The sequence below is a fragment of the Peromyscus californicus genome, unplaced genomic scaffold (genome assembly GCF_007827085.1).
Source record: "Peromyscus californicus insignis strain IS unplaced genomic scaffold, ASM782708v3 Scaffold_3__1_contigs__length_106647218, whole genome shotgun sequence".
NCBI lineage: Eukaryota > Metazoa > Chordata > Mammalia > Rodentia > Cricetidae > Peromyscus > Peromyscus californicus.
In genome coordinates this window covers 28,171,318-28,232,265 of record NW_026294551.1, presented here as the reverse complement: position 1 = coordinate 28,232,265, position 60,948 = coordinate 28,171,318, and the positions used below count along the sequence as shown (strand labels likewise).

Sequence of the window (60,948 nt, the reverse complement as noted above, 5' to 3'; positions counted from 1 at the left end):
AACAGTTCTGAGAAGACAACAACCGAAGTCCCCAAAGGGAAGATTATCCATTCCATGGGCAAGCCATGGAAGGCTCCACTCCCACTCTGCTGTATCGGGACATAACCATCCCCTTGTCCCCACCTCAGGATGGAAGGCAGCAGAAGACAGTCTCCTGGGCTTCCCCCACTGGGCCTGTGTTTGGAGCCTTGAGGAAGCATTCAACAGCTAGATTCCTGGTCCCCCCCTCCAGGAGATTCTGATTCATCTGGAAAGGGTGGGATGAGGCTGAGTCACGGAAGGTGATTGGGGCCACCCTGATCTGGCCCTGGCTCCCATCCAGCCCCTACACAGGCTCCCTGAGGTGCCTCAGCAGGGAGGACCCAGCCATCTCAGGTGGCACAAGCCCTGGCAGTTAGGAGAAACCCGAGTGGCCCTGGTTTATCTGATGGAACACCTCCTCCAGGGTTATGCTAGCTTCTTGAATATCAAGATCAGGGGAAGGCTGGGGCAGGGACCCGTGAGCAGCACAGGCCACCCAGCAGCTGCTCTGAGCCTAGACTGTCCAGAGCTCTAGGGGTACAAGAATTGGTAAGAAAAGCAAAACTTCCTTCCTTCCTTCCTTCCTTCCTCTCAGACCCTCAAAAGCAAACGCCCTTAGGCTCCCATAGCTGTCTGTAACACCTTAACCAACAACCCCAGGCTTTATCTCTCTGAACATCTGTCAACATGGCATCAAGCTCCCTAAGAGCACGGACAGGTCTTATTCCTCTGTTCATGCCCAGTACAGTGCCTGGCACACCACTGGTGCTAGATGAACAGTTCATGAATAAAGGAGAAGGAGTAACACCTACCACAGGGTCAAAGAAGGACTGGCACTCACACCCACCAGCACATGGGAAACACACGGACTTGCTCCTGAGAGGTGGGGGATGCCATCCTTCCTCATCCACCAGAGGCCGAGCCCAGCATGCTTCCACCTGCAGGGTTTCTAAACCACTTCCGCCACCCTGGTACCCTCTGCCATGATAAGGAATCAGTTACAGAACCTTAGGCTGAGGACGTAGCTCAGTGATGGAGGACAGCTTAACATTAGGAGGGCCTGAGTTCCAGCCCCAACATAGTGAAACAAACCACACACACACTCACACACACACACACACACACACACACACACACACACACACAGCATTCAGCCAAACAAACTACACACACACACACACACCACAGCATACAGCCAAACAAACCACACACACACTCACACACCACACAGCATACAGACAAACAAACCACACACACACACACACACACACACACACACACACACACACACACACACACACAGCATACAATTTCCAGATGAAGGGTGAAAGGCTGGGAGTGGCTCAAGGGGGGACACTTAGGTTTGTCTTTTGGGGTAAGAGAGTTATTAAAAGAAGTATTAGTGCCGGGCGGTGGTGGCGCACGCCTTTAATCCCAGCACTCGGGAGGCAGAGCCAGGCGGATCTCTGTGAGTTCGAGGCCGGCCTGGGCTACCAAGTGAGTTCCAGGAAAGGCACAAAGCTACACAGAGAAACCCTGTCTCGAAAAACAAAACAAAACAAAAAAAAAGTATTAGTACTCAGTGGTGGTGGTGCACACCTTTAATCCCAGCACTTGGAGGCAGAGCCAGGCGGATCTCTGTGAGTTCAAGGCCAGCCTGGTCTACAGAGTGAATTCTAAGACAGCCCAAGCTACACAGAGAACCCCTCTCTTGGAGGGAAAAAAAGAATAAAAAAATAAATAAATGGCTTGGCAAAGAATCAGTAAGTGCCAAAATCACTGGTCAAATGATTATCAGGGATGGGACCCCCCCCACACACACACCTTGGTCTCAAGGGGTCACGCTACAGATGATGAGCTCCTTAATTTCAAAGCAAAGATGCAGCTGTGTAATATTTAACCTGGGGTGCTGGAGAGATGGGTCAATAGTTAAGAGCATTTGTTGCTCTGGCAGAGGACCCAGGTTCAATTTCCTGCACCCACATCATGGTTTTACATAACCCCAGTTTCAGGGGAGCCAACAGGCATGCACGTGCTGCACATTCAAGCACGAACACAAAGTATTTATTATATACATAAAGTAAAATAGATAAATCTAATAAAAAAATATTGAACCTGAAAGGGCTGAGAAAGTAGTTGGTAGCGTCTGTCTCGCAGCGTGAAGACCAGCATCTCCGACAAACGGGGGTGGTGGCGCATGCCTGCAAAGTCAGCCCTCAGGAGGTGGACGCAGAGGATCAGAGAGAAGCATTCTCTTCACCTAGCAGTGAATTTTCATTCTGGGGTACATAAGACACTGTCTCAAAAAACCATTTTTTAAGTTAAAAATATGGGCTGGAGAAATGGCCCCACAGTTGACAGGGCTTGCTGTTCCTCCACTGCATCAGAGTGCGGCGCCCAAGTAAGGCGGCTCTCACTCGTCTGAACTCCAGCTCAGGAGGAGCCAATGCTCCCTTCTGGCTCCCATGCGCACCCGCACACATGTGGCACACACACATACAAATACCTTTTAAAAACTCAAAAGCCAGGTGGTGGTGGTACATGCCTTTAATGCCAGCACTCAGAGGGCAGAGGCAGGGGGATTTCTGACCAGCCTGGTCAGTTCCAGGAGAGCCAGGACTATACAGAGAAATTCTGTCTTGAAAAACCAAAAGCCAAATAAATAGATAGGTAGGTAGGAGATAGATAGATAGATAGATAGATAGATAGATAGATAGATAGATAGATAAAATTAAAATATTTTTTAAAAAGTTGAACTCAAATCCAACCCTTTGGAAACAATCAGACATACCCAGAGTATAGAATACATTCTGCACAACAAATGGCCTTGACTAAAAATCTCTTTTAAAAAAGTATTTATTTTTATTGTATGCATATGAGTGTTTTGCCTGCATCAATGTCCACATACTACATTATGTGCCTGGTAGCTGCAAAGGTCAGAAGGCGGTTCCAGATCCCCTGGAATGGGAGTTATAGATAGTTGTGAGCTGCCACATGGCTGCTGGGAATTGAACCCTGATCCTCTAGACACAGTGTTCTTACCACTGAGCCATCTCTCCAGCCTCTCAAATGGTTTCGTAAATATCCCATTCCTATGTTTTTTTCTTGTTTAAGACACCTGGAGGGAAGCCGGGCGGTGGTGGCGCACGCCTTTAATCCCAGCACTCGGGAGGCAGAGCCAGGCGGATCTCTGTGAGTTCGAGGCCGGCCTGGGCTACCAAGTGAGTTCCAGGAAAGGCGCAAAGCTACACAGAGAAACCCTGTCTCGAAAAACCAAAAAAAAAAAAAAAAGATACCTGGAGGGGATTTAGTTCTGTTGAATCATACAAGCTAACTCAGGGCTTTACTCCAGAATGAGGGAGGCTTCTCTGATGGACACAGTTCCCTGCAGAGTGACTTCCAAATATTGCTTGTTTTTGGTGTCCAAAAGAGCCAACAAAAGCCAGTGTGTGATGAGTACATCCCAGTCAGAGAACATATGCTGATCTGTAACCCCTGGGATGCTGTGTGGATACCAGTTCCTGGACCAGAGATGTCCTCTCTCCCAATTCACTGGAGGCATCCCCATGGGGATATCAGAGCCCAGCAATACCTCTTAAAGCAGAGAGGCAGGCACCTGCAGGCACAAGAGAGATGCCCACCATGCTGGCTCAGCCTTCCAAGTCCAACTGGTGCTGCCCTACGATGAGGAACAGCTGGTCATCCTCCTGACACAGGTGAGGGAGTCCTGTGCCGCCAGGCCTCTTGGAGTTGAGGCAGGAGAGTCAGCAACAGCGAGTCCAGCACAGCCAGACCGTCCCAGGAACACCGGAGACCCCTGGGAAACCGAGAGACCTGGGTGTGACTCTTACTCCTGCCCATGCACCCCGGGGACTCCACAGACCCTTCCTTCTCTACCGGTCTTTCTTGTTTCTGCCACTTTGAAGAGGAAGGGGCACATTTAGTTGAGGCACACACATTATGGCAGCCCTCCCATGCATGCCTAACTCGGTAGTCAGGGCTCCCCGGGACCCCAGGGCCCTCTGCATCAACACACCTGTGGTCCAGCAGCAACAGGTCCTGTGCTAACAGCTCCTTCACCTCCCTGCTGCCTCCAAACACGTCCCACAGGGTCAGCTGGGGCTCAAACTGCTGCCAGTGCTAGGAGACCGGAAGAGTCATGGCAATGCCATGGCTGAGGGCCATGTGGCCGGATCCGGAAAGGGGTCAGGGAAAGTCCAGTATGGGGTCTGAGCAATGACGCTCATGAACACCAGGCCGGACAGGTCAATGGGCCAGAGGGAAAGCGGGCACTTTCATTCTGACTGCGTGTGGAGGCCCAAACCCAGCTTCTAGGGAGGACAAATCTCTTTTACTCTCTCCTGTTGTCCGCTCAGATGGACAGGGCTTCACAGCCCAGACTTCATTCACAGTAACTCTGACTCTGACCAGCCATTATCTACTACACTTCCCATCTGAAGTTTTCAGGGTACTTAAGAGTATATGGGGGACAGGCTTGGTAGCACATGCCTTTAATCCCAGCACTTGGGAGGCAGAGGCAAGTGAATCTCTGTGAGTTCGAGGCCAGCCTGGTCTACAACTTGAGTTCCAGGACAGCCAGAGCTACACAGAGAAACCCGGTCTTGAAAAACCGAAACCAAAACAGAACCAGGACTCTGTAGCCCTAGTCTATAGTCGTAACCATTATACTACACTGCCGACTGCTTCTGCCATCAGGCTTCAGCTGGCCAGGTCCAACCTCCAGCGGCCAACCCAGAGGATAGAGGGAGTAGGGTTTGGGAAGTGACTCTTAGGAGGAGCTGATGTATCTAAAAACCCCCAGTCCCTTACCTGATGAGTGATCCCCACATCAGTGCGCAGTCCCATAGCCAAAACCTCCTCCAGCCTGAAAGAAAATCACATGGGCTCTTAGAGAAGAGATCTCACGTTCTTTAAACCCAATGCTGGGATGTGATGTGATGCTCGGAACTCACATGGTATGGTCAGAGAGAGAGAGACAAGGCGGGCAATAAAGATGTAAAAACACGGAGGGGCTTCTGGGGTACAGGAGGCCCTGGGTGAAGGAAAAGCCCTGTGTATTCAGGTACTCACAGCTCCAGCTTGCCCAGGGGGACACGCTTCCGGGTGCCGTGACCAAAGAGCATCACCTCTTTCATCCAGCTGTCTGGCTCCAGTGTCTGGATCCGTGCTTCCCGGGTGTGGCCTCTAGCTCCCTGGGGCACGAATCGTCCATGGGCTCCTGATAATATCAATAAACAACCATGCCCCACACACATTGATACAAGTGAACATGGTGAATTCTTGGATTTAAATCAGGGACTTTGCAAAGGGTGAGACCACTATAGATGTAAATCGCTCCAGCCCTGCCTTGAGAAGTCCCAGAGGGAGGACCCAGCCAGCATTCTGGGTTGCAACAAGCCCCCAGGGGCTTCTGATCTACACCACACTCAGAACCACGGCAGGAGGCTGCACAGGCCTGAAGATCCCCATTCCACGGTTCTACAGAGAGGCTGTGTGTGTGTGTACTTTGCATGAGGAAATACGGGCTCTGAGTGGCTAAAGGTGCAGTCCAGGTTCACACAACCAGAATGTTCCTCTCCTGAATCATGCTTTCGGTTGTTCACAATTGACTCACCAGGCCCGATGCCAAGGTACTGACCACACTGCCAGTAAGTCCGGTTGTGGGTACTGAGCGCCCCCTGTGGGGAAGGAGGGAATTGTCAGCACCGAAGGCGGCGGCGCGGGCTTCTCTGCGGGTCAGCCGCATCTGATTATAATATCCCACCGCCTCAGGTCTGAGAGCACCCGATGGGAGCCCCTCTCTTCAGAAGGCCTCGGTCCCCGGTCACATCTCAGCCCACTAGTTCTCCAGCCACAGGCCCAGCACTCACGTTCCGGGCAAAGTTGGAGACCTCATACTGGCGAAGCCAGCGTCTCGAAGCACGGTCCTGCCCTCCTGGTACATCTCAGCAGCCAGGTCGGGGTCGGGCGCTGGGAGGGTGCCCTGCTGCACCTGAGCAAAGAGTGCGGTGCCCCGCTCCAGGGTCAGCTGGTAGAGGGAGAGGTGGTCGTCACAGTGCTGCAGCAGTTTCTGAAGCCGCTGAAGCCACGGCTCCACCTTCTGTGCCGGCAGCCCCAGCATCAAGTCCACCGACACCCGGCCAGGGAAAAGGCGCCTGGCTTCGGCCAGCGTCTGCAAAGCGTCGCCGGCTGAGTGAGTCCGGCCCAGCAGCTGCAGCTCCGTGTCATCCAGGGACTGCGGAGAGAGGGTCGGGTGTAACCGAGGAGGCAGCAAGGCTCAGCCTTATTTGGGGCGCAGACGTGAGGGACAGACACACAGCACACAGAAGGGAGCGAGAACACAGAGGTGGTCCAGGCAGTACCCAGAGCTACCCCTCGATGAAGGGTGTGCTAAATTTAATCCCCAGAACTCTCTCTTGTGTGTGTTTTTGTTTCCTTTTGAGACAAGGGCTCAGGCTGGTTTTGAACTCAGGTTAATCCTCCTGCCTCAGCCTCGTATGATGACAATTGTATACCACCACACCCAGACCCAAGGGTCTCTTAATTTAGATTTACCTGATGTTTCCCTGTAATTAGAAGCCAGGTGTGGTGTGGTGCACATCTGTAATCCCAATACCTGGAGCGGTAAAGGCAGGAGGATCAAGAGTTCAAAGCTGGCCTCAGCTACATAACAAGTTTAAGGCCAGAGAGGGCTAGAAAACCTTCTCTTTAGAGAGAGGGAGAGGGAGGGAGAGAAGCATTTTGACCAAGAACATCCAGATACAATGTATCCTCTATCAGGTTATGACCCCAAGCCCTAGGTGGTCTACCCTGTGGTAAATGGAGATACTGGATACAGAAACATCAGAGGTCAACCTAGTAGAGATTTCTCCTGACTCACACCTTCAGAGGCTCCCCGATGGGAGAAACCCCAAACTCCCACAAGACCTGAAGGCTTTCGGTCCTGTCTGGCAGCCTTGTACCCAGCCTCTCCAGTCACAGGGGATGACACAGCTTCCCCCCAAACATGCAAAGTTCTTACACATCCTGTGCCCTTTCCTCCCACACCCCCTCGCCAGGTAAACACCTGCTCTGTCTCACTCACATCACTTCCTCCAGGAAGGCTTCCGGGATTTCATCAGGCTGGGTGTCCCTCAGGCTGTACGCTAGCATTCTTTACAGATTCCCTCTAGAGGCAGTATTTACCACATCACGATATGGCTGCTGGCCTGCCTCCATCTCCAATCACATGTGTGAGGGTGGGGGCAGGTGCGTGTGCGTGTGTGTGTGTGTGTGTGTGTGTGTGTGTGTGTGTGTGTGTGTGTAAGCCTAAGGTTGATATTGGAAGTCTTCCTTAAATTTTCGCTCCCTTGGTCACTGAGTCAAAACCACAGTTAGCTGACATGGTAACGACATGGTTAAATCTGGCTAGCCAGCATTAAGCGAGGGGAGGGGGAGGACTCGGTTGTCTGTGTCTCCAAGTGCCGGGATTACAGGCAGGCAGCCATACCCACCGAGCATTGGGGTGGGTGTTAGGGATCCAAACTTTGGTCCACACTTGCACAGTAAGCATTTCAACCACTGAGCCACCTCCCCATCCACACTCACACAGCACCTACTCTGTGGCAGGTACTATGTTAAGTACCTGGATTACAAAAGGGTAAACTAGCCAGGCCTTGTGCCTGTAATCCCAATGGGTGGAGGGCTGAGGCAGGGAGATTGCTGTATGAGGCCAACCTGAGCTATAGTGTGAGTTCTGGTCTCAAAGTAATAATAGTATTAATAACGGCTGGAGATATAGCTCAGTTTATAGAACGCTTGCCTCGCATACCCTGGGTTCAATCCCCAGCTCCACATGAAGTGGGCATGGTTGCACAGGTCTGTAATCCCAAAACTAAGAAGATGGAGGCTGACGAATCAGGAGTTCAAGGTCATCTTTGGCTACAGATCAAATTTGAGGCTAGCCTGAGCTACGGGGTACATGTCTCAAAACAACAACAACAACAACAAAATGATGATGATGATTATGCCACAGCCTGACTCATGAAGTGTATAGGCCAGTACAGCAACAGACAAAACAGAGAGAAAAAAAAAAAGTGTTACTACACAGTCTGCTGTGTACTAGACCCGGTACCCAGAAATGTTTTCCCAATGACTGAATGCCACCTTAGGGTCTGAGTGCACGGGATAGGGTGGGTGAGATGGGTCACCTGCAGACCAATGGACAACCTGTTGACTCCTGCGGCTCCAAAAGCTGCCAGCCTGGAACCCGGGGCTGAAGTGGGGTTAGCCTCCAATGTGACTTCCGAATCTGCAGGCAAATGGGCTTCCTGTGCCACGGCCTCCAGGACAGCAGCCACAGTGTGAGGACTGGCCAGACTCGGGGTTCCCCCACCAAAGAACACGGACTCCACCCTGGAGGAAGAGGATGGAGCCATAAAAACTGGGCAAGCCCCAAGGGACGTCCACCTATCGTGTCCTCTCTCCCGAGACCTTGGCTTCCGTCCCTGAACACCGACCTTTGCACCCCGCTGAGCCGCAGCAGCGTCCGCGCCTCAGTCACCAGGCAGTTCCGCAAGGCTCCCTCCTCCACGCCGCGGGGGATGTACTTATTGAAGTTGCAGTAGCTGCAGCGCTTCTCGCAATAGGGCCACTGGGGACAAGGGGGTGCGTGTGCAAGCCGCGGTGGGGCTCCGGGCTGCCCAGGCCACTTCCAGGGTTTGTCTCACACATTCCCATTCCCTTTCTCTGGCTGGTCAGCGGTAGCTGCGACAACTAAGCCACTCTGCACCCCTAGGCAGGTGGCGCTGAGATTACTACACCCGCTCCAGAATGACCAAACAGATTCCAAAGGGTCACCCAGCTGGTGAGCACCACTCTTGAGGTCTTTTGGCACAAGACTTTTTTCCGGTGGGGTAGGATGTGGGGGACAGATACTAGGGCCAGATGTGATGTTGGAGCACGGAAAGAGTGCAGGTGGACTAACAACAGCGGGACAAGCGCCAGCCACCGCCACCGCCTCCTCCTGCCCCCCCCCCCCGCCCACTCACGTGCACGTAAAGCGCCGCGCGCGTGCTCGCGGACTCAGGACTCGGAGGCTGTCCCGGGCTGTCCACACGAGGGCGCCGCTGGGCCGCCCTGGCTGCGGCCGCCCAGCTCCGGGTCCGGACCCGGGAGGGAACCATGGCGTGCAAGGGCGGCAGAAGGCAGGGATCCGAGACCTTGACAGCGCGCCCAGCAAGGGTGTGCCCCGAGCTGAGCCGCGTGGGTCGCCCCGGCGGAAGTCAGAGGGGCTGCGCGTGACCTCGTATTGCCTCTCCCGGCGCGGCTAGAGAGCCCTGGGCCTCGGGTCTGCGGCGCCACCTGCCGGACACTGCCGTACTCACAGCCTAGTCATGACCCATGCAAGAACTCTTAGTTCTTTCAGTCAGTTGCTTATAATGTTGTATACCTGGCTCCGATCGGAACGCCAGGAGACATAGGTCACTGAATTGACTCTTGACTTGGTTATGTCTCTTCCGTCAGTCAGTTAGACTATGACCTGATTTCAGGCACCTATGTGCCCCCACCCCGTGCTCAGAGTCTGTCGCAGTACACAGACACGCATGTAGGCAAAATACTCAATCACATTCTTTTTAATTAGGTAAAAAAAAAAAACCAAAAAACTTTGTTTAAAAAAAGAAAGAAAGCCACGTGTGGCAGCACAGCCCTATAATCCTAAAATTTGGGTGTAGGAAGGAGGAGAATCAGGAGTTTAAGATCATCTTTGGCTACCTAGGGAGCTGGAGCCCAGGCCGGGCTACACGAGATGATGTTTCAAGAAGAGGAAGGGGGCTGGAGAGATGGTGCATCAGTTACCTGCACTTCCAGGGGACCCAGCACCCATACTGTGGCTAACCATCTGTAACTCCAGTTCCAGACTTCCCCTAGCACTTCGTGCATGCGATGCACAGACATATGCAGGCAAAATGCCCATACACATGAAATAAAAGTATCTTTTAAAGAAAGAGAGGGAGGGAAAGGCAAAAAAGAGAAAAAGAAAAGAATTCCACAGGGTATTGGCTTGGCCAGGAGAGTGGGCTGTGGCCTAAGTCAAGCCAATCCCTGGCATCTGATGGAGGAGGCGGCAGAGATGGTGTGTGCAGGAGAGGCAGGACACACAGGAGAGACTTGGAGGGACTGTCCCCAGGATGGAAGGATCATGGGCTTTGGAGTCCCTCGTTGCAAAGCAGTTCTCATGCCCTTTTCTAGATTCTCAGGAAGGTAAGGTTCTGGACGTATAACACCCAGGAGGACCAGGACACAACAGGCCAAGCTCTCTGTCCTGATCCTCTCGAGAAACAGAGTATCTTCCAGTGCTTTAGCCCAGCGGTATGTGGCCCTCGAGCACACAACCCAGGGAGGGTCGTTTTCCTATCCTTCGGCTGCAGGAGAGCGGGGCACACACAGATGAGACTCCATCCACAGCCGGCAGCTCTCCTGTGCCTAGGGTACCAGTGAGTCCAGTCTTTTCTCTCTTGCTGTCTCTAAGGAATGCACATGCTTCATGTAACATGACTGAGCGTTCTGGCAAGAGGATCCAGGCAAGCAAGTTGATAACTAGTGCGAAATGAACCTGCTTCAAACAGCTGGGCCCAGAAGATTCACATCTTCTCTCGATGAAATTAATGGCCCAGGAGTCAGTGCTGGGAGAAGGGAGCTGGCTTGAGCAACGGTGGTTCAAAACCCCTCAGCTGTCGTCTTGCTATTAACCCAACTTGTGGGCCTTTTATGCATCTTTTTCACTTACTTGTGGGTGCATGTGTATGGACACCCACACCACAGGGCTTATGCAAGGATCTGAGGACAAACTAAAGGAGTCAGTCCCCTGCCTCTACTCTGTGGGTCCCAGAGATCAAACTCAATGCATCAGGTTTGGTGACAAGTGTCTTTTACCCACTGATCCCCTCTCTCATTGGTCCTCTTTTATGCGTTTTTGAAAGCGGAAGGGGATGCAAACCACAGACAGGTAGACACTAAGATTAATTATTAGTCTTCCTTTAGCCAAAGTTAGTGATCTCATCAACTGTGTGACTCTAAGACAAAACATACATGTCCATAAATTCTGCTTTTCCATATCCAGGTTTAATTTTTGTTGTTGTTTTGGGGGTTTAGTTGTTGTTTTTCTAAGACAGGGTCTAACTATGTAGCCCTGGATGGCCCAGAACTTACTACATAGACCAGGCTAGCCTCAAGCTCACAGAGATCTCTAGACAACCTTGGTGTCTGGCTCAACAACAGAAAAACACAACATATGCCAGGAATAGGGACACACAACTGTAATCTTAGCACTTGGGAGGTTGAGACAGGAGGACTGCCAAGAGTTAAAGGTTGGCCTGTGTTTCTGTCTCACAAAAAGGGAGAGCGAGAAGGGATGGAAAGAAACAAACTACAAGTGAAGGAGAATCGAAGTCGTGCTGGGGAGATTTTCTTAACCCACCAGGTGATTTCATGTCCTTGGGCAAGAAAGTGGATCTCCCTGTGTTTCGGGGTCACCTCTGTGACAAGGACTGATGCTAACTTAATGGGGCTGCCAGGAAGCTTTCAAGAGAAGATGCATGTGAGGGCATCTGGAACAGTGCCTGGTCCTTGAGAGGAACTTAAACATAACACTCAGCTCTTCAAAAGGAAGGAGGTGCTGATGCTGGGGCGGCCGTGCAGGGAGCTCAGGGTTGCAGAAGGGGCAGCCCCATGCACGGGAGCTCAGGGCTGTAGACAAGGTTATTTCTGTCTCTTTCAAGTGGGGAAACAATGGAGTTGAGGGAAACAACCAAATAAATTCCAATCGGGCTTCACTTGGATTTTAGTTGCCTGAATTTACTCAACATTAATATCAATAACCAGCAAGCCAGCTCAGAGTGCAAAATCTGCCCAAGGATGCAAACCTAACACCTTGAGTGTGGTGGACAGAATGGGCTCCGGAAGGTGGGCCTCTGACCTCTACATGTGTGCTGTGCCATCTACACCTACACCCTACACTCATTAAACAATATTTAGATCATTGCGAGCCCTGTATAGTGGCACATACTTGTCACTGTAGGACCTGGGAAGTGGAGGCAGGAGGATCCAGAGTTTAAGCAGCCATCCTGAGCTCCACAAGGAGATTGAGACTAACTTACTACATGAGACCCTACCTCGAACACACAAAACGTCAATTAGACAAAAGATCTAGCCTAAGCATGCTTGAGGCCCTGAGTCCCTTCCCCATGACAGAGGAACAAAGTCCCACTAGCTTTTGGGGTCACACAACCAAGTATTAGTCATTTGTTTTCCCAATAACTTTGCGGTGGATGACAACTCTGAATCCTGGTCACTGTTGTCTACATTACTTTTCTGGGGCCTGAAGTTTGCCTTCGCTGAAACCCTTGACTCTTTCTTTTGGCCTATTCAAGTATCCAGTGGCTGGCCTTTGGGCATCAGAGGACAGACACTCTACCCGAAGATCATGCTAATGCCACCATTCCTTTTGGACAAGTGACCTGCCAAGGGCCATGAAGATTAGCTACTCACTGGCAGGCCACTGGCCTTCACCCCGTCTTGTTCCATGTTCTAAACCATTCTGACTTTTTCCTATTGCTCTTTTGGTTTTTTGAAGCAGAATCTGTTCATTAGAGACATCCCGGGTTCATCGATCAAAAATTGTACAATAAAATAAGAAAATGGGTTGGTTGAGAAAGATAAAGAATGATAAATATAAAGTTTTCCTTCCTTCCTTCCTTTCTGGTTTTGGACTTGCTATTATGTAGCCCAGGTTAGCCTTGAACTTACAGCACTCACCTTGCTTCTGCTTTCAAAGTAGTGGAATTATGAACATATACCTCCATACCTAGTAAGACCACAGACTTTCTTTTCTTTTCTTTCTTTCTTTCTTTTTTTAAATATATTTGAAACAGGAGAGATGGTTCAGTGGTTAAGAGCACCTGTTGCTCTTGCAGAGGACCTGGATTCAGTTTCCAGCACCCACATAGAGGGTCATAATCATTTGTAACTCCTGTTTCAGAAGAGTCAACACCTTCTTCTGACCCCCAGGGCACTAGGCATGCACGAGGTATACTAACGTATGTGCAGGCAAAACACTCATACACATAAAATAAAAATAAATGAATCAATTTAATGTATACAAGTGTTTTTGCTTGTATGGGCCTGTACATTGTGTGCGAACCATGTAGCCCACGGAGGTCAGAAGAGGGCTCTGGATCTCCTGGAACTGGAATTATGGATGGTCATGAGCTACCATGTGGGTGCTGGGAACCAAACCCAGGTCCTTGGCAAGAGCAGCCAGTACTCTTAGCACTGATCTGTCTCTCAAACCCCTACAGAGTATCCTTAGGAGGTAATGGCAATGTTTAAAGTTGGCTTTGGTGATGGTTATACTTATATTCAGATATAAAAATGCTGGAGGAAGCCGGGCGGTGGTGGCGCACGCCTTTAATCCCAGCACTCGGGAGGCAGAGCCAGGCGGATCTCTGTGAGTTCGAGGCCAGCCTGGGCTACCAAGTGAGTCCCAGGAAAGGCGCAAAGCTACACAGAGAAACCCTGTCTCGAAAAACCAAAAAAAAAAAAAAAAAAAAAATGCTGGAGGAAAATATGCTTTAAAGTGGGTGAGCTGGACAGGATGTGAGTTATTGCTCAATAAAGCTGTTATTTTATAGATTTACTTTTATTTATTTGCATGTATCTGTGTAAGTATATGCCATTGGGGGGGGGGATGCCCTCAGAGGCCAGAAGAGGGCATGCAATTCTATGGAGCTGGAGTTAAGGTGGTTATGAGCTGCCCAATGCGGATGCTGAGAATCAAACTCAAATGCTCTGCAAGAGAAGCAAGTCCTCTTAACCACTGAGCCATCTCTCCAGCCCTCAAATCTGTTATTTAAAAAAAGTGCATAATTATTGGGCTGGGAGTGTAGGTCAGCAGAAAAGTCCTTATCTAGCCTGTGAGGGGCTTTACGATTCTCAGCACTGGGGGGGAAACACAGCAATATTTATTTCTGGACTAATCTGTAGCAACAATTTGAACAACGATTAATGAGTAAAGCTTACAAAAAACAAAAATGGAGGCAGCCACGGTGGCACACGACTTTGATCCCAGCACTCCAGTGGCAGAAGCAATGAGATCTCTGTGAGTTCAAAACCAGCCTGGTCTACATAGTGAATCCCAGTACAATCTACACAGGGAGATCCTGTCTCAAACCAACACACACAAAGAAAGACAAGAAAAAGGAAGGCCTTGGGATTTCCAGGGGACAGGGTGAGGCTTAGATTAAGGAGGTAATGTACAACAGAGGGCCTGGAGGGCTAATCTGAAGGAGCTGGCTCCCTTCCTCTCTTCCCTTCTCCACCCCACAGGAGCTGCAGAGAGCACACCAACCAGACACTGGCCAAACAGGGAACTCTTTATGCCAAGTCCTAAAGACGACAAGGGGCATGGGGAGGGCTCAGGAGAGCCTGAGGGGGGTGGGAGGACCCTCCTTTGTGTGGGAGGGCTGAGGGGCTCTGGGAGGACCCTCCTTTGTGTGTGGGGGCTGAGGGGCTCTGGGAGGACCCTCCTTTGTGTGGGAGGGCTGAGGAGGGCTCAGGAGAGCCTGATGGGAGTGGGAGGGCTGAGGGGCTCTGGGAGGACCCTCTTTTGTGTGGGAGGACTGAGGGACTCTGGGAGGACCCTCTTTTGTGTGGGAGGACTGAGGGGCTCTGGGAGGACCCTCCTTTGTGTGGGAGGGCTGAGGGGCTCTGGGAGGACCCTCCTTTGTGTGGGAGGGCTGAGAGGCTCTGGGAGGACCCTCCTTTATGTGAGAGGGCTGAGGGGCTTTGGGAGGACCCTCCTTTGTGTGGGAGGGCTGAGGGGCTCTGGGAGGACCCTCCTTTGTGTGAGAGGGCTGAGGGGCTCTGGGAGGACCCTCCTTTGTGTGGGAGGGCTGAGGGGCTCTGGGAGGACCCTCTTTTGTGTGGGACGGCTGAGGGGGTCTAGGAGGACCCTCTTTTGTGTGGGAGGACTGAGGGGCTCTGGGAGGACCCTCCTTTGTGTGAGAGGGCTGAGGGGCTCTGGGAGGACCCTTCTTTGTGTGTGTGTGTGGGGCTGAGGAGCTCTGGGAGGACCCTCCTTTGTGTGGGGGGGCTGAGGGGCTCTGGGAGGACCCTCTTTTGTGTGGGAGGGCTGAGGGGCTCTGGGAGGACCCTCCTTTGTGTGAGAGGGCTGAAGGGCTCTGGGAGGACCCTTCTTTGTGTGTGTGGGGGGGCTGAGGAGCTCTGGGAGGACCCTCCTTTGTGTGGGGGGGCTGAGGGGCTCTGGGAGGACCCTCTTTTGTGTGGGAGGGCTGAGGGGCTCTGGGAGGACCCTCCTTTATGTGAGAGGGCTGAGGGGCTCTGGGAGGACCCTCCTTTGTGTGGGAGGACTGAGGGGATCTGGGAGGACCCTCCTTTGTGTGGGAGGGCTGAGAGGCTCTGGGAGGACCCTCTTTTGCTTCACAGTTTTAGATGTTGTTCCATCTGCTCTCGGAGTCTAAATTTCTGGATCTAGAAGAAAGACAAGAGTGAGAGTCTGCTGCTCTGGTACCATGGTAACCAACCATCCCTGGTTTGCCTGGGAAATGACAGTGGGGGAGGGGGACAAGAATGAAACCCAAGAAAGCCCCGGAGTGACTTTTGGACCCTCTTCTACCAGCCTCGCCACCTCATTATGGAGGGAGGAAGAGGTGGGACCACTTGACCTTCTGCAACTGGGCCCGCCAGACCCCACACTGCCCTGCCCCTCTCCGGTCCCCCCTCTCCAGTCCCCTCCACCTTACACACCTTTCCTGAGATGGTGAGAGGATAGCTGTCCACAAACACGATGTATCTGGGAATCTTAAAGTGGGAGATCTGCAGACCGGAGAGGGAGAGCGTGAAACTGGCCAAGGTCAGAGTGCTCCCTTGGCTGGAGAGTTGGGTTCATCAGGCAACATCCCCACTCACCCACCCACCCCACCCACACACACCGGGGATGACAGACAGGGAGAGGTAGGTGAGTGAGTAAGGGTAGTTGGGGGTCCCACCTTCCCTTTGCAGAAAGCTTTGATCTCTTCCTCTGTGGTGGTCTCCCCACTCTTCAGCCGGATGCAAGCACAGATTTCCTCTCCCATCCGCTCGTCCTTCACCCCCACCACCTATCCAAGGTCAAAGACAAATACCACACTGCAACCCTGGGCTGGCTCGTTTTTAATGTCAACTTGACACAGGCTAGAGTCATTCGGAAAGAGAGAACCTCAAGTAGGAAAACACCCCCACCAGGCTGGCCTCTGGGAAAGCCTATGTATGTTGCATTTTCTTGATTGATGATTGATGTGGGAGGAGACAGCCCACAGTGGGTGGGGCCATCCCTAGGCTAGTGGTCCTAGGTGTTATAAGAAAGCAGGCTGATTAAGCCATGGGGAGCAAGCCAGTAAGCAGTACCCCTTTAGTTCCTACTTGAATCCCAACCCCAGCTTCCCCTTGATGATGGACTACGATAAGTTAAGACAAAATAAACCCTTTCCTCCCCAAGTTGCTTTTGATCATGGTGTTCCATCACAGCAACAGGAGCCTAAGGCAAACCCCCTCCTGTTCACCAGCTAATCCTAGGGTACCACCAGATTCACGGTGCCTCACCTGCACTTCCTGCACCTGTGGGTGTTTGTGGAAGAAGTCCTCCAGCTCTGCAGGGTAGATGTTCTCACCTCCCCGGATGATCATGTCCTTGGAGCGGCCTACGATCTTGCAGAAGCCCTGTTCATCCATCGTGGCGATGTCTCTGGAAGAAGAAACCCGGGAATGGCATCTCACCTCGGCTTTATGGTGCTAGTCCGCTAGCTCACTTGTTCACTCAGTCACAAAACATTTATTGAGCATCTACTATGTGTCCCTCATTGCTCTAGATTCTAGGAGTCCCAGCAGGAACAAAAAACATCTTTGGAACCTATAGGCTAGGCTGGAAGAAGGGGAAAAAATCAGTACAGCACCTATCCCATTTTCTCTGTCTTCTTATTTATAGATTAGCTTGTCTTTATGGATGCCTTCTTTTTGAATCATTTAAGTCTCAGCTCAATTGTTTCCAGAGGCCTTCTCTGACCCTGGTCTAAGAAAATCCTCTTTCTCCACCACAGCCACTTCCTCTCCTGTGACCCCATTTGATTTATTTGATGTCTGAAATGATCTGTCTTCTTCCACCAGACACGTGGGAAGAAGCAGGCCTCTTCTCATCTTGCTTCCCACATCCATCAGGTTGGGAACAGCACTGGCGCATAGCAGGTGTGGACTGTGAATGTGTGGATCTAATACATGACGCACGCATGGGTGGGGGTTAGCTCAGCGGGAGAGCACTTGCCTCGCAAGGCCCTGGGTTCAGGCCTCAGCTTCAGGAAAAAAGAAAGACAGGAAGAGAGAGAGAGAGAGAGAGAGAGAGAGAGAGAGAGAGAGAGAGAGAGAGAGAGAGGTTGGGAGGGAGGGAGGGAGGGAGGAAGGGAGGGAGGGAGGGCGGGATGAAGGAAGAGGAATCTAGGGACTGGAGAGATGGCTCAACTGGAGCTCTGGCTGCTCTTGTAGAGGCCCTTCCTTGTGTTTGATTAACAAACAACTCACTGAAGACTGGCTCAGACTCTGGGGTTGCAAATGTAGTGTGATGTCCTGGTGTCTCACCACTGTGAGAAGTGGGTTCACCCCCATGACACACATTTTGACTTAGGGAAATTTCTTTGTTGCTTGTTTTGAGACAGGGTCACGCGAGAGTAACCTTGAACTTCTAATACTCTTGCTTCCACCGCCCAAGCACTAGGGTTACAAACGTGCACACCATGCCCGGGGTTCTGTGGCACTATGGGCGGAGCCCAGGGCTCTGTGCAAGACAAGCACTCTAACCACTGAACTGCGTCCATAACCCATTCTTTTTTCCATTATTGGGCACAAGGTCTCATGTAGCTCAGGTTGGCTCTCAACTCACTATGTAGCTGAAGATGACCCTGCCCTCTACCAAGTGCTGGGGTTACAGGTGTGTGCACCGTGCTAGTTCATGTGGTGTTGAAGACTGAACCCAGTGTTTCACTGTATAGAAAGGAGACTGGAAACTAAGATACATCTCCAACAAGCCTTGGAAGTGTTTTTTTTCTCTCCATCCCCCACATTCCCACGCTACTGGGGATTGAATCTGTAGCCTCACACATAGCATCCAAGAGCTCTACCACTATTTGTCCCCAGATAAATTTTGGAAACCAAGTCTCTAGGACAAGAAGGACCCATGGCCTCCGTGTGCTACTTTAGTTTCCTAGCTCAGCCTCAGACCCCCAGCCCTGCTTGGTAGCCAGCGTCCACATCATCTCGCCATCTCACCCTGTCCGATACCACTTGTCTTGTCCGACCGTCTCGAAGGTCTTCTGTGGCTCCCCCCAGTAGCCCTGCATGACGCAGTAGCCTCGGATGTACAGCTCCCCCGGCGTGTTCAGCTTGGTCAGCTCCCCTGTGGCCATGTTGACGATCTGGGCCTGAGACAGCAGGTCAGTTTCCAGCTTGAGCCTCCCACTCTCTTGCTTCCCTGGGGATGGGGGGCGGGGAGCTTTCCTTTCTTTCCCCCCACCCTCCCAGCTGCTGGCTGTACTCATCCCACTCCAGGGAAAGGAACAGGAAGCTCGAATAGACCCATCGGCACGCAGAGACCCACACTGGGCCTGAACCATGGAGAGGGTGTGTGTGAGTGTGTGTGTGTGTGGAGGGGGTGCCACCCGCCTTTTAAATTCCTGCTCTGGCTGTATTTTCACACCAGAGGGGACAGGGCTGGGTAGTGAGCAACCTTGAAGGAGGCCTGAGAGTGCCAGGCCAGATGCTGAATTATGAGCCATGTAGAAGGGAAGATCATCGTCTCCCTCACTTCCCACAAGGCAGCAAAGAAAGGACAGAATGGCTGTGCCATGGGATCAGGAGAGGGAGAACCCGAAATCCTAGTAGACAAAGAGCCTCAGCCAATGTGCCAAGGAAAACTGGGTCTGGACGTTTCCACGTCTGCACTTCGGGGACGGGAGAAAGAGGTCTCTCTGACAGTGCCCAGGGTGCATCCCGAAGAGGCACAGACACTCAGGAACGGCTGAATAAAGCTACATGGCTGGAGCCACAGAGGAGTCATAGCTAGGAGTCTGAGACTGGGGAGTGTCCCGGGGCCTTTGAAGAGTAAGGGGCCTTCAAGGGACAGATAGCTTGGGAAAAGAAGAGTTTATGCTCAGACAAAAGAGGAAGAGGCGGGGCCCAAGGGAAGTAAGAGCTGCGTAAGGGGGAAAAAAAAATCTCTGTTCTGGCTCATTTTTGAGACTGGTCTAGCTGCCCCAAGACAGACAGTGGGCTTGGCAAAAACACACCTCAGACAGGAAGGGTGGCTGAGGAAAGGTTCAGCGGGCGGCTGCTCAGGGCGGCTGCTCCAGCTCTCCCTCTTCCTTGCTTCAACCCACAAAGCCGGGCCAGGTCCAGCAAGCCCCCGTTGCTGGGGCCCTCTAGAGCTGAGCGAGGTGTTTGGATGCCTGACAGAAAGCCCCAACTGTCCTCAAGTGGTGTGTGGTGGGCTCTGGGGGCATCCGTCAGGGGCTCACCTCCGTATGCGGCATAATTCTGCCCACACTTTCAGCCTTCTGCTCCAGGGTGTCCTCGGGGTAGTTCATGAAGGTCACGGGACTGTTCTCTGTGGTTCCATAAACAACCTAGAGGGGCCAGAAAGACGGCTTGGAGGGAACTGAGGGAGAGCGGAGGGCTGAGATGACCTACCCTGGGGAGCTGAATGGTGAGATCTGGGGTGAGGGGATAGGAGCCAGATCAGGAGCCAGAAGTGCAGATCTCTGCAGCCCCCCCCCCCCCCCCGTCTGAAACAAACTTGAGAATAGAAGCCAGTCTCTGATGGCCAGGGTTCTGTCACTCCCCTGTGGCGCCTGTGGCTTCTGGCATCAGCAGTACCCATACTTCTTTTCTCCCATCTCCAGGTTGATTCAGTCCTACCTTCTCGATTTCAGGCTACCACATCCTCTGTCCCTCTCTTCCTAGCCAAAGGCCCCATAAACTTGATGAGAAAGCCAGCCTGCTTTGCTTGATCTAGCTGGGAGCAGTACAGACACACAGACACAACTCCCCTCCAACCTGGGACAAGCACCTGGTCTTAGGATGGGTGCCCCTGAAAGTTCTGGAGATTTTTCCTATGCATTTATTTTCATCAAAACAAAAACATAGCCCAAGCAGAATTTAAAAGGCCTGTGGCACCTCCAGTGGTTAGAACATCCTGTGCACAGAAAAACTAGCAGCCAGCCTAAATACCATCAGAGAATATTCTAGGCCAAGAACGACCCACACACCCTGCATTCTAGAGGCAAGGGGTCAGAGGAGCTTAGGGAAGAACAGGCCTGGAGACCAAACCCCATAACTATGTATTGGGTGTCATGAGGTCTAGATACTTTGTACTCTATCAGGTGGTGTGGTTCTGGCATAGTTGGGGTATGGTTCCTCTCCCACCTCCCAAAACAGACGGCATCTCTTGCCAGGCAATCCAAAGCTCACCCTGGGCCAAAACTGTAACCTGCCTGCTCACCCAGCCTTCTCCACAGGGCTCCAGACAGTGTGGCTGGCGAGTGAACAGAAGCCCGGTCCACTAGGGCGGGGCTGCCCACAGCCTCGCATCTGGCCCAGGTTTGTCGCCTGTAGCCAGCACCCCACCTCCCACCAACTCACACAGTCCTGGGGTCATTGCCCAGGTCTGGCCTCTGCCAAGTACACATTGGCGCCACTAGGCCGCCACTATGAGACCCCCTTAGGGGTGGGTCCTAACCACGGGGGAGGGGAGGATCCAGAAATGGGGATATTTGGGGAGATTAAGGAGGGGAATGTGCAACCGTGCTTGTTCAGTGGCCTGTGGTTCACTCCCCACACACACCAATTCCCACTTTTCTGTTTAGCCTTCAGCCCTAGAAAAGGGGAACGCGGGTACAAAGGACAGACTAGGAAGCCCAGAACTAAGAGAGAGGGGTCATGGGAAAGGCCACAACCTGGGCTCCTACAGGGAGAAGGGGCAGAGGCGAGTGCACCATTGTCAACCAGCATCATTAACCAGCTCTCCCATCTCCTTGGGGTGAACTGAGGAGGGTCTACCCAGAAGCGGGAGCCCAAACCACAGAGATGCTCTCACGCTTCGCCTGCAGGGCACAAACAGCCCCATCCATTAAAGCACCGCTGGCAGACAGCGGCCAGACGCATCCGGCTGTCGGGCCCCACTTCCTCCCTCCCTGAGTCCAGGGTGACCTGTCTGCCAAGGGTGTATGGGGGAGGGGGACGTGGAGTCTCAAACTTGAGCAAATAAATAAGTTCTGGGAACGCCTCCCTCTGCCCAGTGGAAATTCAGAGGTCCTCAACACATCTATTGCCCCACCACAAGGGTGGGGGTCCAGGTAGAGGAGGATAGGGAGAAGTGATGCATAGAGTTTGCGAGCCGGAAGCAAGGGACTGGGGCTCAGGAAAAGGGTCCCCAACACTACGCATGATCTCCTGCTGTGGAAAGAGCCCCTAGCCATCGAGGACAGGGGGCGCATTTCTGGGCGGGAGGGGGTTAAGTCAGTGGCTTCGATGCTCCACGTAGTAGCTGGCTCCGCTGCCAGCTGCGGTCAGGGCTGCCCTATAAATGGGCCGAGAGACCCAAGAATCTAGGACTTGCCGCTGCCAGCGCCCCGCCGCCGCCGCAGCCCCCAGCCCTGACTCCAGGCGTCCCGGCAATGGCCCGCGTGCTCTTACTCAGTCTGAGCTTCTTTGCCGCCATCCTCCTGCCGGCGCTGGCCGCCTGCCCCCAGAACTGCCACTGCCATGGCGACCTGCAGCATGTCATCTGTGACAAGGTGGGGCTGCAGAAGATCCCCAAGGTGTCGGAGACAACCAAACTGCTCAACCTCCAGCGCAACAACTTCCCAGTGCTGGCTGCCAACTCGTTTCGGACCATGCCGAACCTGGTCTCCCTGCACCTGCAGCACTGCAACATCCGCGAGGTGGCCGCCGGTGCCTTCCGAGGCCTGAAGCAGCTCATCTACCTGTACCTGTCCCACAATGACATCCGGGTGCTGCGAGCTGGAGCCTTCGATGACCTGACTGAACTCACTTACCTCTATCTAGACCACAACAAGGTTTCGGAGCTGCCCCGGGGGCTGCTCTCCCCTCTGGTCAACCTCTTCATCCTGCAGCTCAACAATAACAAAATCCGAGAGCTGCGAGCTGGAGCCTTCCAGGGTGCCAAGGACCTGCGCTGGCTCTACCTGTCAGAAAACGCCCTCAGTTCCCTGCAGCCTGGAGCCCTGGATGATGTGGAGAACCTCGCCAAGTTCCACCTGGACAAGAACCAGCTGTCTAGCTACCCCTCGGCTGCCCTGAGCAAACTTCGGGTGGTGGAGGAGCTGAAGCTGTCCCACAACCCCCTGAAGAGCATCCCAGACAACGCCTTCCAGTCCTTCGGCAGATACCTGGAGACCCTTTGGCTAGACAACACCAACCTGGAGAAGGTGAGTGCCCTGGCTGCGGAGTTCTCCTGGCTCCTTCTCCGCTGGGAGGCCAGCCTAGTCTCTCCTCCTGGACTCCCCACCCCCTCAATTATCAAAGCAAGGAGCCTGCCATCTCTCTCAGACTGACACATCACCCAGCCTCCATCCCTCTCTCCCTCACCTGGTCACTATGCTTCTCAGTAACACTCTCTCGGGACTCCTCCTTATAAGAGATGGGCTGTTCTGGTCTCACAAATGGCCTCTGGGGAGGCGTCTGGCCCCAAATCCCACACTGAGCAGCAGCAGGCATCTCTTCCTGTCGAGCTTTCCACCCCTCCTCTGCCGCCGCCGTTTTCCCAGTCTCCCGTAAGCCTGCCATCCCATAAAGGAAGGGTCTGTCTACTGAGGCACCTTACAGAGAGGCTAAGTGACTCCGACTCACAAAGAGTCCCTGTTCCTGGTGGGGCTGCCAGTGTGCTAAGGTAAAATGAGGGGCTGGAGGATGAGTGGGGGGGGTGGCAAATGCCTTTAGGGGACTTCTTCCACACTCCCGGAGACCCTGATGGATGCCCCATCCCCTCTGTGGGTCCGAACACACCCAATTTTACCGCAAGCTCAGGTCCATTTCAACTGAGTAGGAAAACAGACCAAAGGCTCCACCAAGGTGCAGGCTTGGTGCTCGTGGGGCCCGTGAAGGAACACATGTCATCCTCGGCGCACCCCCCAAAGTGTCTCCTCACAGAACAGACTGACCGTCTCACTGTCCCCCAGACAGTGTGTTGACTTTTGTCTTCCCCGGTCGGTCGTTAGACCTCTCCCCCCTTCTCATCCCCCACTGGGACGATCAGTCTAGCCAGGTGGGGCTATGTAGGAGCAAAATCCTTTTCTTGGAACTAGAAAATCACCCCTCTGGCACACAGTTTCAGCCAGGAGGTTTGGGCAGGGACCAGAACAAGATAGAGGACAGTTTTGTTACTAGAGAATGTCACATCTCAACCTGGGCTGTGAGAGAGGACACACACAGGGGGCTTAGGGCAGAAGCTAATCTGGGCAGGGGTAATCTTGTCTGGGTAGACAGAGCTTTCTGTCTGGGTGGGTCTTCTTCAGCCTGGCCTCACTCCAGCTGAAGGCAGACTACCCTAGTGCCAGAGTGGTGGGCAGTAGAACAATTTGGAATGGAGAGCCCAGACAGGAACTGTGGCACCAGGGCTCAGACGAGGGCACCAATACATTTCCTCTGGAGCCGTCCATCCTGGCCAAAGTCCCCACCAAGGTGGCTCCACAAATAACATCTGGCAGAGGGTAGAGGAGCAATGAGGACAGTACTGGGGGAAATCCTGGGACCCTGGGGATGTGGGGAGCCTGGGCTCACTGCCCATCCCACCAAACACTTAACCAGGTTCACTGTGTGCCAGCCTGGGCTCTCCGAGCCAAGCTCTGGCTGCTCCCCAGACCCAGTGTTTGTGCAGGGAGGGTGCTGTCTTGGAGGTGGGGGGCAAGGCGTGGCCCTGCAGCTACTGTTTACTGGCTAGGTGATCCTGGCCAAAGGCCTGAACATTTTCCATCTACATATTGGAAAGGACACCTTCCATCTCCAAAGGGTGTTGTGGATTACATCATCTAGACAACTTGGTCATTCTTCTTGGAAAATCGCAGCTCCTCAACAGGCTGCTTGTGTCCAAGCCTCTGGCCTCTGAGGAGAGAGCTAGGAGAGCCTGGGCTGGAGTTGAGGCTCTCTCTCTCACTTCTGCCTTCCATACCTCCCAGATCTCAGATGGTGCCTTCCTGGGTGTGACCACACTGAAACACGTCCATCTGGAGAACAATCGCCTGAACCAATTGCCCTCCACCTTCCCCTTCGACAACCTGGAGACCCTAACTCTCACCAACAACCCATGGAAATGCACCTGCCAGCTCCGTGGCCTTCGGCGGTAAGCATTTTCCTCCACATATCCTCAGTTTCTCCTTCGCATGAAGGTCCTGCGGTAGGGCGGCCTAGACATACATCCTAGTTGGCTACCTAGTGGGTCTGGGACCGAGTGGCTCCGTTTTCTCACTTGTCAAATGAAGATGACAGCTCCAGATTTTTCTAGGGCCAGAGTCCATCCTGGTCACTGTCCCTTCCCCAAGCATCCCCACCCAGCTTCCCCAAGTCCAGCAACTCTTTGTCTCCGCAGGTGGTTGGAAGCCAAGACTTCTCGGCCAGATGCCACCTGCTCCTCACCAGCCAAGTTCAAGGGTCAGCGTATTCGTGACACAGACGCCCTCCGCAGCTGCAAATCCCCCACCAAGAGGTCCAAGAAAGCCGGCCGCCATTAAACAGGTGGGGGCCGGGCAGGGAGGCCACCACTGTCTGCCCCTGGAGATTCCAGCCAGGGTATTGCTACCTCCCATGACGCCATCTCTGGAGGGGCGATCAGACCCTCTGTCTTACAGGAAAAGGAGGGGAGCACTGGGTCTCCCCCTCCAAGGGCTTGGCCTAGGATTTCCACCATTCTCTCTGATGCCATCTGGGCGACTGAAGACGTAACCACCATCCTTCCTTTACTGCAGGTCCTGTCTCAGCCAGTCCTGGTGACTGTCTTCTGCTGGAGTGACTACTGACTTCCCTCCCTACCATCCACACCTTCTCCCACGGCCTCTGCCGATGCACAGAGCTGCCCACACCTAGACACATCCTGGCAGGGAGCCCTGGACTCTTTGTTACCACCCTAGCTCCACCTAATGGGGTCCAAGGGAGGACACAGCGCCTCTCCCCAGGCACTGTGCATGGCTCCTCTCAGGGAAGCCAGTGCAGAACTCCCTACCCTGAGTCTCTCAGAGCCGAAATGCAGTGTGGTCACTGGGATGGCCACACCCCTATAACCACCTTCCCCAGTTCCCGCCCTCCCCTGCCATTTGGAAACAAACATCAGGCCCTTGTCCCACCCTCACTGCCAGAAAGGATTTCAAGCCCATGTCCCCAGTCCCTGCCTGCCAGGACGTGCTAACAGGATACAGTGCTTGGCTGCACTCCTCCCATGCTGCATTTCTGCCCCAGATTTCTATAAACATAATTTTATGTGTGTATAACATTCACTCCCTCTCACTTTTCCCTACACCTCACCAGGCGTTAGTTAATAAGCTCACAGTTTTGCCTCACCTCTGCTCCAGGAAGCGGAGAACAACCTGGAGGTTCACCTTGGGGCTTCTGGTCTCGCTTATCAGTCCCAACTCACTACAGGCCTGGCCTTTCCCAGACCTACCCGGGCTCTGACCACCACTCACCACCAGTTCCTTCATGTTCATCTTGTTGATGATGGCTCGGATCAACTCCGGGGGGGCTGGGGACCCAGCAATCACACCTGAATCAGGAAGAGAGGATGATGGGATTGGTGGTGTAGGCCTGGAATACCAGCTACTTGGGAGGCTGAGGCAGGAGAATTGCAAATTCCAAGTCTGACTGGGATACAGAGTGAGTTCAAGGCCAGCTCGGGCAGCTTAGTGAGATCTTGTCTCAAAAACACTCAGTAAAGGGCTAGGGATACAGTTCTATCACAGAACACTTGCCCGCCATGCAGGAGGCCCCTGGTTCAATCCTCAGTATCACAAAGAAATAAGAGAAGCTAACACATGTCCCCATTCTGTAGTCCACTAGACCCCTTTCACCTACTCATGTAAGGAGAGAGACCCTGAGCCTTGGCACACCACATAAAAGCTGAGGTTGGCCCAGCATCCAGGGACACTTGGGAATTACCTCCCTCTCGATTATCTTCTTATGGTGTCCCTTTCTGCCTTCTACATAAGAAACTGGCTTCACCAGGGTCAGGGAAGCTGACCTGCCTCAAGCCTTGGTTCCTCTGACCACACTGCACCTCACCTCCACGTATAGATGAGAAGTCATAACTGGAAAAGTCCGGCTGATTCAGAACATCCACAAACATCGTGGGGGTGCCATACAGGAGGGTGCCTCTGCACAAAGGAAGGTCTCAAGATTAGGTTTAGAAGTAAGAGGGGACCCCTTCCCTCCCACCACGAACTCTCAGTGAACAGGAAGAAGCTCAAGGTGGGACCTGGTCCTCTAGCCCCGCCCCTCATCCCAGGTCTCCTGGCTGGAGGAAGGAAGCATCTCAGAAAGGGGGACGGGATCCAGGAGTGAGGATTTGGAGGGTCTCATTAGCCCACAGGTGGCTTGTCCACCAATGCCCACTTCTCTTTGCTGATGGCTTCCAGCGCCTTCTTGCCATTGAAGCTTGGAGAAGACAGGAGGAGAGTGACACCATACATCATAGACACCATGGTGCCCCCCACGGAGCCCAGGCAGTGGTACAGGGGGCTGGGCAGGACCAACCGCAACTCTTCTGCAGTCTGGAGATGGAGACAGGAGGCTGGGTCTATCATGGAGTCAGTTCTTCCAACCAGCAGGGGGAGCTCGGCAAGCTGTCCCACTCTGCCCAGCTGTGCTCCCTGCAGTCTATATAAACCTCACCTTCGTGTGCATCTTCAGCCGCTGGCCTATCAGGTTGGAGTTGTTTACAATGTTGTGGTGGGAAAGAGTGGCCCCCTTGGGGCTGCCAGTAGTCCCCTAAGAAGATAAGCAAGTGACAGCTTGGCCTTTTTGTCCATGTTCCCTTCCCATCTTTGACCACTGCTCAGGGGAGCTGGGGGCTAAGAGTCATAAAAGTAGAAGGATATGGTTGTCCTGAATCCATCCCCTCCCTCTGTTTATGCACAGTGAGCTGTGCAGGCCCCGATGCAAGGGTGCAGAAACGCAAAAGAGCACGCAACAGGGCTGTCTTTGTCCAGTTTACATGTCATATAAGGTGGCTCAGAGGATCTGCCACTAACGAGCTCCATGGGTTTGGAGAAGTTCCCTCTCTGAGCCTGATTCCCCTTGATAGGCTCTATGAGGTCCACCTCTCCCAGCCCTGGTGACTCCCGTAAATCTGCTCTGGGCTGGAAGCAACAGGACCCAGAAGGGGCGAGTAACAAAAACACCAGTTGATGATTTTATGAGGCAGAGAGGAGGGCTGGAGGCCAGAATCAGGAGAGAGTGTCGCTCTCCTGACTTTCTCTACCATCTCTCCATCCCAGGGGCCACATGGGCAGGGCACAGGGTTCATCTAGGCTTGGGACTGGAGACCGCTGTCTTACCGAGGTAAACTGGATATTGATGGGGTCGTAACAGGACAAGAATTGCTGGTGGTACCGCAGCTGGGCCAGATTCTGCTCCTTGCTACCGATTGCCACCACGTCATCGAGCAGCAGGGTCCCTGGCAAAGGGGTATCCACTGAGATGACTGTGGTCAGATCTGGGAGCCTGGGAGACAGAGAGGATGGTGACATGCGGCTAGAAGACAGTCCAGGAAGACATCAGCTCCGCCTTGGGTAGGAGGTAGGAGTCTGAGATGTCACTTGATATTCCACAAACCCAGGACATACCCACCTCTCACTCTTCAAGGCCCCTGGTTGGGCCTTTTCCAGCTCAGGACAGATCTGCTTCAGGATGTTGTAATATTGCTGGGTTTTGAATTGCTTAGGGAACACAATGGCTTTGCAGCCTACCTGTGGAAGGAGAAGTCCCCCTACCTGTGATCAGCAGGAAGCCCAGACTTAGGGGCTATCAGTAATGTCTTGATCTCTTTCTCCTATACCTGAATAGCTATCCAGACATACCCAAGTAGCAACACACACACACAGCTTCCAATGTACTAAGGTGCACTCTACTCTAAAACACACAAATACACACACACACACACACACACACACACACTACCCTGACATACACACTTCACCCCTAACACCCACATCAGCCTTATGGCTGACCCATACACACTCTGTGGAGCCAAGACCTCCTCCCAACCATATGTAGCCTGAGGAGAGACACTCTGTAATGTTATCCACTGAGCATGTCCTTTCTCATCCCATCAGCCTCTATAAAACTCTATCATGAGAAACTCCCCTCCCCACCAGGGGCAAGTGGTACCTTTCTTAGGACATATTCCAGTTCTGAGGCCTGGTAGGCTGGGTTCACAGACACCTGGGGGAACAGAGAGGGTATGTCAGTGTCCTGGGTAGATGTTCCACTCTCTCACTGCTCCCCTCAGAAGCAGCATCCTACACTCTGCCAGGGCTCTTTGGCGAACCTTGGGTAAAAGCACTACCAAGCCAGAAGCCAGACAGACACGGGTTTGGTTCTATATCTAAGAGGCTCCCCTTGAATGACATCCCTCCACATACCCAGTGGTGCCAGGTAAACCCCTTCTCACCAGGATGATGCCTGCCTGGGCAGTGGCCAACTGAATAAGCACCCATGCATAGGAATTGGGTCCCCACATGCCCAGCCGGTCACCCCTGCGAAGGCCAATGCTCAGGAGACCAGAAGCAGCTTTGTCCACCTGGTATAAACAGACGGGGAAAACAGGTGAGGTGAGGACAAGGGACCCCTGAATGCTACTCTCTCTCTTAGCCCAGGAGTCACTAGGAACAAACGGATTGCCAGGCCTCAGTGGACTCAACACAATGACGGTAAGGAGTCGACACAGTAAACAAATATTCCAGGAACCACTGGGTCAAGAGACATCTAGATCACTTCCGCCTCTGTCTCCTAATGCCAACAGTAGGAACCTCAGGAGTTCCCAGCACACTGCCCCACGGGCATGCGCCCACTCTCATGGGCGCTCCGTTCAGCTCTAACAGCTAGGGACCAGTGGCTGCCCTTGGAAGGTTCAAGGTCAGTACTTACCTCCTCCTTGAGCTGTGCAAAGTTCAGCCTGATGTTTTCATGGAGGATAACCAAAGCCTCCCTGTTGGGGAACTTCTGTGCTGTGGCATCCAGGCACTCACCCACAGTCGTGTTGACAAGGTGGGAGTTGGTGTGGCCCTGAATGTAACTGAGGCCTCCGATGGGCAAGGGATTGGTGCAATTCACCGTTCCAGAGCTGTGGAGAGAGGAACCATGGACTGGACTGGTGCCAGGCTGGGCCTCTCTGGCACCAACACTCTGGCACACCTAGCTAATTAGCAATCCAGTTGTTTACAATATGTCGGTATATTGAGGACCAATAGGTTTTCTCTAGACCTTTTTTTTTTTTAAATAAGGTCTAATGTATCCCAGGCTGGCCTCAAATTCACTATGATTTAGCAGAGGATAACCTTGAACTTCTGCCTCCACCTCCTGGGTGCTGGGTTACAGGCATGCACTAGCACATCCAGCTTCATTCTCTGCTGGAGACTGAACTACATCCTCAAGCCCTCTCCAGATCTTGCAAACTTACTGTCCTCACTTGCTCTCTTTTCCTAACCTCAAGCCGAACTTGCAAGCAGCAGGATGGGGACAAGGCCATCTTAAGCTGGGGCAAGAGCCTCCTGCACCTTCCTGGAAATGATGAGGTGACCGGGGGTGGCTGGGGAACCTGATGCACAGACAGGCAGATATCACCAAAAGCTACCGCACCTGAGCCCCCAGCTCCTGCCTCCTGGAGGGTGACAGTCACTGTGGTTCTTCCTGGGGAACCAGTGAAGCTCATGGTGGGACCCAGAACTGGGAACCAATGCCTTGGGTTTCTTGGCTCCTCAATGGGCCAGTTTATCTCTTCTGGGTCAGAAATTCAAAGACAGAATAGGCGAGGGGTTTAAGAACCAGAGGGTGGCACCAGGAAAGACGGCTGAAAGGTCTGAGTAAGGGGCTGTGTGCCCAGAAAAGAGGAGTCCGACACTCCCCAGGCAGTGCCCCCAGGTTCCCACTCTCAGATGCTGTAGCAAAGCAGAGGGTGTCGCATTCCAGCAAAGGATGGCAGCGCTTGGACCACATGGTGACCTCAAGTACCACGGACAACAGGCAAAGAGGAGCTGGTGCCCCAGTGAGGATGTCCTAGGTCAGCCAAGACAGACTGTCCCTGGAAAAGAGACTCCATCTCCTTCCGTCACCCTCAGAAAACAGGTTTCTCAGGCACACACCTGTAATCCCAGCACCTGGAAGAGGAGGCCAGTCTGAGCTACATGTGAGTGCCAGGCTAGCCCCAACCATGAAGAAGTACGGGTAAGAATTATAATCACCCGTTCTCAAGGTAAGGAGGCTGATGTGCAAAGATGTCAAGGGTCAAAAAGGATGGGAACAGCTAAGTTGGGAATGGGAAGCTGGTGCAACTGCCCCATGTTACTGTCAGGCCTGCTCCGCCCGCCCTTTGCCTTCATCCCAAGTCCGATCATCAGGGAGTATCTAACCTCCCTGTTCCTTTTTTCCATATTTCTATCAAGTGGCACAAGAGGGTAGCGCAGTATTAAGGGGGAGCCAGCAGTTTCTCCAAAGAGTTAAGAGTTCTAGGAACTCAGGGCTGGAGAGAAGGCTCAGCAGTTGAAGGCACCTGGCTGCCCCTTCAGAAGTCCCGGTTCCATTCCCAGCGCCCACAAGGCTGCTCTCAACTGTCGGTATCTCCAGTTCCAGGGTGTGGTGGTCTGAAAGAAAATGGCCCCCAAAGGGAGTGGCACTATAGGGGGTGTGGCCTTGTTGGAGGAAGGGTGCCACCGTGGGGGTGGGCTTTGAGGACTCCTATGCCTAAACTATGCGCAGTGTTCAGGTCACTTCCTGTTACATGTGGATCAAGACGTAGAACTCTCAGCTCCTTCCCCAGCACCATGTCTGCCTGTGTGCTACCTTGCCTACATGCTACCATGTCCCGCCGTGATAACAGTGGACTGAACCTCTGAACTGTAAGCGAGTCACCCCAATTAAATGTTTTCCTAAGAGTTGCTGTGGTCATGGTGTCTCTTCACAGCAGTAGAAACCCTAAGACACAGAGGGGGCGGGCTCAAACGCCCTCTTCTGGCCGCCACAGGCATTGCATACATGTGGTCCATAGATACACATGCAAGCCAAAACACACAAAACATAAAAATCAAAAACATAAAATAATAAATAGATAAAATGTTTAAAAAAAAGAGTTCTAGAAACTCATACCAGTGTAATTTGCTCATAAACACAGGAACTACCCCAGCCATTTAGTCATTTCAAAGGCCTGAGCATTTTACTTCTCTGCACACACCCTGAACACCTGGCCCAAAGGGGAGCTGCTACATTCGAGTTTCTTAATGCCTATGGGAGACGCTGAAAGAGCTGGAGAAGGGCCAGCAAAGCCGATCGGTCTCTCTCCAAAACTAAACTAAAGTAACTATGCAGCTTCAATTGGGGATTGCAAAACCCAAGGCCCTCTGTGGCCAGGCCTGAAGCCAAGCAAGTTCTGTGAGGGAACAAGAGACAAAGCCCAACCTCACCTAAAGGTGCCCTTAGAGAGCTAGTGTGTGGGAATTCAAGTCCAGATCTGTTTTCCTAAGAGAAGCTGAGAACAAGGAAGTTAAAGAAAAAAACAACATTCTCTTCATGTCTCAGTGTTGGTAACACATGTGTTCAGACTGCATGTGTAGCCCAAGTGTCTGGAACCTACGAAATACCCCAGCAAACAACCATCTGAACATGGACAGAGGGCCTAGGGCCCCAGCTTAGTGGAAGACCGTTTTCCTGATGTACGTGAGGCTGCATACACACCTTTCCAATAAATATACAACATGCAAATTAAAACTACTACACTCTCTGAGGGGCTCTGGAGATAATTCGGTCAGGAAACTGTTTACTGCACAAGTGTGAAGACCCCAGTTCGATCCTTAGAGCCTATGTGAAAAGCTGGGGGCTCCGGTGGGGGCCACGCCTTTAATCCCTCTGGGAGGCAGAGGAAAGAGGATCTCTATGAGTTCAAGGCCAGCCTGGTCTAGAGTGAGTGAGGACAGCCAGAGCTGTTACAAAAAAGAACAAACAAACAAACAAAGAAACATAGAGCAGAGGTCCATGGTATACACTTGTAATCCTAACCCTGAGGAGGTGGAGACAAGACGATTCTTTTTTCATTTTTTGGTTTTTTCGAGACAGGGTTTCTCTGTAGTTTTGGTGCCTGTCCTGGATCTCACTCTGTAGACCAGGCTGGCCTCGAACTCACAGAGATCTGCCTGGCTCTGCCTCCCGAGTGCTGGGATTAAAGGCATGTGCCACCATTGCCTGGCGGGCGACAAACCGATTCTTAGGTTCATTGGGCAGCCAGAGAGCAGCAGGCCAATGAAAGCCTGTCTTCAAAACCAAAGCAGACAGAGCTGAGGGGGAATGATACTGGAGGTCACCTGGCCTCCACATACATGCTCACGCACACACCTCCAGCACAAACATGTGCACCCTGGCACCCATGAACGTGTGTGTGTGTCAATTATTATGAGGTATGATTCATTTTTTTTTTTTTTTTTGGTTTTTCGAGACAGGGTTTCTCTGTGTAGCTTTGCGCCTTTTCCTGGAACTCACTTGGTAGCCCAGGCTGGCCTCGAACTCACAGAGATCCACCTGGCTCTGCCTCCCGAGTGCTGGGATTAAAGGCGTGCGCCACCACTGCCCGGCGTATGATTCATTTTTACTGAGAAAGTAGGTTAAAAAAAAAAAAAAAAAAAACCCTGAGTAAGTGATCCGAAGTGTCATGATGACGTGCAGAAATTGGAATCCTAGTCCATTGCTGGTGAGAGTGTGAAAAGGTTCCACTGTGGGAAACAAGAGGGCAGTTCTCCCACAAGTGCAACAGAGAACCACCACGTGACCTAACAATGGTAGGAACATAGCACCCCAAAGACTCAAAACAAGTGGTCAAACTGCTCAGTAAAAACGGCAGGAGACTGGAATTGGGGAGACAGCTCGGTGACAAAGCTCTTGTTATGCAGGAATGAGGACCTGGATTTGGGTCCTCAGCACCCATGTAAAAAGCTGGCACTGTAGTTGATGTCTGCCAACTCAGCACTGGGGGAGAGGAGTCAGCCAGGCCCCCCAAAGCTAGGAGCTTCACATCCGGTGAGAGAGGCAGCCTCAGAGAGAGGAGAAGGCTCAGCAGGTAGGCTCTTGCTGCCTCAACCAATGATCTGAGTTGGATCCCTGGAATCCGCATGGCGGAAGGAGGAGAGAACTGACTCCCACAAGCTGTGTTCTGATACACTACACACTCACACACACACACACACACACACACACACACACACACACACACACCCCATGAATAAACAAGATGGGAAGTGATTTAAGGCACTCAAATTGACCTCTGCCCTCCCTCAACATGCATGTACACCACCCCACCCCCTACCCCACCCCACCCCATCCCCACAACAAATTACAGGAGATCCTGATTTAGAGTTAGTTGCTTGCCCTGGGCTCTGGCAAATAAGACTAAAAACCAAAATGAAGTCACTCTGTCTAAAGCTCCCAGCCATCAAATAAAACTCAACCATTTACCTGAAAATTTAAAAAGCCAGAAAAATGAGATAATAGCTTTATTTCCTACACAGGTCTGTTTGAGGTCATGTCTTAACGCATGAACACACACACACACACACACACATACACACACACACACACACTCGGTGACCTTTGGGACAGGCGTGGAACTCTGTAGTAGAGAGCTTTCATGGATAAGGCTTTGAGGGTGGGGGTGGGGTAACATCAAGTAACCTGATGTTAACTAATCAGTTCTTTTCCATAGCTCTGTCTCTGTCCACCTTTACAAGGAAAGCCGATTTGAAACACACTCTGTGCTCTTGTTCTTTGTTTTTACTTTGGTTAGTGCCCCCCTCCTTTACACAGCCTGCCCCTCTCCTCAGGTTTGTGGAATGTGCTGTTCTAGACACAAAAACAAGTTGTTGAGATGGTTAAGGGACGAGGCTAAGGCTGTGGCTCTGTGGGTAGAGTACTTGCCTAACAGGCGTGAAGCCCTGGGTTTGCTCACCAGAAGTCACAGAAACAAGACCTGGTGGCTGCAGAGGACCATCCTAGTCAGGGTCATCCTAGGTTAAACCAGGAGTCTGAGGCCAGCCTAGACTTCGTGAGATCCTGTCTCATTTAGTAAAAAAGAAAAAGAAGCCGGGCGGTGGTGGCGCACGCCTTTAATCCCAGCACTCGGGAGGCAGAGCCAGGTGGATCTCTGTGAGTTCAAGGCCAGTCTGGGCTACCAAGTGAGTTCCAGGAGAGGCGCAAAGCTACACAGAGAAACCCTGTCTCGAAAAACCAAAAAAAAAAAAAAAAGAAAAAGAAGAAGGGGGGGAGGGAGAGGAAGAAGAAGAAGAGGAGGAAGAGGAGAAGGAGGAGGAGGGGGAGGAGGAGGGGAGAGGGAGAAGGAGGGGAGGGGGAGTAGGAAGAAGAGGAGGAGGAGAAGGAGGAGGGGGAGGGGGAAAGGGGGAGGGAGAAGAAGGAGGAGGGGGAGAGGGGGAAAGGGAGAGGGAGAAGAAGGAGGAGGAGGGGGAGGGGGAGGAAGAAGAAGAAGAGGAGGAGGAGGAGAAGAAAGTGTGGCAAGAGGCATGGGAATGTAGTTTGTCAGTAGAGCACTCACCTAGTGTGTGCAAGGTCCTAGCACAGGAAGGGAGGGAGGGAGAGGGAGGGAGGGAGGGAGGGAGGAAGGGAGGGAGGGAAAGAGCCAAGAGCTTGAAGGAGTTTCCCTGCTCTGAGATCTTGGAGAAATGGTCTTGGAGTTTGGCCCAAACAGAACTGCCATGTCTGGGCAAGATGTAGGTCAACCTGGCTGGGGTCTGAACATGGGACATGTGGGTCCAGACTCCATGATGTGGTTCACGCCTTCAGGGAGGCTACAGCTAGCCCTCCGTGTCCTTGGCTTCTTCACTGAAGAACCAACCAGCTGCAGACAGAAAACACTTGAGGAGGCTAGACATGATGCATGCTTGGAATCCTAGCACTTGGGAGGAAGCTGAGGCAGGAGTATTGCTGTGAATTCAGTGCCAACCTGGCCTACATAGTGAAACCCTTTCTCAAACAAACAAACAAAAAGTCAACTCCTCAAAAAAGCATTTGAAAAAAATTCTGGAAACGTCAAAAAACAAAAAACAAAAACAAGGAGCTAGAGAGATGTCTCAGTGATTAAGAGCACTGACTGCTCTTCCAGAGTCCCCGGGTTCAATTCCCAGCCTTGACACAGTGGCGACAACTGTCTGTCTGTAACTCCAGTCCAAGGCATCTAATACCTTCTTCTGGCCTCTAACGATGCAGGCATACATGCAGGCAAAATATCCAAACACATAAAATAAAATTAAATAAAAATCTCAAAAAAAAAGGAAAGGAAAAAAATACTGATACAGTAAGTATTCCAATAATTACATAAGGGCTGGGCTGTGGCTTATGATAGAGCACTTGCCTGACCTTCATAAAGTCTGCAGTTAGCTCCCCAGAACCGGAGGGAGGGGAGAGTGCTTGCGAAGTAATTCATTTGCTATGATTTGCTATGTGGATGACAGGCTTTGGCTGTGGTTAAGAACACAGCCTGTACTTCCTTCTCTGGATGCTACGTTTCCTTAAAGTCCTCTTGAGTGGCTCACTGGACTTACCCACTGGCCTCGAAATACACCTAAATCTGAGTCTGACAGGCACCTTGAGACTTTAAATGATGCAGAGCTACTAGGCTTGTCAACCCTGTCTCTGAAGATTGACAGCTCAAGCTGAGACAGAACCACACACATCCATGAGCCAGGTTGGCATATTTGTGCCATCTCCAATATGGAAACTGCCCAAATGCCCATCACCAGTAAAAAAAAAAAAAAAGGTCAAGAGTGAATTACCACTGGTAACTTCATAAAGGAAGGACAGGAAAGGACCTAATGCTGGAACCAGATAAGTTGAATGGGTCATAAAAATAATACTATATAAATGACATTAGAATCAGGTGTGGTGGCATGCCTTAGTCTCAGTACACAGGAGGTAGAAGGGAGTGAAGACTGGGAAAACAAAGGATCATGGGAAGGAAAGAGAACCCTGACATCCAGGAGTGTGGCTGAAATCTCTCCCCTGCGGAAAGTTGAGATTTTTCAGCACAATTAACAAAATGCATAGTGTAGATTGCCTATGTAGAGAAAATATCCATTTTTTGGAGAGATATTTGGAATAAGAATGGTAAAGCAGCAGAATCCATGCATGAAACCGCTGTAGATTGCTCTCAAAGATTCTCATGAACAAAGTTACTATAAACTTATTAGCAGTAAAAACGTGTCTAACTCTCTTGCGATCTAGTAGAGTAAGGATGCCGTAGACTTTTGAGGCTATGGAGTCACCCTCTGTGGTCCTCATTTGTCAAAAAGGCTTAAGGAAACAAAGTTCCTCAGAGAACCCTTCAAACAACATAATTCAGAAGTCACCAAAATCTAGCCAGGTGTGGTGGTGCCTGCCTGCAACGCCAGTACTAAGGAGGTGGAAGCCAGGAGGTCAAGATCATCCTCAGCCACATAGGAAATTTGAGGCCAGCCTGGGATACAAGAGACTCCGCCACAAAAACCCTTTAATAAACATCACTCACTGCCTAGATAGAGCTCCAGGTCAGCCTGGGTTACAAAGTGAGTTCAGGGACAGCCTGGGGTTCATAGTCCAATCTGGACTCAAGAAACAAACAAACAAGAAAAGACTGGGTTTGACTCTGTAGTGAAGCACTGGCCTAGCGTGTGGACAAAGCCCTAGGTTGATCCCCAGGACCACAAAAATAAACAAATAAATAAATGTTCACCCAGGCATGGTGAGGCTGTAATTCCAGTTTTCGGAAGGCTGAGCGAGGCAAGATCAAGAGTTTGAGGCCATCCTGAGCTACACAACAAGACCCCCATCTCAAAACACACAAAATTAAAATAAAGGCAAATTAAAATAAAATAAAAAGGGGTGTTGGAGAGATGTCTCAGGGGTTAAGAGTGTTTCATGTTCATGCCGGGCGGTGGTGGCGCACGCCTTTAATCCCAGCACTCGGGAGGCAGAGCCAGGCGGATCTCTGTGAGTTCGAGGCCAGTCTGGACTACCAAGTGAGTTCCAGGAAAGGCACAAAGCTACACAGAGAAACCCTGTCTCGAAAAACCAAAAAAAAAAAAAAAAAAAAAAAAAAGAGTGTTTCATGTTCTTGCAGAGAGGATGGGGTTTGAATTCCCAGCAAGAAAAGGGAGGGGAAGGAGGGAGGGCGAGGGAGGGAGGGAGGGAGGCAGGGGCTGGCAGAGTGTGGGGAGTGGTGGCTCACACCTACAATCTTGTAAGAGGCATTGAGAAGCTGTCTTTGCTAAAGACTATAGACTCCAGCCCACAAGAAAGCCTGGCACCTCTGTCTCCATTCTGCAACTGTCCACTTGACTCTGCAGCCTACAGAAGTGTCTACCTAGAAAGCAGAGATAACTATCTTACTTCTCTTTAAGGTTGAAGGTATAGACATATTCATCCTTCTAAATCTGCAGTCACCTACAATTCCAAAAATAACATGGCCTGAAGCAGGACAAACCACAGACAAGATAAGAGTTTCCAAGGAAGAGAGGCTACGCTAATGGAGCAGGGTGTGTGTGTGTGTGTGTGTGTGTGTGTGTGTGTGCTTTTTTCATATGTCTGCGTGGATGCTTGTGCCACGGTGCGCATGTGACCTGTGTCCCAAAGACGGCCACACTGATTAAATCTCATCTCAATTTAAAGTATTGGGGTGGATGGGTGAACATAGCTTTTGTCCTAACAATCCCAATTATTTGGGAGCCCGAGGCAGGAGAGCTGGAAGTTCAAGACCAGCAACTGCACTTGTCCATCCATCCCTCCCTTCCTCCCTCCTTCCTTCCATCTCTCCCTCTCTCCCTTTCTTGGTCTTTCTGTGAAATTGAGGATGACTTGAAGCTCCTGTGTAGTCCAGGCTGGTCACAAACTCATGATCCTCCTGCCTCCTCCCAAGCTGCAGGTGTACTACCACACTACACATAGCCTGTGTAATTTAGTGAGACCCTATCTCCAGACAAAATTAAACAGGGTTGGGGAAACTGGGCATGATGGTGCTCTCCAATCAGTACTCGGGAGGCAGAGTCAGGGGATTATCCCAAGTTCAAGGACAGCCTGGTTAACACAGCAAGTTCCAAGACAGCTTGGGCTACAGACTCTGTCTCAACTCCACCATTCGCCAATTAAAAATAAATAAACAGAGCTGGGGTATAACTCAGTTGGTAGAATGCTTTCAAAACATGCACAAAGCCCTGGATACCACACATACTAAGCGTGGTTGTGCTCGTCTGTGATCCCAGCAACTCCAGAGGTTGAGGAAGATGGATCGGGGGTTAAAGGCCATCCTTGGCTACACAGTGAGAGAGGCCAGCCTTGACTACATGATATCCTGTCTCAAAACACAACAAGGAAATAAAAGGGAACACAAAGTCAAAGGGCTGAGGAAGAAGTGGCAGTATAGCACTGGCTTAGATGTGTGAGGCCTTGGGTGGCCCAGCTCGGTCACCAATACTCACTTAAAATAAGCACACTCTAGGGCTGTAGAGACGGCAAGATGGGTAGGAGGGCTTGCCCAGGAGCCTGACAACCTTGAGTTCAATCCTCCAAACCCACTTGAAGGTAGAAGGGAGAACCAGCTCCACAAAGTGGTCCCCTGACCGACACATGTGTGACCTGATACGCAGGTGAACGTGCCCCACAGCAATAATAGTAAAAAAATAAAATTTTAAAAGCAGACTTTTCTGGGTCTTTAGTATACTTCAATATAAAGTTTTTTAAAATCCTGTAGGAACTGAGCTACCATCGATACGGTCATAACCAACAAACTAAACAGCAGATTGCTGGATCTACTTGCCATTCCTTTTTTTTTAAGCAACACGAATTAACATCTGTGCAAAACATGTACACACCTCAGTAAATAATGCCAGGCAAGCCAAGAAAACGCATCTGTTGGTGGTTTCTAGCTTAGAAATTCCTCTGGCAAATAAGTCCTTTTCTAAACGTTGTAGGCCTTTGCTTATAGGGGTTCTAATAAACAAGACGGAAGTGTATGTGCTCTGTGCAGAGTTCATTGTGCGTTGGGACTGCACCCTGCAACCCGTCTCAGACATGGATATGCATTCTGCAGGAACAGGGCTGAGAGCTTATTACACATTGCTTATTGATAGGATAAGGTTTCCTGGATACTAAGCTTTGGTCCAGAAGGTAAACTGGAAGAACATTTCAGAGAGAAGTGGTAAATCCACCCAGACGATCAGTTTTACGACTCAATTTCTAAGAAAGTCAATAGAGAGACTTTAATGGCAACTCAAGGAATTAATGATTCCGCTTTATGAAAATGATAAACAGGAGACTGGGGGTGTGTAGCTCTGCTGGTAGAGGGCTTACTGCTCTTGCAAATGATGGGAGTTTGGTTCCCAGCATTCACATCAGGCAGCTCAGGACTCAGCTCCAAGGGATCTGACACCCTCTTCTGGCCTCTGCAGGCAATCATACACATGCATATACTCACACAAGTCAAAAATAAAATTCAGTAAAATCTTTTTAGAAAGCATCCTTGTGAGCCTGGTGGTGGTGGCATTTGCCTTTAATCCCAGCCTTTGGCAGGCCGATCTCTGTGAGTTTGAGGCCAGCCTGGTCTATAGAACTAGTTCCAGGACAGACAGAAACCCTGTCTGGGCGAGCGGGGGGAGCATTCTTGTGAAAGAGTGTTCTGCAGTGGTCCTAACAGCAGCTCAAGTGGATGGTAGCTCAGCCTGGACCCTAGATCAGGTGTTCTTGCTGACTGTGTGCAATTAGTATGACGGCTCACACTAAAAAGTCTAGAGATGGGACTGCAGCACAGAATTCAAAATTGCCTCAGAGAGGCTGGGGATGGATAGCTCAGCTGGCGGAATGCTTGCCCAGCATGCATGAAACCCTGAGTTTGATGTCCTAGTGCTGCATAAAGTGGTTGTGGTGGTGCACAGCTCTAATCCCAGCACTTGGAAGGTAGAGACAGGAAGATCAGAAGTTCAAGGTCATCCTTGACTACATATTGGCTCAAGGCCAACTGGGGATACCCTGTCTCAAAAAAAAAAAAAAAAAAAAAAAAAGAGACAAACCTGAGCGTCTGAGCATGGTGATACACACCTTTAGTTCCAGCATTCGGGAAGCAGGGTGATCTCTGAGTTTGAGGCCAGCCTGGTCTACAGAGCAAGTTCCAGGGCAGCCAGGGCTACACAGAGAAACCCCGTCTCGAGAAAAAAAAAAAAAGGGTCGGGGCAGAGGGATGGTTCAGTGGTTAGGGTATTTACCTGCCCTCTTGCACAGAGGATCCAGGTTCAGTTCTCAGCACCCACATGGCAGCTGACAACCATCTGTAACTCCAGTTTCAGGTGATCTGAAGCCCTTTTCTGGCCTCCTCAGGCATGTGGTGCACATACATACATGTAAGCAAAATGCTCACAAAATAAAAGTAAACAAAACAAAAGCAGCAGTAAAAGCATAGGCCTTAGAATGGAGGGTAGAGACCAGTGTGGAGCTTCTGCTTAGAGCTTCTGAGGCCTGGGATTCAACTCCCAGCACTGTACTAGAGGCAGGGGTGTATAAAAAAAAAAAAAAAAAAAAGCCACCACCAGCTCATAAAAAAAGACATGGAGGGGCTGGAGAAATGACTGAGCCATTAAGGCTAGGCTTACAACCAAAAATATAAAAAAGACACAGAGACTTATTATTAACTATGAAAGCTCGGCCTACAGCTTAGACTTGTCCCACTAGCTCTTATAAGTTAAATTAACACATTTGTATTAATCTACATTTTGCCTCCTGGCTTTTTACCTCTCTTCCATCTTGCACCTCCTGTTTCCCCTCCATGACCTCTGGCATCTCTGCTGCACCTAGATTCATCTTCTCCTTCTGTCCAGAAATTCCACCTAACCTCTTCCTGCCTAGCTATTGGCTATTCAGATCTTTATTAAAGCAATCAGAAGGTGCCTTAGCAAAGACACATCTTCATAGTATACAGAAAAATTATTCCACAACATTTCTCCCTTTTTGTCTAAATAAAAAAGATTTTAACTCTAACACAGTAAAACTATATACAATAAGAGCAACTATCAGGTATTAGCTAAATGATGACAAACATCCATAACCCACCAAACGACCAAAACCACCCACCCTGCCTCTTGGGAATGTTGGTATCATGTTTTCTAGACTGCTTCCTGTTGTCTGAGGGAAATGATATCTTTAGAGGACCCTGAAAAAATTGGGATAATGGTCCAGTCCTGGGAGAGCTAGCAGTGTCATTTGTTGTCCAGTCTCTGTGCGATGGGAAAGTGCAAGGCTTATCTGCAGTTCTGGCTAGAATAGTCTGTGAGGCTGGACCATCTCAGCCAGCAGACTTGAAGCCGTTCTGGATTTAGAACTCTAAGGAAACTGCAACAGAGGCACTCTGAGAGACTGGATCACCTGGGTCACCCGTTTTCACTGGTGTCTGAGCAGGTAAAATATACATCACCTGTCTTGTAGTTTTTCTAGGTTTATTTCTTTGTCCATAGTCAAGATTTTCAGGGGGTCTTCCCCAATCAAATCTGATCTTTATTAGTTTTGAAGGAATCCATAGCTTTTTGTTTCCTGTGGAAGCAAAAGCATAACCTCTCCTGCAACATTTCTGGACTTCCATTCTGAAGTCAAGACATCTCCAAAGTATAAAGGCTGATTTAATTTAGCAGTCCTCCCATAATCCAACGTTTCTCAGCAGCTGCTGTTCTCTGTTCACCAGCGTTAAAAAAAAATTCAAAATTAACAAAGCACCATAAAAGGTCCAAACTCCCTGTGTTATAATATTCTTCCAGGCGGTGGTGGTGCACGCCTTTAATCCCAGCACTCGGGAGGCAGAGGCAGGTGGATCTCTGTGAGTTCGAGGTCAGCCTGGTCTACAAAGCGAGTTCCAGGAAAGGCACAAAGCTACACAGAGAAACCCTGTCTCGAAAAAAAAAAATAATAATAATATTCTTCATCCTTAAGTGGTTTATTTTTTATATTTCTTTATTTTATCTTTAAAGACTTTATTTTATTATTTTTAAACTGTTTTTTTCTATGACTGTCTAGTCCTATTTATTTTCTTTCTTTAGTATCTAAGCACATTTTTAAACATACTGTATCTTTTTCCGAGTTTTTTTTTTTTGTGTGTGTGTCTGGACTTGGCTTTACTAAGCATCTGCAGCATTTTCTGACCTCGTGAGACAAATCTTAAACTGCCATGACAGCAGCAGCTCAGCTCAGCACATGGTGCTAGGAGCTGGCTCCTTCCCACAGGCAGTGGTCAGTAGCAGTGCCTCTGTACGCTGGAGAGACCATGGTCACCGGGAAGCCACCTTTGACTCTGTGTTCTGAACTCTTTTTTTATGCTTTCTCAGGCCTTATGTGGATATATGTGACCCCATGTTGGGTGCCATTTGTAAACAGCATTTTCTTTGGGCCACCAGCTCACAAAAACAAAAAACAAAAAACAGAGACTTAGTTACCAAAGCTTGGCCTATAGCTTAGGTTTGTCCCACTAGCACTTATAACTTAAATTAATCCACTTATATTAATCTATGTTTTGCCTTGAGGCTTTTTATCTCTCTTCCATCTTGCACCTCCTGTTTCCTCTCTGTGTTCTCTGGCATCTCTCCTGCACCTAGATTTATCACCTCCTCTTCTCCCTCTGTCCAGAAATTCCACCAAACCTCTTTCGACCTAGCTACTGGTCATTCAGTTCTTTATTAAAGCAATCAGAAGGTTCCTTGACAAAGACACATCTCTTCACAGTGTGCAAAAAGATTATTCCACAGCCCTGCCAGGTGGTGGTGGTGGTGGTAGTGGCCGCCATGCACACCTTTAATCCCAGTGCTCGGAAGGCAGAGGCAGGTGGATCTCTGAATTCTAGTCTGGCCTGGTCTACAGAGTGAGTTCCAGGACAGCCAAGGCAACACAGAGAAAGCCTGTCTCAAAAAAAAAAAAAAAAAAAAAAAAAAACCAACCCCAAAAAGCCTAAACAAAGCTCCCCCACTAGAAGATTAATAAAAGAATGATTTTATCTTTTATTATGGCAATGGGTGCAGGAGCCGTGATGACTGTGAAATGCACTTTGGCACCCCTCACCAAGGTGCTGTCCTCAGCCCTAGCGCTGAGAGCTCCTGGGAATTAGAGAAAGGGGGTGAGCTGCCAATCAAGAAGCACTGAGCTGCATGGGGTGTTGCAGGCCAGTAACTCCAGCAACCAGAAGGCAAGAGGAAGAGGAAGTTTTTCAGGCCATGCCCCGGCTACACAAAGCAACATTGTTTGGTGTTTGGAAATAAAAGTAGAGACATCAAGATTAAGACTGTCGGGGGGGGGGGGGGGGGGGGGGGGGGGGGGGGGGGGGGGGTTGGTTGGTTGGTTGGTTGGTTGGTGCTGCTGGTGGTGGTGGCGGCGGCACACGCCTTTAATCCCAGCACTCGGGAGGCAGAGGCAGGTGGATGTCTGTGAGTTCGAGGTTAGCCTGGTCTACTGAGCGAGATCCAGGACAGGCACCAAAACTATGCAGAGAAACCCTGTCTTGAAAAACCAAAAACCAAAAAAAAAAAAAAAAAAAGAGTTCAAGATGATCCTTAACTCCACGGCGAGTCTGAGGTCGGCTATGCTATCTAAGACAGTCTCAAACTACAATAAAGTAACTCTTCTTCGAGAAGCCCACCCCAGGACTCTGCCGTAGGTTGCTTTCTCCTTCTGAGCTCCTCTAAATAAAGAGCACCAGCTGCTCTTCCAGATGACCCACAGGATGTCTCACAACCAAACTGTAGGTAACTCCAGTCCCTGGAGATCTGACACTTTCTTCTGGCCTCCTGGACACCAGGCAAGCACATCATACACAGATACACATGCAGGAAAAACACCCATGCACATGAAACTTTTAAATATATATATAATATGTGTAATATTACACACACACACACACACACACACACACACACACACACACACACTAGGGGTCAGTGAGATGGCTCAGCAGGAGCTTGCTGCTAAGCCTGATGACCTGAGTTTGATCCTGGGGCCCACATGATGGAAGGAGAGAAGTGAATTTTTTTTTTTTTTTTTGGTTTTTCGAGACAGGGTTTCTCTGTGTAGTTTTGCGCCTTTCCTGGAACTCACTCTGTAGACCAGAGACCCGCCTGCCTCTGCCTCCTGAGTGCTGGGATTAAAGGTGTGCGCCACTACTGCCCGGCGAGAAGTGACTTTCACAGTGTTCTCTGACCTTTAGACAGGTGCCGTGGAATCCATGTGTGAATTTGTAGATGGATAAATATAATAACAAAATTATATATATATATATATATATATATATATATATATATATAATAACTCTATTAAAAAAAATAGCAAGAGGTTTGCTTCCTGAAGGTCCAGAGCTGGCAGGTAGCAAGCCTAGATCCTTTCTGAACACATTGCTCTTTCCGCTGCAGCCCAGTCACAGCCTCCCCTAGTGGCCTTGCTACAGAACCCACTGAAGGGGTAGGGCTCTGGAAACCTCTTCCCAGAAGAGTTCTCAGCAGGAGCCCCCCAGCACTCCCCCTAGAGGGATCCCGGCTGCCCTCAAGTACACACACGGTTCTTTCTATAATCTGTTTGTGGCACTTAATTCATTACCTCAGCTCACTCCCCAGTCCTCAGGGTTCCAGCTCACCTTTCTCCTCCCAGCACCAACCACTGGATTCTGTCTCCATAGCTCCCAGGAAAGGCAAACCCAGAGGGTCTCACGCTCCCTGCCAGGCCCAGCCTCACAAAACCTGGACAGAAGGAATCCCAGGTGGAGTCTGAGGCATTCTGTCGAATTTCAGGGTGGGCAGCAATCATCACCCCCAACACAAAGGATTACTCAATTTTGTCTGGGTCAGACACAGGCACAGCAGAGCTAGGCTCCAAGGAGCCACCGAGGCAGGGCTATTGATAATGCCCGAGCAAACAGGCCCATGAGGAGGAACTGCTTGTTTTGCCTCCTGAAGCCATACCTATCGTTATGATCCTTGGAAGTTGAACCAGAGGTCAACAGGTGTACCCTGCTGGGAGTCTGAAATGCCCCAGGCCCTGGGCAAGGCCTCTTGATCTTTTCAGACACCAATAGAGAGGAAAGATGGGTAGTGCAGATGCCAGGTGCCCAGAACCGCAGAAGCATCTCCCAAGCTAGGGTCAGCTAATGAAAGTATCATGCCAGCCACCAGCAAAGCTTTTGAAATGAAATTGAAAGCAATTGCCAATTAGCCCCAAGTCATGAACTAGCACTGACCTTTGTCCCCTTCCTTCACTGGTATCTGATGCAAGGTCAGTGAACTAGCTGGCCCAGTAGGCAGAGGTGTTGGCTGCCAGACTTGAGATCAATCCCTGAACACAGATAAAACCAACTCCTACAAGTTGTCCTCTGACCTCCACATTCATGACAAGGCACATACATCATAAACGTAATTTATTTATTTTTAGTTATTAATTTAATTAATTAATCTATTTACTTTGGCTTTTTGAGACAGGGTCATACTATGTAGCCCTGACTATCCTGGAACTCTCTATATAGATAAGGCTGGCCTTGAACTCATGGAGATCCACTTGCCTCTGCTTTCCAGATGCTAAGATTAAAGCTGTGAGCCACCACACCCAGTGTACATATGATTTTGGGGGCCAGGGGTTGGTTTTTAACAGGGTTTCTCTGAGTAGCCCTGATTGTCCTGAAACTCACAGTGTCTGTAGACCAGGCTGGCCTCAAACTCAGAGAGCCTCATACTCAGAGATCCACCTGCCTCTGCCTCCCGAGTGCTGGGATTATAGGCGTGCGCCACCACCACCAGACGATTTTTTTTTTTTTTAAGAAGAAAAAAATATGGTTGGGGAGATGGCTCACTGGTTAAGAGCAAGTGCTGCTTAAACAGAATTTGGTTCCCAGCACCTACATCAGGCAGCTCATAATTGCCTGTAATTCCAGCTCCCATGAATCCAACATCCTCTTCAGGCTGCGAAGGGAACCTGCACTCACATGCACAAACCTTCCCCTCATGCATAATTAAAAATATCAAAAAGAAAAATGTAAATGATCAATAAGACTAAGGCAAGCAAGTGGGCCAGGCATGACAGCTCACACCTGGAAACTCAGCACCTGGGAGGTGAAGGCAGGAGGATCTGGAGTTCAAGGTCATCCTTGATTACACAGTGACTTTGAGGCTAGCCTGAGCTACATGAGAGCCTGTCTCAATGAAACAAAACCCAGGACATCTTGTGCACATAAAACTGGCTTCTCAATAACCACAGACTAGCGATGCTGTGTAGTCAGCTTAGGTGGGAGCTTTGGTCAATAGTGAGTGCCGAGATTTATAACTGGTCAAAGTACAGTGAATAAGTGACAGCTGAATGCCTGTCCACAGATGGGCCATCTACATCATCCATTCCAAGTTTCAGGGAACATCTCAGATGAAGAGGTGTAAAGAATTAAGAGCTGAGGGAAGGTGGAGGAGATGTACCGAACGCTGAGTTTCCTGAGAAGCTGTGATTACCAGCACACAACCGAGGCCAGATTGGGTCTGTCAACATCCTGTCATGGGAGGAAAAGGGGCTCACAAGCACCCCACCTCAGGAGATTTACACAAAATAACAGTTGATGGGGGGAGGGGACATTTTCTTCAGCGGTGTAGCCACTGGTAAGGTGTCCAAGCTCCTATAAAAGCCACACCTCTGCTCCTGTAAACAACCCTAATGTAACTCGCACATGCACGCACGTACGCACACACGCACACCATGAAACTAGAAAGGCGACTCCCTGGGAGCAGGAAGAGGATAAGAGAAAGTATGGGATGTATATGATTTCATACATTATGCATATGTATGAAAATGCCACAAAGAAACCCATATTATGTATAATTAATATGTGCTAAAAATGACAACTTGATGTTCTACATTTTAACATAATAAAAATATTATAGGAGAAAACAGAAAAGATGCAAAGCGAAAGAAATACATAAAGAAGTGGAGCTGGGGATGCGGCTCAACAACAGAGCACTTTCCCAGCACATTCGAGGCTCCGGGTTCGACCCATAGCACTGGCAATAGACAAACACCTCCTGGGTTTACGAATTTTATTTAATACGGAAGACAAAAGACTGGTTTCTAGCTTGTTTCGTAGAAGATTGATTTTTATTATTTTATTAAGCTCATGAGTGTTTTGCCTGAATATATGTCTGTGCACCATGTGAACGCCTGGTGTCCATGGAGGCCAAAAGAAGGCATTAGATCCCCTACAAATGGAGTTACATATGACTGTGAGCTGCCCTGTGGGTGTGGGAACTAAACCTGGGTCCTCTGTAAAAACAGCAAGTGTTCTTAACCACTGAGCATCTCTCCAGCCCCTAGCCTGCCTTTTTTTGCTTTGGCTTTTTGAGATACGGTTTCTCTGTGTAACAGCTCTGGCTGTCCTGGAACTTGCTTTGTAAACCAGGCTGGCCTCAAACTCACAGAAATCCACCTGCCTCTGCCTCCTGAGTCCTGGGATTAAAGGCATATACCACCACTGCCCAGCCCTAGCATGCTTTAAAAAAAAATTTATTTTAATTTTAGTTATGTGTGTGTGTGTGCATGTGGGTATGTGCACATGAGTGCAGGTGCCATCAGAGACAAAAGGCATCGGATCCCTCTGAAGTTGGCATTACAGGCAATCATGAACCACCTGAAGTGAGCGCTGGAAACCAACTGGGATCCTCTAGAAGAGCAATACTAGAGCTCTTAACCACTGAGCCATCTTTTGAACCTAGCCTGCTTTTTAAAATCCCCACGAATTAACAAGGACACAATAATAATATAATCTACCACAATAAATAAGCAAATAATAAGAATGGAAGAGTCACAGGAGAGATGGCCAGCAAATATTTCAAAAGACAAACAAACGCACTGATAGCCATGGGCATGTAAACTTAAAACCACAGCAGAGTGGCCCCGGAAGTGCTTCAAAGTCCGACCACTCTAAGTACCGGCAGTAATCTAGGGAAACAGCAAGATTTGGAAGTTGCTGGGAGTCACAACAGCACAGATCTTCGGGGCAGTACCCTGAAGAGCTGCAGCGTCAGCTCCCTCAGCTCCCTGGCTCAGCAACCCTGCTGCTGCACATGACACTCACGCCACCGACTGCTGGGCAGCAGGGAAAGCCGAGAATCCACATCCCCGGGCATCAGCTCTTGAAAGAACTAACGTGCTAGCTTTGTTCACAACAGTATAATATGTAGCCTGTATACAAACACAAAAACAAAAAAAGCGTTCACATGGAATGACTACATGTGCTTTACAGGTCTAACAAATGTAAACTGTATACACCAAATGATACAATATATCACCTGTTGGCTCAGGGATATGTCAAAAGTATAAACCAGGTTATGGTCTAGCCCAGTGTCAGAGAATGTTTAGGCTATATAAAGGCTCTGAATTCAATCCTGGTATAAAGAAACAAAGTATAAGCCGTGCTATGCTACAACACAATTAGATTTATGACAGGGAAGATATAAAGGAGACATCAGGGCTGAGGGTATGGCTCAGCAGTTCAGAGCCCTGCTGCTTTTCCAGAGGACCAGGGTTGGATTCCCAGCACCCGACAATCCTTGGCTCAAATCCTCTATGATTCCAGTTCCAGGGGATCCGACGCCCTCTTCTGACCTCCATGCACACTGCATGCACATGCTGTACAGACGTACATGCAGTCGAAACAGCCACACACATAAAATAAAAACTTTAAAAATGGGGCTGGAGAGATGCTCAGCACTTAAGAGCACTGGCTGCTCTTCCAGAGGACCCGGGTTCAATTCCCAGCACCCACATGGCAGCTTACACCTGTCTGTAACTCCTGTTCCAGGGGACTCAACACCCTCACACAGACATACATGCAGGCAAAACACCAATGAACATAAAATACAAAAAAATAAATTTTTAAAAAAAACTTTAAAAATGGGGAGGGGACTTCAGTTTTATCTGTAATGGTTTATTTCTTCCACTGATAACCCTTCTGAAATTAAGTATGGCTAAGTTGTATTTCTGAGTGACAGGGACACAGGTGTTTATTATTCTATCATGTATTATGTTATATCTTGCATATTTCTTGTTTGAAATCTTCACTTTTTTTCTGATAATTAAAAACATTAGTTACATGTATTTGTTTGTGTGTATTTGGTGGGGGCAGAGCATGTAATGGCATATGCGTGGAGGTCAGAGGAAAATATTTGAAGTTTATTCTCTTCATGGTCTACCTACATAGTAGGTCCTGGGGACTAAAGTAAGGTCATCATCAGGCTTGCTGTCTTACACTTTTCTCCCACTGAACAATCTTCCCTAATTTAGATGTATTAGACAGAGTGTCCTGTATTATGTAGCCCAGGCTAGCCTCAAACCCAATATGTAGCTTAGATTGGCATTCGATAATCTTCCCTCCACATCCCAAGTGCTGAAATTACAGGTGTATACCACCATGTGTGGCTTTTTATTATTTTAATATGATTAAGAGGGAAAAAAGTGAAAGAAGTTTGCCAGACATGATGAGACTCATGTTCTAATTATTTGGGAAGCTGAGGCAGGAGGATCACTTAAGCCCATGAGTATGGAATTAACTGGGCAATATAGCAAAACTCTATCTCCTTGGAGGGGGGGAATGTTAGGGGCTAGAGAGATGGCTCAGTGGTTGAGAGCAATTTCTGCTCTCCAAGAGGACCCAATTCAGTTGGCAGCAGCCACATCAATCTGCTGACAATCAACTGTCACCCCAGCTCCAGGGGATCCAACACTTTCTTTTGGCTTCTATGGGCACCCACACACATGTGTCATACACTCACATAAATACATACAGGTACACATAAGTCAAATCAAATAAATAAAATCTAAAATAATAATAATAATAATAATAATAATAATAATAATAATAATAAAGCAACGAACATATAGTAGCTCCCGCCTGTGATTCCTGTACTCAGCAGGCTAAGGGAGGAGGACCACTGTGAGTCTGAGGCTAACCTGGGCTACATAGTAAGTTCCAGCTCAGCCTGGGTCAGTCAGATCTTGCCTCAAAAAAAGAAAAAAGTCTAGAGGGTTAATGCCTTCTTCACTAGGGTATCTAAAATATCACATGATGAGGTGACTTGTGGACTCAAATAGGGGACTCAAAATCAGGCTCTTTTCCCCCAGCTCCCTTGCATACCACCCTGAGATTTATTGTTACAAGATACCATTCCCTCAGCCTATCTGCCATCAGTCATCAACATCCTGGGGGGTTTGTTGCTCTATTTTTAGACACAGGCATAGTGACTGACCATCTAGTTGCCTTGGTTGGTAGGAAGGATAACCTTGGACCTGCAAACCCAGTGTTAAATTATCCTCCTGCCTCCACACCCCATGCTGAAAGTGCAGGTGTATATTCCTGTGCATAGTTTTTTATCATATTAATTTCAGAGTGTATGTCTGAGGCCGCCTATCCTGAAATAAAATCACAATCTTTGTTTTGTTATTGTGTGTTGGGGATAGATCGCAGGGCCCCAGGCATGCTTGATGAGCACTGTATCACTGAGCTACATCTCCAGCCAGAAAGTTCCGATGCTTATCTACTGCACATAGGACGATATACTTACACCAGCTACAACCTGCAACTCTTATTCCAGAAAACCAACACGTACTTGTGACAAAATCCAAATGAGAGCATTAATAAGTGGCTATTTTCTTAACCCAAGGCCAATTAGACAGTGGTCACTAAGAGCACATGATGCTCTTAAAAGGTCCTCAGAGAGCAAGTGTGGTGGTGTACACGTATAATCCTACCACACAGGAGGGTGAGGCAGGATGACTAGGATGACTGCCATGAGTGTTGGGACAGCTTGGTCTACGGAGTTCCAGACCAGCCTGGCTACAGAGTGAGACCTTGACCTGTACGCCACTCCCTATCCCCCTACCCCCCACCCCCCCCACCCCCCCGGCAAAAAAAAAAAAAAAAAAACCACAGGTGTGGTAACTCATGGTTATAATTCAGAATTTCCAAGGCTGAGGCACGAGAGGTATTGAGTTTGAGGCTAACCTTGGCTATAGAAAGAGACCCTATCTCAATAAAAAACAAACAAGCAAATACAAACACTTCTCCCTAAAGAGTCCTCAGTGACCGTGACAGTCCTCAGCAGTTTAAGGTCCTATTGGCCAAGCCTAAAGAAGACCCAGTTCAATCCCTAGGCCCCACATGGTGGAAGGAGATTGTCAAGCATGGACCAATACACACAAGTAAATAAATACTTCTGAAAATGTTTCCAGGTCCTCAGCAGAGGGGAAAATTAACTCTGACCAAGGTGAACATGATACGTAAATAAAAACATGAGAAAAAGAAAAACTTAGACCTGGGGGTGGTGTTGAAACCAACCCAGTGGCTGAGCACTTGAACACAGAGTATGTGCAAGGTCCTAGGTCTGAAATCCAGAGCTCATGCACACACTCACTCACACATCACACACACTGTGGGTGGTTAATCATGGTACAATTGACTGGACTTGGAATCACAGAGCTGGAGAGTGTCTTCAAGGGTGTTTCCAAAGAGGCTTACTGAGGGAGGAAGAGCTAACCCGGATGTGAGCGGCACCGTCCCACAGGCCGGGATCCCAGACTGTGTAGAAAAGAGAAGGAGGGCTGAGTGCCAGCATTCATTTTCTCTTCCTTTCCTGACTGTGGACACAAAATGACACTCCTGCCATCATGTCCTCCCGGCCACGATGGACTTTGCCCTCAATCCCTGAGCCAACATAAATCTTCTTTAAATTGTTCTCCTCAAGCATTTAAGTAAAGAAAAGGAACCCATACAAATGAGAAGGAAGAAGTAAAAAGTACAGCTGGGTGTGGAGGCTCATAGCTGTAATTCCAGCACTGGAAGGCTGAGACCGGGCGATTGCTGTGAGTCTGAGGCCCCTCTGGACCTCTACATCATGAGGTCCCATCTCAAAAAATAAAGCGAGAAAGAGCTAAAGAGGTGTCTCAACAATTAAGCACTGGCTGCTCTTCCAGAGGACTCAAGTTCAGTTCCTAACACCCACACAGTGGCTCACAGCCATCTTGAATTCCAGTTCCAAAGGACCTGATACCCTTTTCTGGCTTCTGGGGACACCAGGCAAGTCTGTGGTACACAGACATACATACAGGCAAGACATCCATGTGCATAAAAGTAATTTGTTTTAAATTATTAAATAAAATAAGAAAGGAAGGAAGGAAAAGAAGAAAAGGAGAGAAGAAGAAGAAGAAGAAAGTTCTGTCCCTTGGGAAGCTGGGTAATGAGTAAACATGCCATGGTTTGCATGATCTTCAAATTCATATGGTAATGATTCTTAGAATGTAACTTCTGGCCAGGCATGGTGGTGCCTTTAATCCCAGCACTCTGGAGGCAGAGACAGGGGATCTCTGTGATTCAAGGCCAGCCTGGTCTACGAAGCAAACTCCAGGACAGCCAAGGCTATACAGAGAAACCCTGTCTCAGAAAAGAGAGAGAGAAAGAGAAAATGTAACCTTTGGATCATGAGGCCTCTGCACTTGGGAATGGAGTAATCCATCCATGTTTCTGTGGATTAATGGGTTATAGAGGGAGCAGCTTTTCTTTGAAAGGACTCTCCTTGGCATCTTTTCTGGGTCTCACCACGTGATGCCATGTCATGACCCAGCAAGATGGCTCTCACTGGTGCCAAGTAGATGCTGGCACCGTGCTCTTGGACTCCCATCATCCTTCAGAACTCTGAGCTAAATGAATCTCTGAGGGGAGGCTCACAAATTGCTCTGTTCTCTGGCGTTCAGTTATAGCAAATAGAAAACAAACCATTTATTCACTGAGCAATACATTTAAGATCCATGCAATTTACCATATGTAATTATACCATAAAGTCCTATGATGACTCAATATAACCTCCCTGAAGGAACCCACAACCTATGAAAGAAGCAGACTACAAAGAACTCCTTAGGAGTCAGAACCGCAATAAAGATTTTGAACGCAATACTCGATTGGCAAGAGCACTCACTTTCAGCATCCTGAACGGAATGGCTGGTAGATGTGCATTTATGGATACAAAGAGAAAGTACATGCAAAGTTGTTGTTTGAGTATTAACAAAGTCTTCCTACGAAACAAGTGAGCAGAGGATACCCGTTGCATAACCTGTACAAGATTCTGGGTTTGATTCCTGGTTCTGCTAATAAAAGAAAGAAAGAAAAGGAGAAGGAAGAAAAAAATGATGGGAGAGATTTCTTAAGTCTGAAACATTTAGGGTTCGGGCCCCTATGCTGCAGGCTTCCCCCTTGAGACCACTGTACAGAGCCCCAGTCGTTGGGGGTGGGGGTTGGAGTCAGGGATGGGGGCGGGTTCAACACTCTTGACCTTTGATGGAATTGCAAAGGGTCCAGATCAAGTCTAAATCTTAGCTATCCAGGGTCAGCCCCACCTCAAAGGAAAGGCTGAGAGCAATCCCACAGCAAGCCAGCAGGTAAGAATTCATTATTAGCAACAAAGTAACCACACTCGGAGATTAGGAGCCAGGTTTGTATCTCAAGGCAGGCGGGCTTCAAATTCTTGTTCTTTCCTGTCCAGCAAAACCAGCAACCCGAGCTGGGCATGATGATACACGCCTGTAATTTCACAGTTCCAGAAGCTGAGGCAGGAAGATTGATGGCTTCAGGTTGCAGGTCAGCCTGGGTTACACACCAAGACCCTGCCTCCAAAACACAAACAAAACCCAAATATGGACCCGGAGTGACTGACCTGCTGTGCTGGGTGGCAGCAAAGCCTGCCTTTAACCTCATCAGAGAGACCGGAGGACAACAGCTTTCCCACACCATCCAATTAATGCTCCCCTCCTTTCCTTCACCCTCCCACCGGGTCGGGTCTGAGAGCCGTGGCCTAGGTGCTAGACACAGGGAAGGAATGCCTTCAGAGAGGGTTAACTATTTGAGATGCCCGAGGGGAGGCTTTTGCAGGGGAGAGCAGAAGACAAACCACACAAAAGCACCCACAGACAGCAAGGAAGGATGCAAACAGGAGAGGAATGGGAAGAAGTTGAGCCAGATGCTCAGGACGTCTTTTTTTTCCTCTGGATAAACAGGTCTCTTCCCAACGCAGTTTCTCTGAGGCCCTGACACTGAAATCCTCAGAGGTCACAGGCCTGAGGCAAGTAAGTGACCTGCTTTGTTTACACAGGAAAAGGTCAAAGATCAGGAATGTTAGGGCTAGCTAGGGAAATGCTTCAGTCAGTAAAGCGCTGTGCAGGCATAAGGAACAGAGTTTGGATCCCCAGCACTCACACAAAAGCTGGGCACAGTTGCTCAGCCATCTGTAACCTCTCAGTGCTAGGGAGAGGGAGAGTGAAAAGGAAAGATCCCTAGAAGTCATTGGCTAGCCAGCCTCGCCAACTCAGTGAGCTCCAGGCTCAGTCAAAGACCCTCGCTCCAAACAGTAAGGTAGAGACAGATAAAGGAGAACATCGGACACTGAGCATTTGCTTTCCCCTGCACTTAAAACACAGGTGCACGGACACACGTGCACCTCTACACACACACACACACACACACACACACACACACACACACACACACACGAACCACACACACAAATCAAAGCACTATTATGTAATGCTGGATCTGCTTTAGTATCAAAAACTATATGTACTTTGGGGGAAAACTTCTCTCTTCAGAGTCCTCACAGCTTGCAGGGATACTCAGGAGTTCAAAGGTGAGACCAGTCAACTAGGGATCGGGTAAGGTCAAGTTAGCCTAGAGAGACAATAGAGAGGAGAGAGACTCGGGAGAACCTCCCTTAAAAAGTGCCCCCCCCCCCCCAGCCAGGCGGTGGTGGCGCACGCCTTTAATCCCAGCACTCGGGAGGCAGAGCCAGGCGGATCTCTGTGAGTTCGAGGCCAGCCTGGGCTACCAAGTGAGTTCCAGGAGAGGCGCAAAGCTACACAGAGAAACCCTGTCTCGAAAAACCAAAAAAAAAAAAAAAAAAAAGTGCCCCCCACCCCTCTAGTGGGCCCATTTCACTACCCAGCCGTGATATGTAGGTCTCCTCAGGAAATGAGGCAGAGAGATATTAAAGTGCTTTATAGGGGCTGGGCATGGACTTCAGTGGTTGAGTGCCTATTCAGCATGCATCTCACACACACACACACACACACACACACACACACACACACACACATACACACACACACACACACACACACACATACACACACACATTACTGCCTGCTTCCTAGTTTTCAGAAGGTGGTAATCTGAGAGTTCACACACACACACACACACACACACACACACACACACACTCACACATTACTACTTGCTTCCTAGTTTTCAGAAGGTGGTAATCTGAGAGTTCCGGTCAAAAAGGCATCTTCCAACTTATCTGTCCAACTTCTTTTCAGAAATATCTTTTTATTGGAGGCAGGGAATTCGAGACAAGGCTTCTTTGTGTAGTAGCCCTGGCTGTCCTGGAACTCCCTCTGTAGACCAGGCTGGCCTGGAACTCTGAGATCTATCTGCCTGCCTCTGCCTTAAAGGCACGCACCACCCCTTGCCGTCTTAGTAGTGTCTTTAAACCTAGTTTGCAGAGGTATATCCCTCTCTCGACTGTGTTTCCACTTCTCCTGTCCAAGCCCACAGCCGGCATAGTATGAACAGCAGGCTTAATAGCCTGCCAGACCGTATGGCAGAGCATGATCAGCCATGTGCAGGTCTTCCCCCTACTGGATGCAGAAGACACCACCACTCAACCTTATTGCACAGACAGCTCCCCCAACCTTGGCTTTTCCCACGGTGGCACTCTCCCGCAGTCCCTTCAGTGCCTGACCACATTAGCTTTATTCAACCAACCCTCTCCTGCCAAACCCCTTCCCAGCCCTTGCATCAGACTCAGAAGTAAGTGGCAATGATTGAAAACAGAGGGAAGAAACCAGGTGGTGGTGGTGGTGGTGCAAGCCTTTAATCCCAGCACTCGGGAGGCAGAGGCAGGTGGATCTCTGTGAGTTCGAGGCCAGCCTGGGCTACAGAGAGAGTTCCAGGATAGTCAGGGCTACACAGAGAAACCCTGTCTTGAAAAAGAAAAAAGAAAAGAAAAGAAAACAGAGAGAAGGAACTGCTATACCAGTTCCCTGAGGACCCCTACACCGTCCCAAGCTTTTCACCGAAGCAGGTACAGCTGAGAGTGTCCTGGCCGCACTCAACCCTGTTCCTCGGGTATGCGGTTAAAAGCCTACACTCCTGGCTCTGTGTGCCACACCGGACGCATACAGAATCCTGATCTAGAATTTGAACTCTGTCTAGGACTACTGCCGCTACCAGCAAGCAGCCCCAGACCCCAGCCAGGCCCGCTATTCCCTCTGCCTAAGTGGTAGGGAGGTGGGAGTGAGGGCCACCCAGAATGGGGTCAGTCCCTGCCAAACTCTGCAGAACTCCCAAGTCCCCTCCGCCTCCTCGGGACTGCCCAGCCCCCTCTCTCTTTTCGGGGAGCTGCTCGGGGTACCTGAGAGCGCGGACACCGTGCAACTTTGAGTTCTGCCAAGGCCGAGAGAGCAGCGTCCGGGGTCCCTGCGCCCCCAGGCTCGCGGTACACAGCCTCCCGAGGCGCAGCATCCCGAGGTAGACAGCCATGTCTCGCTTCCGCCGCAGGTCCCGGGCCGGAGTAAACTTTGAAAGTGAGCAAGGCGGGGGCTAAAGAAGAAGAAGCCGGCGGGGAGGCGGGAGGGTCGCTCTGCCTATGGGGTGAGGAGGACTGGGTCCTGGCGGGGCGGGGCGGGGCGGGGCGAGGAGAGGCCGGGAAGTGGCCACCTTCGCGTGGGAACTGCAGCCCTCCAAGCCCGCCCTCGAAGGACCACCTTTGTTTTTCTTTGTTTTTGTTTTCGGGGATCCCAAGAGCCGCTCTGCAGCACAATACAGGGCCTTCCTGCAACCATCACCCGGCTAAGATTGGAGGGCCGAGGAGTTTCATAAACGGGAAACCAATCAGGGCTCTATAATGGGCCAGATAGCAGCTTCAAGGCTCGTCCGTCCGGGTGCCCGGTAGACTGTGGGTCACGTGGGAACTTGTCCCCGGTAGTGAGCTACAGGCCAAAGGAACTCCGCCCCGAGCGCCCCTGAGTGCTGCCAGCTGGAACAGAGGGCCTCTGGGAAGAGGAAAGGCCTTGAGAACCAACCAGTGTGATGGGTGAGCCCCTCTGTACTCTAGGACCGAGGATCTTGTGCGGTCCAAGGCCAGGAGTCAGCTTTAGTTCGACCCCGCATCTCTCGTGGCATCCTTCCTTCTTTATCCCGTGTCATTCCAAGAAGAGTATCCGGTAGACAAGATGTGGTGGCATCAGGGACTGGAGTCTGTTGTATCCTATCCTCCTTTCTGCCGTAGCTTGGGTCCTGAAACATAATTTCCTCAACTGCTCCCCTAGGCTCTAAAGGACCGAGACTTTGTGAGAGACTCAATACTCTAGCTGTGCCCTCTGGAATATATTCTAACATGTAACCCAAGAAGGATGGGCGACAAGACCTCGAAGAGGTGACTGCTTATTTCTGGGTCTGAGCACTGGAACTCCTACAGCTTCTAGTCCTACGTTGTCCTGAACTATCTTTCCTCCAGGGGAAGAAGAGAAGTCAGGTCCTGGCAGGGTGGCTTCCCCTCTCCTGACTTGGAAATGAAGAAAGTCGGGCAGGGAGGAACAGTTGGCTGAGGGCGGAGGTTGTCTTAGTGAACCTTTGCCTTTTACTGGGAATCCTGGTTCAACTGTGGTCATGAGTAATCCAGCTGCTCCCTCTTTGATCTCCAGAGTGACCACAGATCTCTCTGGCATCTTTCTGAGGGAATCTGTGTTCCATTGGAGAACCAGTCAGGACGGGAGACTTTGAAGAGCTGAGCTTGCTAGGGCACACCCTCCAAATTAAGTTTATACAGCAACTTCTGAAGGGCAGGCTCAGAGAATGAGGGGCTGACAGGTATCCCCAGTTCAGGATCCAAGCCCTACCTGGAAGCTTGGTGGATAACCCTGGGCCAGTCATTGACCCCTCCTGGATAAATAATTGCCCCAGCACAGTGGAGGTACATTCTGGTCCCCAGGACCCTTTCACATCCTGACTAGTCTCTGAATGAAGCTTGTGGGGATGGGGGTGGGGGGTGGGCAGGTGTGGGGGCGGGTGTGTGTGTGTGTGGTGGTGGTGGTGGTAAGGAAATGAGTTCTCTGTTATTCTGCTTGTACTGTGAGCTAGCCTTGGGAAGCCTTTATTCCCTTCCCCTGGCTAATATCCCTTCCTTCTCTGCTTCAAAAATGGACTTACAGACAACCGCCTGTGACCCCAGCCAGGGAGATAGAGGCAGAGGATCAGGAACTCAAGGTCATCTTCAACTACACAGAAGGGGTTCTGAGGCCAGCCTGAGGCAAAAAAAAAAAAAAAAAAGGGAGGAGTGCTAATAATGTCAACATCAAAATAGCATTTTTTTTTTTTGAGTCAGGGTCTCCTATAGCTCAGGCTGACCTCATTCGGTATATATCCTAGGATGAACTTGAACTTTGAATATGCCTCTATTTATCTCCTTGGATTACAGACATGCACCACTACAGCCAAGAACAGAATACAATGCTTGCTACTAGCCTTGGCAATTATCCTAGTTGAAATGGTAAAGGAGAGAAGGAGGGAGGCGGAGGCCAATATTCTCACATTATAGATTGTGTTCTGCAGGCCTGATGGTGTAGATATGTAATACGGGCTACTCTAGGGAGACTGAGGCAGGAAGATTGAAAGGTCAAGTCCTGTCTAGGCAATTTAGATAGATCCTGTCTCAAATAAAAAGTAATGTGGGCATTGTGATGCACATCTTTAGTTCCAGCACTCCATGGACGGTGGATCTATGAGTTCAAGACTAGCATGGTCTACACAGAAAAATCATGTCTTGAAAAAGACAAAAAGTAAAAATAATGAAGTTTTTGTCTTGTTGAAAACCCCATGTTTGTTCCTCAGCATCACAATACACACATACAGCAACAATAATGATCATTTAAAAAACAACAACAGCAATAACAATAACAAAAAGTAAAATATAATAAACTAAGGTCAGCTACACATACAGGCAGAATCTGCTTCCAGTTCCAGGCGAACCTGGAGTACATAAAGCTGGGTGTGGTGGCACCTATCTTTAATCTCACCATCAAGAAGCAGAGGCAGACAGATCTCTGTGAGTTCCAGGCCAACCTGGTCTACACAGTGAGTCTCAAGCTAGCCAGGGCTACACAATGAGACCCTGTCTCTAAAGAAATAATGAATAAATAAATGTGTTGAGAGATCCTGTCTGTGGGTGATGGCGCATAAAGGAAAGGAATATGTTCTGCTTTGTTCTGTTTTTTGTTTGTTTTGTTTTGTTTTTAAGTGAAATTATTATCCGCAGGTGTTACAAGAGGCCTCAGCCTTCTGAGTAAATAGCCACCACCTTCATCAGATAGGCAGATCTGTTTACAGAAGACTATTCCCAGCAGGACTGTTATTGTTGGACTTTCCCTAAGAGAAGGAATGAGTGGAGAGGGTCATAAGATCCTCCCTTAGATTCCAGCCACTCCTCTCTACCACTTATATGGAATTTTGTCCCAAATGCAGGCATGCGCCTCGGGTGCTAGACAGTATAGAAGGGGAAGGGGGGGAGGCTAACTGGTGGGAACTCTGTCCAAGCTGAGTGGAGACTTTGTAGGCTGGTGACTCTGGAGGTCATTCATGCTTCCCAAAGCAATCCTTCACCCATGCCTGTAAGACAGCTCAATAAACTTATCAGCACTCCAGGACAAGCTTAGGAGGACTTCTTGAATTTACCATTGGAACCTTAAAAGGAGAGGGTAGGCATTTATACTTCCCTAGGAACAAACCCATATGTAACAACAACAACAAAAAAAAAAAAAAAACCCCACTAAGAAATAGAATAAAAAATTTTAGCCGGACGGTGGTGGCGCACACCTTTAATCCCAGCACTCGGGAGGCAGAGCCAGGTGGATCTCTGTGAGTTCAAGGCCAGCCTGGTCTACAGAGCGAAATCCAGGAAAGGCGCAAAGCTACACAGAGAAACCATGTCTCGAAAAACAAAAAAAACAAAAACAAACAAAAAATTTTAAATGCTTAGAAGTAAACAGAGAAGGTAAAACTAAGATGGTTAAAGTAGTTCAAATGGGCTGGGCTGGGCTTGGCGGCCCATGCCTTTAATCCCAGCACTGGAAAAGCGGAGGCAGGCAGATCTCTGTGAGTTTGAGGCCAGCCTGGTCTACATAACAAGGTTCAGGCCAGTCAGGGCTACATAGTAAGACCCTGCCTCAAATAAAATTTCTAACGAGGTCAAAAAGATAGTTCTGCAGATGAAAAAAAAGCACGTCCAGTGCAAGCCTGACCACTCGAGTTAGACAGAATAAGATGCAGTGACACACACCAGTGACCACAGCACTGCTATGTCAAGACAGGAGGTGGAGGCAGGAGATTCTCCCTGAAGCTCAGCCAGCTGGCCTGGAGTACGGATGGTAATGCCAGAACAAGACCCTACCTCAACAAAGTGGGAAGTGTGGACCGACTCCTGAGGAGGATGCCAGAGGCCATCCAGTCAGCCA

General features: G+C 50.0%; 3 protein-coding genes across 3 annotated transcripts; 1 reads left to right on the top strand and 2 right to left on the bottom strand.

The window, feature by feature from the left end:
* Nucleotides 1–2,859: 2,859 nt before the first annotated feature.
* Nucleotides 2,860–9,330, bottom strand: Rsad1 (radical S-adenosyl methionine domain containing 1). The gene is given in 10 exon segments (XM_052756108.1): nt 2,860–3,838; nt 4,058–4,161; nt 4,852–4,906; nt 5,113–5,260; nt 5,657–5,720; nt 5,913–5,944; nt 5,947–6,277; nt 8,232–8,436; nt 8,541–8,674; nt 9,072–9,330. Coding segments are annotated over 10 exon segments (1,326 nt in total). The 5' UTR covers nt 9,207–9,330; the 3' UTR covers nt 2,860–3,720.
* Nucleotides 9,331–15,411: 6,081 nt separating this feature from the next.
* On the bottom strand, nt 15,412–58,417 carry Acsf2 (acyl-CoA synthetase family member 2). The gene is made up of 16 exons (XM_052757361.1): nt 56,853–58,417; nt 29,272–29,467; nt 28,796–28,924; nt 28,513–28,566; nt 27,973–28,091; nt 27,681–27,846; nt 27,016–27,111; nt 26,737–26,894; nt 26,407–26,498; nt 25,815–25,891; nt 19,638–19,745; nt 18,394–18,545; nt 16,681–16,822; nt 16,089–16,199; nt 15,847–15,915; nt 15,412–15,570 (listed from the first exon to the last, which is right to left on the bottom strand). Exons 1-16 carry the CDS (start codon nt 56,978–56,980, stop codon nt 15,520–15,522), a joined length of 1,848 nt encoding a protein of 615 aa, XP_052613321.1. The 5' UTR covers nt 56,981–58,417; the 3' UTR covers nt 15,412–15,519.
* Chad (chondroadherin) lies at nt 21,403–25,625 on the top strand. Its single transcript, XM_052757362.1, has 4 exons — nt 21,403–22,568; nt 24,315–24,478; nt 24,725–24,870; nt 25,101–25,625. The coding sequence occupies exons 1-3, from the start codon at nt 21,795–21,797 to the stop codon at nt 24,864–24,866; spliced, it is 1,080 nt and encodes a 359-aa protein (XP_052613322.1). The 5' UTR covers nt 21,403–21,794; the 3' UTR covers nt 24,867–24,870; nt 25,101–25,625.
* Nucleotides 58,418–60,948: the final 2,531 nt, after the last annotated feature.

Excerpts from the sequence above, each read along its gene's own strand:
- Chad (XM_052757362.1), top strand. The coding sequence starts at position 21,795 with ATGGCCCGCGTGCTCTTACTCAGTCTGAGCTTCTTTGCCGCCATCCTC. Across the intron at positions 22,569-24,314 it reads ACAACACCAACCTGGAGAAG|ATCTCAGATGGTGCCTTCCT; the intron begins GTGAGTGCCCTG and ends CATACCTCCCAG. Across the intron at positions 24,479-24,724 it reads CAGCTCCGTGGCCTTCGGCG|GTGGTTGGAAGCCAAGACTT; the intron begins GTAAGCATTTTC and ends TTGTCTCCGCAG.
- Acsf2 (XM_052757361.1), bottom strand. The coding sequence starts at position 56,980 with ATGGCTGTCTACCTCGGGATGCTGCGCCTCGGGAGGCTGTGTACCGCG. Across the intron at positions 27,112-27,680 it reads TCAATATCCAGTTTACCTCG|GGGACTACTGGCAGCCCCAA; the intron begins GTAAGACAGCGG and ends TTATCTTCTTAG. Across the intron at positions 26,895-27,015 it reads GGCTGAAGATGCACACGAAG|ACTGCAGAAGAGTTGCGGTT; the intron begins GTGAGGTTTATA and ends CTCCATCTCCAG.